This window comes from Cardiocondyla obscurior, linkage group LG07, assembly GCF_019399895.1.
Source record: "Cardiocondyla obscurior isolate alpha-2009 linkage group LG07, Cobs3.1, whole genome shotgun sequence".
Taxonomy (NCBI): Eukaryota; Metazoa; Arthropoda; class Insecta; order Hymenoptera; family Formicidae; genus Cardiocondyla; species Cardiocondyla obscurior.
In genome coordinates, this window is record NC_091870.1 from 5,462,388 (window position 1) to 5,520,147 (window position 57,760).

The 57,760-nt window shown below is 46.8% G+C and overlaps 3 protein-coding genes across 3 annotated transcripts; all 3 read left to right on the forward strand.

The window, feature by feature from the left end:
* Positions 1 to 12,870: 12,870 nt before the first annotated feature.
* On the forward strand, positions 12,871 to 14,226 carry LOC139104338 (SCAN domain-containing protein 3-like). Its single transcript, XM_070659764.1, has one exon. The coding sequence runs from the start codon at positions 12,871 to 12,873 to the stop codon at positions 14,224 to 14,226; it is 1,356 nt and encodes a 451-aa protein (XP_070515865.1).
* A 13,597-nt stretch (positions 14,227 to 27,823) lies between these two features.
* LOC139104339 (uncharacterized) lies at positions 27,824 to 29,523 on the forward strand. The gene is made up of 2 exons (XM_070659765.1): positions 27,824 to 28,303; positions 28,423 to 29,523. Exons 1-2 carry the CDS (start codon positions 27,824 to 27,826, stop codon positions 29,521 to 29,523), a joined length of 1,581 nt encoding a protein of 526 aa, XP_070515866.1.
* An 8,086-nt stretch (positions 29,524 to 37,609) lies between these two features.
* LOC139104340 (uncharacterized) lies at positions 37,610 to 40,198 on the forward strand. The gene has a single exon (XM_070659766.1). The coding sequence runs from the start codon at positions 37,610 to 37,612 to the stop codon at positions 40,196 to 40,198; it is 2,589 nt and encodes an 862-aa protein (XP_070515867.1).
* Positions 40,199 to 57,760: the final 17,562 nt, after the last annotated feature.

The following is a 57,760-nucleotide window of genomic DNA, read 5'->3' on the forward strand; positions in this document are numbered from 1 at the left end:
ATTGGCGGTGCTCCTGCTCTTACAGCACAAGAATGCGCTCACGCCAAAAGATTTTGGCTCAAATATATTCAATCCGCCGTTTTTCAGCGAGAATTACAGGCTTTATCGCGCAACCAACCGATATCAACGAAGAGTTCACTAATTTTGCTTAACGCGTTTCTAGATCGCGATGGAATCATTTGAGTTGGCGGTCGCCTTCACCACGCTCCCCTCGCGTATAACGCTCGACATCCGATCGTACTATCGTCGCACGCTCTTGTGGAGCTCCTTGTCTCACATGCTCACATTCGAGCACTGTATGCGGGATTGCAACTTACGCTCAACACACTGCGCCGCGAGTTTTAGATACTCCGCGCGCGAAGTATCGTTCGGCTAATAGTACATCGATGCGTCGTGTGCGTTCGAGAGTGAGCTGCCACACCATCTCAGTTGATGGGCGATTTACCGAAGTATCGCGTGTCTGCGCCGGAACGGTGTTTTACTCATTGCGGAATCGATTACGCAAGCCCTTGCATGGTTCGAGCCTCCGGCGGTCGTGGGATAAAATCATTTAAGGGTTACATCGCGGTTTTTATCTGTATGTCTACGAGAGCTATTCATCTGGAACTAGTGTCGGATTACACTACGCATTCATTTTTGAACGCTTTCGCTCGTTTCTGTTTTCGCCGCGGATACCCGGCTCACATGTATTCAAATAACGGTACAACATTTGTCGGAGCCGAACGTGAACTCGCTACCGCTTATCACGCGTCGATTCGAAATTCCGATTTTCAAAACCGCTCCGCCAACAATAACATCTCATGGCATTTTATCTCACTCTCTGCCCCGCATTTTGAGGGATTATGGGAGGCTGGCGTAAAAAGTGTAAAGCACCACCTCCGTCGCGTTCTCGGATCGCATACTCTTACTTTTGAAGAGCTCTCGACGTTACTATGCCGCATAGAGGCATGTCTAAATTCGCGGCCTATCGCTCTGTTAACCAATGATTCGGATTCATACAACGCGCTAACTCCGGGTCATTTTTTAATCGGAACCGCATTAACGGCACCCCCCGAGGAGTCCGTTTTGAATACAAATGAAAATCGACTGAGTCGTTGGCAGCTCGTTCGGCACAAAACCGAGCGGCTCTGGGTAATCTGATACCGAAATTATGTGAACACGTTACAACAGCGTTCGAAATGGCGTCGGATGCAACCGTTACTCAAGATCGGGCAAATGGTCTTGTTAAACAACCCTTCGTTGCCCCCGTGCAAGTGGGAGCTCGGGCGCATCACTAAATGCTCCCCGGGTTCTGACGGTTTGGTCCGCGTCGTGTCCGTCAGAACAGCATCATCGGAATATACCCGACCGCTATCAAAAATCTGTGTATTGCCCATCGATATCGAGGTACCTTCATAATAATGAGTCGTATACAACGTCTTATATTCGTATTTTTGTATTTACATTGTATGTTTAGTAGTTATTAAGTTGCGTTAATTATTACGCTACTTCGCGTGCGTCTACTTTAGACTTAAAAAAATGTATAGTACGTTTATACTCGATCTGCGCATCGAGTCCACCATTGTGGTTCTTAATTAATTTGCTGTAATAATGTGTGCCGCATGGCGGGCGGTTTAACAGTGAAAATCACGTGCTTGAAAAAAAAAAATTTACCGCATCGTCCATCGAAATTTATCATTTCGAGGCGGGCGGTATGTTCGATCAAGGAATAAGGCGCTCAGAAAACTCGCGTTATTTCGTTTATTTCGTATTTATATTTCGGAGCAGATCTAAGCATCGTCGTTCGATCTAGCGAGACCGGTCGATGTTTACGATCTAGACCTAGTGTTATAACTGGTTTAATCCAGTTATAACCAGGTTCCGCGACATTGTCTATAACAAGACACTGTTGTCGTCGTTTGCTGCTCGCTTTTCAGCGAAATCGAGTCAGTCTCGTCCGAATTCACCTGTGCGAAAGATCGGCGTCAGGCTCAGTTGTTCAGAGCGAGCATATCTCGCTGCTATTACGGCCAACTTAATACTCGCGCTAAAGAATTTTAATTACTTGGAATTCTGAGTCGCGGAGTCGCGGTCGCGCTAAAGAACTAGGCTCGCGAAGAAGATTCTCCGTCGCATCGCGGCAAGATATCCGCTGTTCGGATAAGAAATTGCTTATCCTCTCAAGACTTCCGTCGGTCAGCCTAGATAGAAGATCTCCGAGACGACCATTCACCCGCAATTTATTCTAATTTTTTTGTATTAACAATTGTTTTTTGTTTATTAAATATAGAATTGAATTTGACCAGCTTAATGTGCTTTTAATTTTAATTTATTGCCTGCCGCGTCGAAGCTCATCGCTGAGTTGTTCCAGAAATTTATCTCGTGACTAGATTTGTCACACATACATGTTAATTATTATTTTTAAATGTAGTTTTTATTTATTTATTTATTTTTTATTTATTTATTTTATTTAATTATTAAAAATAATTTTTTTTTTAATATAACGAAATTTTGTAATGGATTATTTTATATTTTTTTTATGGATTTTTTATGTATTTTATTATTTTATAAATTAATTAATTTTTTTTTATTTTTAACAAGACTTATTACAATTGGCGACAAAATAAATATTTTTTTATTGCTAATTTATGTATTATTTTTATTTTATAACAACCCTCGCGTAACGCACAAACAATAAGCACGAGATACCTAAATAAAAAAAAGGGAAAAGAATTTTTTGTTTTATTGCAATTTTAAAGTAACTGTTGACGCGATAGTTACAAAATTAATTTTGAGACAAAGCGATGAGGCAAGACAGGTGTAACAAGACACCCCCTGTCCCGCCACTGCAGGCAACCGCCTGCGAACTTGAGATCGCGCCGAGCGCGCGCGACAACGGCCGACCGCCACCGAAGGCCGAGAAGGTAGGGATGCCCCTACCTCCGACCAACGGGTATAAAAGCCGCGGCAGCGGCCGAATAGGCACCTTAGTCCGATCCAGCTCTCGCCGCGACCAGTTCGGCCGCGACGAAGCGATTTCTAGTCCGTCTCGGGGGTTTGACCCGGACAATCCGCAGTGCCGCGGCTCGGGGGTTTTCCTGGCCGCAATCTCGGGAAGACCCGGAGCATTGGCTGCCGACTCGGGGAGACCCGGTCGACTTCCTACTGGCAATCCTGCCCGTCTCGGGGGAAGCCCGGACAATCCGCAGTGTAGCGACTCGGGGAATTTCCCGGTCGCAATCTCGGGGGTAACCCGGAACACTGGCCATCGACTCGGGGGAAGCCGGGTCAAGTCCCGCACAAACCCTCACCAGTCTCGGGGCATCCTGGACCGAACCACACGTCACCAACGGATTCGCGACGTCTAGTACCGGCAACGGCGGGCCCGGGCGATTCCCGTCTACCGCGATACCGACACGGCTAGCGCTTCCGACGTACGGCACCGACCTGCTTGTACCCCGCTCGCGCCGTTGCCATCCCTGCGTTTCTACCGACCTGCTTGTAACCCCGCTTGCGCCGTTGCCATCCCTGCGTTTCTACCGACCTGCTTGTAACCCCGCTTGCGCCGTTGCCATCCCAGCGTTTCTACCGACCTGCTTGTAACCCCGCTTGCGCCGTTGCCATCCCTGCGTTTCTTTTCATTAATATAACCCACGGTACCGACCAGCTTGTAACCGCGCCCGCGTATAATACCGGCGACCGACGCTGACAGCGTCCTCGCCCCGACGTTGATTTCTGTTAACATTATCCGGCTGCGCCGGTCGACCTGTAAACGCGATTGCGATTCACGTACCCCTCCTGGCATGTACATAGTGTAAACAACCCTTAGAAACGTAAGCATAAAACCGTGCACGGCTTTGTTTTTGTACCCTGAAGCTCCACTGAGCGACACCCAGACAGGGGAAAGCACGACTATTACACAGGTACATCGGCATTGACGGGAAACGGTGTATATAAACAGCCTAGCTAGGCAATGCGATAACAGCGGCCGATAGACAACATAGTTTAGCGAAAGACCGAAAAACGTACACATTACCAAAAAGGTTATTGACCGCTTCAAAATAATTTGAAACAAAGAAATTTAGCAAAATTTTTTGTCTCAGCGCCGATATTAATAGCAGAGTATCGACGTGCGAAAAAGAAAAAAAGAAAAAGAAAGAGAGAGAAAGAGAGCGCTTATATCACTCATACTACATATATAATTATTCATTCCTTATTTATTTCTGGATTTCCGCTTCCGACGCTTTTTTATCAACCATATTTTTGTTCGAGCATTTAATTAATTACGCGTTTTTTTTTATTAACGACAAGCGAAAAACGCTTAATATAAAAACAAGTATAATGTAAACGCGCAATGACTCACGAGTTATTATTGTCTTATGGCGAGGTCATAAGCCTCGCCACTAGTGGGCAAACACCAGCCCAGACAGCACCGAACGCGCCATAGAGGTTCGATGGGCGACCACCGGCCCGACGATAGCGCGCGCCGCCGAGGTAAGAGTGGAAGCTCCCCCACTCTCATGTCGGCGGCTATATAAGCCGAGCTCGCAGAGCAGATACCTTGTCTGGTCCTGATCACCGAACCGATCGCTCCTTCCAGAAATCCTAAAGACTTCGGGCGCTCCCGAAGCCCTCTCTAGTACTCTCCGACTCGGGCGCTCCCGAGTCGTCCCCGGGTGCTCCCGGTGAGAGTCTTCCGCTGTCTTGGGCGCTCCCAAGACAGAGTATATTCTTCAGGTTCCTGGAGACCTCGGGCGCTTCCGAGGCTCCACCACCGAGGCAACCGGATACCGCCGGCGCCCCCGGCTAGTCCGGGCCACCGAGATCCCCTGGACGGACGCTCCTGTCCGACAGGATCTGCCGTACGGCACGCCGCCGACGACACCAGCATCGCCGCGGTCGGGCGGTCCCGACTGCCGCCGAGTCCAGTGTACTTCGTGCCACCCGATTCCCCGGACGGGCGCTCCCGTCCGGTACCGGATCCGCCGCGCGACAGCCAGTCGCCGGCACTGCCGCGGTCGGGCGCTCCCGACCGCTGCCCCTCGGACCAGCCCGAGCAACCTCGGTCTCACCGACGGGCGCTTCCGTCGGCCTAGACCACAACTAGAAGCCCGAACTATCGTCGTTCTAACGAACCTTGGCTTCGGCGAGCCTCAATCCGGCAAACTACGCGACACTGCAGCCACTACCGTTACATGGCGCCCGAACAGTAAAATTGAACACCACGACGACGACGGGCCGGCTTCATGAAAACGTGGATATACGAAAGGACTAAGGCCGAGCTCGCGGCCGAACTAAAACGTTTTGGTCTAGAGTGCGACAGACCAATCGTTAAGCTAAGAAACAGACTTAGAAAATACGTAGAAAGCAATCCCGGATTTCAACCAATGGCAAAGGCGACAGACGCCCAGTCGCCACCACATATCGCGATCAATATGATAGGCGACGACGACAACGACAACGACAGCGCATCAGTGGCCCCAATAAACCAGGGAAAAGTCATGGATTAAATAAGAAAGTGGGGCTGCCACTTTGATGGAAGGGACCCGTTTGGATTCCTCGAAAGGTTAGAGGAACTGCGAAAAGCGTATGGGTACGACGAAGCACAAATCCTGCTGGGCTTACCGGAGATGCTCCGCGGAGACGCACTTTAATGATATAGAAACAACCAAGAAGGATGGACAACTTGGAGGAACTTTGAAACTACCTTCCGCGCACAGTACCAACCAAAACGACTTCGAACACAAATGTTGCGCGAGATTGAAACCTGGGTTCAGAAGCCGTTAGAAGCATTCCGACAATACGCTACAGCAATACAGACACTGATGCGACGGGCAGGAAACCTCTCGGAAAAAGAACAACTGGATTGGATCTACGAAAATCTACGACCGGAGTACAAGCTCTACATAAAAATGAAAGACGTACGGAATCTAACGGACTTAAACGAACAGGCCACGGAATATGAAGAAATCCGTAGGCAAGTAGAAGCTATCCGCAAGCCCGACACTCCGACACCAGCCATCGCCGCAGCAACCTACAGCCAAGAGGATTGCTGTTGGCGATAAAACAGAAAGGGCACACTCGGCAGAACTGTCGACAAGCACCGAAGAAATTTTGTTCGCGATGCGGTAAGGACGGGGTTCTGACCAAAGAGTGTCATCCGTTTCAGGGAAATGACCGAAGGACCGGAAGCGATGCCGCCGCCAGCCGGTCCGCAAACCAAAACTAAGATTCCTTCCGCGGCCGCACGTACAAGTGACCATAGGTAACCAAGAGATAGAGGCTTTATTGGACTCCGGATCCAAAGTCTCATGCATCAATACAGACACACTAGAAATGGCAAAGTCATTTCACTTCGCACCAGACGAAACCGCAACGAGCGTCAGAATGGCGGATGGCGGCACTAGCAATATGAAGAGCAGCATCACACTATCCGTCCAAGTACAAGGGCGAGTATATTGGCACAAGTTTCTGGTTATGCCGGAGTCCAGAAGCTCTATGCTAATCGGGGTAGACCTGTGAACGAAACTAAACCTAACACTGTGGCCGCCACCACAAGGAATAAACAAACCGGAACACAGCTGCATGACGGCCGAATTGGTGACTCAATCAATGGAAAAAAAGCAAAGACTGCAAGAATTTTTACGAAAGAAACTGCAAAAATTCGAGGGAGTGACGGGCCCTACCGAAATGACGACATACTACTTGCGGGTGAAAAAAGGCCAAGCGCCGATTAAACAGCGATACCGTCCACGCAACCCTGCTATGCAGAAAGTAATTAACAGAGAAGTACAACGGATGGAACAGGAAGGGATCATTGAGCCATCACAGGGAGCATGGAGCTCCCCGATCGTGCTGGTAAAGAAAAAAGACGGAAAATACCGGTTCTGCGTAGACTTTAGGAAGGTAAACACGGTCACAGAAAGAGACGCGTACCCGCTACCACAAGTGAACGCCACGCTGGACAAACTGCGAGGAGCCCGGTATCTCACAACATTAGACTTAAAGGAGGGATATTGGCAGATACCCCTAGCAGTAGAGAGCCGACCAATCACAGCCTTTACGGACCCGGGGAAAGGCCTCTTCCAATTCCGAGTGATGCCATTCGGGCTGCATTCGGCACCAGCAACGTTCCAGAGGTTGCTGGACAGGGTATTAGGACCGGAATTGGAACCCCACGTGTTTGTCTATTTCGATGACATCATTATAGCTAGCGAAACGTTCCATGACCATTGTAAACACTTCCAGGACGTCTTCGGCCGGCTCAGGGAGGCCAAACTTCACCTCAATCCTGATAAATGCCAGTTCTGCCGGCCGCAGCTAAAGTATCTCGGCCACATTATCGACAAAAACGGCATCCGAACAGACCCGGGGAAAACGGCGGCAATAGCAGAATGGCCGACACCGACCACGGTCCGGAAAGTAAGGCAGTTTATGGGCCTGGCGTCGTGGTACTGCAAGTTCATTGAGAACTTCTCCAGGAGGGCGGCGCCACTGACACACCTGACGCGAAAAGGAGTGAAATGGAACTGGGGTAAAACGGAGGAAGCGGCATTCCAAGAGCTAAGAGAAGCATTAACATCCACGCCGGTACTGGCCTACCCGGATTTTACGAAACAGTTTGTACTACAAACTGACGCCAGCACTCTAGAACTCGGCGCGGTCCTAACACAACTACAAGAAAGAGGCGAGCGAGTAATCGCGTACGCAAGCAGGACACTTAACACCGCAGAAAGAAACTATAGCGCAACCGAGCTGGAGTGCCTAGCAGTGGTATGGGGCATCCGTAAAATGCGAGGGTACCTTGAAAGGTACAAGTTTAAAGTGATAACAGACCACCAATCCCTCAAGTGGCTGCAAACCTTGGAGGAGCCAACAGGAAGGCTGGGACGCTGGCTATTCGAGCTCCAGCAATTCGAGTTCGACATTAAGTACAGGAAAAGTAGTGCGAACCAAGTAGCAGATGCACTGTCAAGACAACCGGTCATAGATAGTACAGAAAATACGACAATGTGCAAATGGTACTCCCGCATGACAGAGGAAGTCCGGAGCAAACCAGAAGACCACCCGGATTTCAAAGAGGAAAACGGACGGCTCTACCGACACATCTTGCACGATGTAAACTTTCGAGAAGTCGACCCAGCATACCAGTGGAAGCAGTGCGTATCTCGGCCAGACAAAACTGCACTGCTAGCACGCCATCACGCGGAACCGATAGCCGGGCATTTTGGAGTCACGAAAACCATTGCCCGTATGGCCAGATTGTACTACTGGCCGGGAATGTTCCGGGACATCACGAACTACGTCCGAAAGTGCCCAACGTGCTTGGCACATAAGGCGGCCTCGGTCAAACCAGCGGGAAAACTGCACACAACACCGGTATATAGCCCATAACAACAAGTCACCATAGACTTAATAGGACCGCTGCCACGGTCAACAAATGGTCACATATGGCTACTGGTAATGCAGGATCGATTCTCGAAGTGGGTGGAACTACAGCCGCTGCGACAAGCCACCGCCCCGGCCATAACGAAAGCGGTCACCGAGAGAATTCTTTTCCGACATGGATGCCTCGACACAATTATATCGGACAACGGGACACAACTGAAATCAAAACAGTTGAAAGAATTACTTCAGTCCTGGAAGATCGAACACCGCACAACTCCAGTATACATGCCGCAATGCAACCCGGTGGAAAGAACAAACCGCACAATTAAGACGATGATTGCGCAGTTCACGCATCGCAATCACCGACGATGGGATGAACACCTAAGTCCCCTCCAATTTGCGTACAACACAGCGCGACACGAGGCGACCGGATATACCCCGGCGTACTTAAACCACGGCCGGGAACTAGCGCTACCGCATCCAGAAGACAGACGGCATGCAACACCGACAAGTCCGCATCAGACCCAACGATGGTTGGAAGACGCGCACAAAGTAGTGCGAATAAACATGGCACGAGCCTTTCAACACCAGGAGGTGCACTACAACCTCAGACGGCGGGAATGGCGTCCAAAAGTGGGGGACATAGTGTGGAAACGTGAACACACTTTATAAAAAAAAGCGCGGGAATCAACGTCAAACTATCCGCCAAATACGCCGGGCCAATGACAATCAAGAAAATCCACTCACCGGTAATCGTGGATTTACGGGACACACGGGGAAAGGTCCATAAGCACTGTGACGTGGCGGCTTCGCTGCCTTGCCGCAGCTCCCCGCGGTTGTCACGGGTCAATGCAAGGCTCGATAGCATAGTCCGAATAAAAAGATAAAAAGGGAGGGGTAAAGGGAGAAACAGCGACACCTCCGAAGGCCCATACACCGTGTGCGAGCGCGCAATCATCCGCGAATATTTTTGTTTAATTAAACGGCGCTGAATCGGGCGGAGAGCGACCGGTGGACCGCGAGAGACGGAGGACGGAGCGCGGGAACACAACAGCGAGAGGGTACGAGCTGGCAAGACAACACCGGGGGACGGAGGAGCGTCAGAGAGATCCTGGAATACCTCCAGACCCACAGAAGTGCCCGGGAAGGGAGGCCACCCGACCCGAGAGCACTGGACATAATTCGCGGCCGAAATCATGCTGCGCAGATACGCCGTACTACGAGGATCCGACGCCGAGGGAGACGTCGCGGAAGCCGAGTCACGTACCCCATCCGAAACGCGCGCCGATAAACTAGTTAGTGATAGGGCCCCGCGAGGGCAGCTGTGCCCGCGAAAAACTAGCGGCGACATCGCGCGCGAAAAAGCGGCGGGACCCAGGAGAGGGGGGACGAGTCAGCTCGCCTGCCGAAGTTCGGCGCGGTCCTCGCTCTCTCCTGCGATAGCGTGCGACGAAAACGGGTGGCGAGCGATCCCGAAAAAGCGGCGTAGGATAAGCGAGCGAGTCCGTGGAAGGTAGCGTGCCAGGACCAGCGGTATTTTTGCGAGGATGCGTCGTGATGAAGGTGAGGTTGTCCACCCGGTCCACTGCGGTAACATTCTTTTTGTGAAGCCTTTCGCTTCTCGGGGCAATACCCGCGTGTTCGGACGATCCCCGGCCACGTGTTGCGAGTACCCGGGCTCGGAAAAAAAGGCTTGGCGGAACCTTGTTACAGTGTCTGACCATTGTGTTTGTGAGTAGCTACCGACGGGCGTCCGGAGGCGGTCGGCGGGACCCCGCGAGAGATTTTGGCTTCGGACCGCTACTCTAATGTAATTACAACGCTACCGAACGTCTTAGTGCTCGCGTCCGCACGGAGAGCTCTCGGCAGCGACCGAGGTCGGAAACCGAAATCCCGCGATCTCGTTCACGACGGACGATCTTACACGTAAATTCTTGTGTGTCGTTGCGTCTCGCGAAAACACGTCGCGGGTACAGGAGGTGCGTGGCCGACAACCAAAATAGTCAGGGCCGACGCGAGAGCTACGAGAGAACGAGATCCAAGGGAGATACTCGTGGCGATCTAATAGCGGTTCAAACCAGTGATGGGAATTTTAGCTCCGAGCAACATCGATGTTGCTGGAGTGGGGAACCACGCACACACGCCAGCGTCCTGTCGGTGAGCGCGCTTCGTTCGGCCTCGCTCGGCTTCGCTCGGCTTTCAGAAGAGGACAGATATATATATGTTCCGTCTTCGTCGCACCGAGGCAGCTACGATTCGTAGGCGACGAGTCGTAGCCTTCGAGTTACGGTGACTAAGACGAGTGCTCGCATCGTGCGAGCCGCGTGAATCGCGGGCACCAAGATGCATATTTTTTTACAGGCTGTATGTTAGAATATGATGTGGTCTTCCGCACTACCCAGGAGGTGCCACTTACAGTGCGTTAGGTTTTTTAATGTGGACCTTCGCCAGTAGCCATATCATACCACATTTCTGAATTGTCTAACACGCAAAGTGTCCGACAAACTTAATATTAAATTATTAATAAACTGTCTAACACGCAAAGTGTCCGACAGAATGCGTATACTATATGTAGGAAGGATAATTTTTTACGGGAGTAAATGAAAAAGAAGAGCAACAATATTATTTAAATTTTTATTTTATTAGTTAAAAAAAAATTGGTAAATTTTTTGCCCGCCCCGGCCTTGCATGCCGCCCCGGCCTCGCATGCCGCCCCGGCTTCGCATGCCGCCCCGGCCTCGCATGCCGCCTCGGTCTCGCATGCCGCCCCGGCCTCGCATACCGCCCCGGCCTCTCCAAAAACTTCTTCTCGAACGTCCGGCCGCGTAACCTCTTTTTCGTTTTTCTAAAATGTATAAATAAAAAAATAAGTATATACTAAATATAAATAATAAATATGAATTTAAATATTGTTATTACTTTGCTGCTTCTGCTGCGGCTGCGGCTGCGGCTGCGGCTGCTGCTCCTGCTGCTGCTCCTGCTGCTGCGGCTGCGGCTGCGGCTGCGGCTGCTGCTCCTGCTGCTGCGGCTGCGGCTGCGGATGCGGCTGCGGCTGCGGCTGCGGCTGCGGCTGTTGTTGCAGTTGTTCCTGCAACTGCTTATGTTTCTGTAATAGAGCGGTAATTTGATGCTCTACCTCTACGAGCCGCTCTAATGCACTATTTTCTAAAAAATGAAAAAAGTATTAATTTTACAATATATGAATTACAAAAAAAATAACAATTATGTATATTACTTACGAGGATTTTCGCTCATCTTTAGACGATTTCGCTCGCTTTTAGACGTCTACTGCTCGTTTATAACTTTGTAAGCGATTATATACAATGCATTTGTTTTGCCCTAAGCTACGAGCGCTTCGTGACCGCGAGCAGAAACGATAAATAAAAAATTATTATATATACTGAAAGTACTTCTACAGTTAAATTAGTATATATTGACAGTTTATTTGCTCAATTGTAATAGTTTTTGTGAGAAATAATTATTACAGAAAGCTGCAACAGATTGTAAGTCTTTTCAATTTATTTTTATTTTTCGTATCTAATATTTATAATATATAAAACATTAAAATGTGCGATTTATTGAAAAAGAAAGCTAAGCGAAGCTTTGTTGAAGCTTGGCTTTCTGATGATCGCTATAAATCTTGGATACGAAAAGTTCCCTCAGATGATAGTTTATATCATTGTATTATTTGTAAAAAAGATTTTTCGTGCAATACATGTGTATCACGACATGCGGATTCTGCGTGTCATAATGAGAAAATTAATGAAACCGATTTTGAAACAAATAATGACGCAAACGAGAAAAATATTAGTTACGGGGCACGGCAAACATTCCGACAACAATGGTTAGATATTGAAATATTTAAACCATGGTTGCGCGAAGTATCACATAATAAAAAATTATGTTTTTGTACATTTTGTGAAATATATATGGTGGCTAAATTATCGAATATTTATCGTCATGCAGAATCCGAAGTACATATTATTAACAATGAAAATAGAAAAAAAAAGATATAAATGATATGTGTGACAAAAATATGAACGTGGAATCACTTGTGCCGATTGATGATGAAAAGAAGGCAGCAGAAATTCGATATGCTGCATTTATTGCTGAAAAAAATATTTCATTCGAAACGGCACAAGATATTCTAACATTGTTTAAAGAAATAGGAAAGGATTCTAAAATAATAAAAGGCATGACAATGAATCGAAAAAAATGTTAAGGAATTATTTCCAACGTTTTATGTCCGATAGAAACAAATCGTGTAGTTGACATATTACAAAATAATAAATTTTCAATTTTTGTAGATGAAACATCAGACATTTCGAATCAGAAATGGATGACGTTTCTTGTGCGGTATGTTGATCCTGAAACGTTAGATAGTCGTTCACAATTAGTAAAATTAATAAATATTGACGCAAAAATAGCAGCGCGGAAAAATTATTTGATACATTTTTAAATGAAATGTGAAAATTGCAAATTCCATTTCAAAATATAATTGCTATGTCATGCGACAATGCACATGTTATGGTGGGCAAATATTCATCTTTTAAAACAAAACTTCAAAAGTTTTGTCATAAATTATTAACATTTTCATGCCCGTGCCATTCCGCAGCTTTAATTGCACATAATGCATGTAGTAAAATTCTAGAACATTGCGAAGAATTTGTTAAAAAAGTAGCAACTTTTATCAACAGTAGTCCGAAACGTTCGGCTATTTTTGAAGAATTTGCTATAAGTTTTCAGGAAACAAACCGCAAAATTTTAAAGTTGTCAGATACACGATGGCTTTCTCGGTATTCAAGTATTGAACGACTTCTTGAGTACTGGAATACTCTATTTCTGTTTTTAACTGAAATAGTAGTAAATGAAAAAACAAAATCTGGAGAATATATACTTTCTATAATGCAAAAACCTGATACAAAAGCTTACCTATTATTTTTAAAACATATTTTATATCATTTTAATTCTTTCAATCTCTTTTTCCAAAGCCTAGAAACAAGAATCCAAGTATTAAACAGAAAATCTTTAGAATTTTTATGTGGCATTTGTAGAAATTTCTTAAAACCTGAGCTATTAAGCAGTTTAAAAGAAATTGATATGCCAGAGTTTGATAAAACAGAAAATCAAATTTCAATAAATGAAATATATTTAGGAGAAGAATGTCAAATATATCTAAAAAATTTAATTACGGAAGGACATACAGACGTTGTTGCAAACATTCGACGAGATTGTTTGCAATTTTACGTAACAGCTGCACAAGACATTTGCAAAAGGCTACCAATACGTGATGCCTTTTTATCAAAATTAAAAGTTTTTGAATTTAATACGGCTTTACGCGATAGTAATAGAGAAAGTTCATTTCGTGATGTCTCTTATATCGTGAGCACCTTTGGAGGCTTTGATGAAAAAGATTTGAAGAAAGAGTGGTTTGCATTATACAAAGATTTTTCAGAATCAGATAAAGATTTGTTAGCAATATTAGAGTTTGATGAATTGTGGAAAAAAATTTTAAAAAGTCATCGATATCCTAATTTAAAGTCTGTCTTGAATGCTGTTAGATCATTGCCAAATTCAAATGCCGATTCCGAAAAAATCTTTTCCTTTTTACCAGATATAAAAACTAAAAAACGAAACAAACTTGCACCTGCAAACGTAAATGCTTTATGCGTGTTTAAGTCAGCATTAAAAGCGAGAAAGAAAACCGCTCTAAATATTAACATCAATGAAGAGCATTTATCTTTAATGTCAACAGACAAATTATATTCTACATGTCATAAAAAACAAGAAAGTCATCTAACATTATATACTGCAGATGATTGTGACATGGCTGGTCCTTCCTCGTCTACAATGCTATAAATAATTTATTTATGAAAAAAAGAAGTTTAATAATTATCAATTCAATATTAAGTTTGTCGGACACTTTGCGTGTTGGACAGTTTATTTATTGTGGCGGCCGAGATGACAATTCGGTAAATTGGCACTCGGCGCACCACGACATAGGCAGCCCGGCATGCAGGAACGTATGCCGGAAGGCCCGGAAGCTTGGTGGGAGAAAAAGCTCCGGGCCCGGCTGATAACAGCCGCGGCCGCCAGGCGTCGCGAAAGATAAGAGTTTTCGCGATAGTCAGATGCGATAAGGACCGCTATATAAGCGGCACCGATGGAGCTTGCGATATCGCCTTATCCGATAAGGAGATCGCTTTTTGAATACGATCGATAGTGCTCGTATAGACGCACACTTCACAGTACGAGAAGTAGTGCTCTGCCGACGCACATCGAACGAAGACGAGGCAGTAGTCGTTGCCACGAAGCAGAGCATAGCCGTATGCCTTTACCACCGTTAACGAAGAGCCAGAGTCCGGAGACGGGGACTCCACAGAAGCGGACTAGAAGAAGCCGACGAAAGAAGCGGGCCACGCTGACGCCGGAGATAGTGCCGGATAGTCCTCCGTCGCCACCAGTCGAAGAGGCCAGAACACCGAAAATCGTATCTATCGAAGTCTTTCCGCCGCAGCAGCCGCTGGCGGGAATCCTGAGGCCTCCAGGACTTAAGAAGCCTCCACGTCATACTAACTTCCAATTATTGGAGTGGAAGCCACAGCTCGCCAACTTTACGCCTCCACGACTAACGAGGCCTCCGCGAATTTACCTGGCACCGGGCGACATACGTGTCTGGAGATACACTAGTCCCCGGTGGAATCAAGTCGAGCCATTACTCTCGCCTATCCCACCAACACCACCGGTGCGGATAGAGCGAGGAGTTCAGTGTGGACCCAGCACCACAGAGCGGGCCATACAACACGCTCCTGTGGTCACGGATAGTGGAGTCCAGTGTGATCCCTGGGCTACCACTTCATCCTCGGAAGCGGAACCGCCAATTCTACCTGGCGATGAAAAGTGGGGCCCGATAAAGGTGACGCTCACCGCCCCACACATCTCGTACCGCGAAAGGCGGTTATAAACGTTCTAAAGCGTTATTTTGTAAAAGCACCAGTGGGTGCGATTTAAACGAACTCAAACAGAATGTATATAATCTTGTAAATATATTTGTACATAACTAAAAAGAAAGGGTTTATCTCTAACCAGTGTTCTATCCTATCAGCGAACTAAAATACCTAAATTTATTATTAATTCAATATTAAGTTTGTCGGACACTTTGCGTGTTGGACAGTTTATTTATTATTAATTTAAAATTAAATTTGTCGGACACTTTGCGTGTTGGACAGTTTATTTATTAACAATTTAATATTAAGTTTGTCGGACACTTTGCGTGTTGGACAATTCAGAAATGTGGTATGATATGGCTACTGGCGAAGGTCCACGTTAAAAAACCTAACGCACCTGTAAGTGGCACCTCCTGGGTAGTGCGGAAGATCACATCATATTCTAACATACAGCCTGTAAAAAAACATGCATCTTGGTGCCCGCGATTCACGCGGCTCGCACGAGCCGAGCACTCGTCTTAGTCACCGTAACTCAAAGGCTACGATTCGTAGGCTACGAATCGTAGCTGCCTCGGTGCGACGAAGACGGAACATATATATATCTGTCCTTTTCTGAAAGCCGAGCAAAGCGCGCTCACCGACAGGACGCCGGCGTGTGTGCGTGATCCCCCACTCCAGCAACATCGATGTTGCTCGGAGCTAAAATTCCCATCACTGGTTCAAACCAAAGCCACGATCTAGGTGATCGCGCGAAAATCGAGCCCGCTCATGATTACGATAATTTTGTTATTTTTCTTGTTACTCGTCATAATTGTCTCGTTCCGTTGAGTATTAATAAACGGACTGAAAATTGTATTCGCCCTGTTCGCGTACTTATCATTTTGTGCTGTCGTTTCCGTCGGTCCGAGAAATTCCGTCTGTGATACCCCGCCACTCTCCGTTCGGATGAGCTAGTCCCCGCGCGTGACGGCCGTTGGAGTTTATCGAAAATTATTAAGAGGAAATAGCCCTTGTGAATTGAATCGGCACGACTGGGCCCGTGCCTGGCGCACAAAACTAGTTCGGCATCGGATTGCGCCGTCCCGCGCCGGAAAACGGGCGAGGAACCGCGACCCCTCCTCTCTCCCTATCCCTCGTGACACGACGGCGCACGAATTTTCCGTCCGTGCACGGCCGTCTATTTTTGCTCGCGACTCTCTTCCTTGAGGAGGAGAGAAAATAACGTGACAGCACATTCATGTGCACGACCTTAAGGCCGGACCCCCACCAGACGAACAACCACGTGACCAGGTACCATGTGACACCGAGACAGGATATATAAGTCAGGCAGCCGGAACCAGTGCTTCAATAGTCCAGCTTCAGCCGAGCATGGTGGATCAGGACATCCTCGAGATCTTTGGCGACAGCCTGAGCGACCTTAGCGACGAAGAGCCGAGAGAGCCGACGAAGCCACCCGAACCACCGGACCAGAGAAAGGACATCCCACGAGTGGGATCGTCCCTACAAAGAGGCGACAGGGCACAGGAACGCCATACGCAGTGGTTGGCAGAACCACCACCCAGCACCAGGCCGAAGAGACGACTTGTGGTAGAGCCAGTTGTAAGACGGCGAACACACACCGCGATGACAACGGCCGTAGCAACATGGGTCGCCCGCGCTACGAGCACGCCACCACGATGCGGACAGCCAGCACGGTCAAGACCGGATGCGCCGCAACCTGGGCCATCACAATGTGGGCCACCACCGCCTTTTCCCCGGCCAGCCGTGGGCCCGAGGAGGCCACCACCTCAGTTCCGGCCACCGGAACCGCAACCATGGCCCCGGCCACCGGGACCACCGCCTCAGCTCCGGCCGGCAGGACCACGACCACAGTTCCGGACACCGGAATCACCGCCACAGCTTTGGCCACGAGGACCACCGCCACAGATCCGTCCAGCGCGACCACCGCCAATGCAGCAGCCAAGCCCCGTCAGGAAGGAATGCGCGGGTCTCGTAATGGTCGACCCACCCGGATTAGACAACCCGTACACCAGGGTCAAGCTGCCGACCGGGGAAGTCATCACCGTCCCGATTTCGGCAGTCTGGAAGAACCGAAAATTCCGGGCGCGAACAAGCAGCGGCAAGTGGCTGCTAAGGTTCGACGGGGACGGCACATTACGAACGTGCCGACGGATAGACGACCCTTAAAGAGGGGGGAGGGGGTGATGTGGCAAAGGCATAAGCCTCGCCACTAGTGGGCAAACACCAGCCCAGACAGCACCGGACGCGCCACAGAGGTTCGACGGGCGACCACCGGCTCGACGATGGCGCGCGCCGCCGAGGTAAGAGTGGGAGCTCCCCCACTCTCATCTCGGCGGCTATATAAGCCGAGCTCGCGGCAGAGCAGATACCTTGTCTGGTCCTGATCACCGAATCGATCGCTCCTTCCAGAAATCCTAAAGGCTTCGGGCGCTCCCAAAGCCCTCTCTAGTACTCTCCGACTCGGGCGCTCCCGAGTCGTCCCCGGGCGCTCCCGGTGAGAGTCTTCCGCTGTCTTGGGCGCTCCCAAGACAGAGTATATTCTTCAGGTTCCTGGAGACCTCGGGCGCTCCCGAAGCCCCACCACCGAGGCGACCGGATACCGCCGGCGCCCCCGGCTAGTCCGGGCCACCGAGATCCCCTGGACGGGCGCTCCCGTCCGACAGGATCTGCCGTACGGCACGCCGCCGACGACGCCAGCATCGCCGCTGTCGGGCGCTCCCAACTGCCGCCGAGTACAGGGCACTTCGTGCCACCCGATCCCCCGGACAGGCGCTCCCGTCCGGCACCGGATCCGCTGCGCGACAGTCAGTCGCCAGCATCGCCGCGGTCGGGCGCTCCCGCCGCTCTCCGGGTCATCCCGGACAACCTTTGGCTCTCTTGGACGGGCGCTCCCGTCCAAGCCTAGAGCCCGCCGCACGACTCTCTGTCACCGGCATTGCCGCCGTCGGGCGCTCTCGACGGCTGCCATTTCCACTTCGTGCCCACACGATCCCCCGGACGGGCGCTCCCGTCCGGCAAGCGGATCCGCCGCGCGACAGCCAGTCGCCGGCACTGTTGCGGTCGGGCGCTCCCGACCGCTGCCTCTTTGGCCAGTCCGAGCAACCTCGGTCTCACCAACGGGCGCTGCCGTCGGCCTAGACCACAACTAGAAGCCCGAACTATCGTCGTTCTAACAACTCTTGGCTCCGGCGAGCCTCAATCCGGCAAACTACGCGACACTGCAGCCGCTACCGTTACAGTCTACCGCGAGAAAATAAGATAAAAATGAACAAGCGTCGACCTAATACTAATAAGATCAAAATATATAATTAACACCGGCAGCAATCAATCCAATAAACACATCCTAACAACGACAATTAAAAACAGCGTTCAAATTTTTTTATTTCTCCTTTTTATAAAATAGTCTAATAATTAAATAAAGTATATAATTGTTAATTTTTGTATAAACATGTAAAACATTTAAAAAATGAAAAATTTACATAGGCCTGACTCGAACTAGTGATCCTGCGCTTACTAGACCAGAGCTGTCCGCGCTGGACTACCACGCTGCTTCGAAAATAAGTCTAACTTCTCGGTACTTCAATACATCGCAAATGTTTAAACTCGATTTTCTTTTTTTATTTTAGAGAAGCGCATCGAATGGCTTTACAATATTAATGTAGGAACACCAATTTTCAAACTCTGCGAATTTGAATAAAATCAATGTTCCGTTGAGCGCGACCTCTCCTTGTTAGTAATATACAGAGTGATCAGTGGACGGAGTTGAAAATAGTAGATAGAATTAATCGAATTAAGATGAAAAATCCTTTACCATTTTAAAAAATTCTGAATAATTTCCGAGAAAAAAATTAAATTTTTGTACTCGTAAGAGCGGCAAAGAAGCGTGGGCTGAGTGAGCACGCGATAGACAGCGGCGTGTATATCTTAAAAGTGATGGACGAAATCAGCGCGCGGCGAGCGAGACGAGGCGACAACGCGCGTTGTCACTTCATTTCGCTCGCGTGTCGTCACATCGTCTCGCTCGCGCGTTGTCTTCTTCTCTCGCTCGCTATGCGCTGATTCCGTCCATTTCCTTTAAGATATACTCGCTGCTTTCTATTGCGCGTTCACTCAGCCCACACTTCTTTGCCGCTTTTACGAGTACATAAATTTAATTTTTTTCTCGGAAATTATCCAGAATGTTTTAAAATGGTAAAGAATTTTTCGTCTTAATTCGATTAGTTTTATCTACTATTTTCAACTCCGTCCACTGATCTGGGACACCCTGTATGTTTAAATAAAATTTAGTTTTTTTTAAGCTCTAAAATTTGTCTCCCTTCCTCGTTAGCTCTTATCATTTGATTAACATTGGTTATTCAAATCGATAAGATTACCAGGCATCACCACGTGGAGATGAAGATAGGAATTGAGTAGAAAAAACTTTACGACGATAAAAGTTATGTTCGAGTAGTGTTGTGGCGAGCCACGGGTTCCCCCCGTGTTTTATAGGAGCGTCTCGTGTAGGATGATGAAATGATTTTAACAATTTTGTTAAATTATATCGCCTTTACTTTCTCGTCTTTCTTCAAGACTGTGGTGCGAACCAGTTTACAGAGTGACCGGAGTTAAACCGAAACGTCCGCGCAATTGTCAAATACGATTAAATTTTTTCTCTTTAAATATCGCCCGTTTTTTCTGACTTTAAGACTAACGCTAACTTTTTTGATGATCGCGGGTCTATTTATATGTGTTCCGCACATCTCCTCGCTATTTCCCTGGTCTAAGTTCGAACTCGCGTCGGTTACAGCGGTCGTTCACCCGAACTGTGTTGTTATATTATGTACGCGCACGCCCGCTTGAGGGTTCGTTCGAGCGACCGAAATTGTTTCGGTCGCCCGACACGAAAACGTCAGGTGTTCCCTTCGCGATCGAGCATAAACGGATCATGCATTCAACGCGTGAAGATCGTCGCTCGATCGCGAAGGGGACTCATAAGCGTCCTAGCTGATCTAGCCCGAGGAGAAGTCAGTCGCTCACGCACTTGAGGAGCTCTCAGCGCGCGAAAGTCTCGTCGTGACTTAGCTCTAAACGTTTTGTCTCCGGAGCTTGAATTTACTCGCGAGACTCGCTCAAGTCGTCGTCAAAACCACGATCATATAGCAAGGGCAATTTATTGCTTTTTCTCCATCCTCGGCAGCGAAGATCGCGACCGCGATCACCCGGCTGCATCGCGTACGCCGACGCGTGCAAGATCTCCGTTCGCGGAGGCCTCCCGCCCGGACGCCTCTCAAGATTTCCGACGGAACGTCTTTTGCAGCCTCCAAGAGTGGGACAAGATTTCCGTTGCGTGTATATAGTTTTGTAAAACAGAAATAAAGACGTTACAATTTTAAGAAAGATTCAGAGACAGTGTTCAATCCATCCTCGTACCGCGTGACGCTCTATTCAGGGCGGAATCCGCATACACGCGTGCCGAGCGTGCTCACGCTTCGCGTACCGACTCGCGCACATATTAACATCGCATTTTAATACATTTTCTTTGTTTGGCTTTTTATTTTCGCGTTCTAACCGTTTCGTTCTGTCTATCTACTTTCTATATTTGTCCTAAACAAGTAGACACTGTTAGCATTATTAATGTGAACGCAACGCATTGCATTATTGTTATTCATATCATTATTAACAACAAACATAAAATGCATAACTTTTTTATATAACAATAGTAATGTCTTCTCAAAAACAACCAAAGTCGTGTATTATGCTTTTACTACCCCTTTAAAACCCAAAAAATATAGTGTCTCTTACAGACATGGTGTCTACTCATGACAATAATTGAATTAGCATTTTCTACATATTTTAAAACATATGCTATTAATTTTTTCTCACTTTATATGGTATAAAATAATATAACATGAAAATGCAATAGTATCATCTTCATTATTGTCATACGTGGAGTAGAATACTAATCTACTTTTCTTTTTGGTTTAACGTTTAGCGTACGAATGGTCTGTGGATATTACAGCTGTGACTATTTCATTATTATTAGATGAAGATGCAACAGCATCATTGTCATCATTTTCGTATGCGAAATACAATGTTAAAGTACTTTTTTTTAATACAATGTTTAGCGTACAAATTGTCTGTGAATATTAAAGCTATGTAATTCTTATCTATACTCATATTTAAAATAGACTTTCGTTTCCGATTGCAGAGCGAACGGTTGTGTGTCTGAGCGAGTGCATGTAGACAAAGGTTTTGTGGGAGTAAAATAGGTTTTCAGAGGTAAAGGGTTGGTTTGAGGGAAAGAGGGAAGGGTTTTTAAGGAGGGCAAGTGAGGGTAAAGAGCAAAGGTAAAAATAAAGGGAAAAATCGGGGAAGGTATAAAGAGGAGTTCATTTTGAGGTTAGGTTGGCGGTGACGGGAAAAAACCGTGGGTAAGACAAAGGAAAGGAGAAAGGCAAGGGGGTAAAAGAGAGAGTTAGAGGTATCAAAGACAAAGGGAAAAGAGATAAGGAAGACTGGAAAATGAGTGAACAGGAAAAAGAAATTGTGGAGAGTGGAAGTGAGGAAAGAAAAGAGGAAAAAGGAGAAGAGAAAATAAAAAAGAAAATGGGAAGACCTGCAAAGGTAGAGCTGCTAAGAAGGGAAAGGGCCAACAGCTTGCCAATTTTGGAAGCGTGGAAGCAAGGGGAGAAAAAGAAGGAAAGGCAGGAAGAAAAAGGCGAAATAGAGGGTTTGGAAGGATTTAGGAAAAGTGTAAAAGTGTACAGATCACCGGTGAAAGCAACAGGAGAGGGTGGTGAAAGGGGAATAAGCAAGGAAGGTTTTGAAGAGGTGATAAAGGAAATGAGAAGTGGATTCGCAAGGATTCAAGCGCAGATGGAGGAAGTAAGGGAAATAAAGGTACAAATAAGAAAAAAAATAGAAGTATTGAAGAAAATATGGAAAAAAGAGAAGATAGATTTAGAGAAAAGAATAGACGGGATGGAAAAAAAAATAAGGAAAAAAAAATATGAGGGAGGTAAACTGAAAATACCAGAAGAGATACAGGGAAAGGTTTTGAGTTTAGAAGAAAGAACGAGAATGTTGGAAATGGCAAAAGAAAAAGAAAAGAAAGAATGGAGGAAAAACAATTTAATAATAAGAGGTATAAAGATAAAAAGTGAGGAAAAAAAGGCGCTGAAAGAACAAGTGGGAGAAATAATAGAAGCAACAGGAGTGAAAGCAAAGATAGAGGATGTAAATAAGATAGGAGGAGTAAATAAAGGAGATTATGGTATGGTGTGGGTAAAGATGGAAAATTTTAAAGAAAAATTGGAAATATTAAGATGCAAGGGAAAATTAAAGGACAAGACGGAATGGATAGGAGACGATCTAACAGAATACGAAAGGAAAGTGGAATGGCTCATAAAGAGAGAAGCGGATAAATTAAAAAGAGAAGGAAAACAGGTAAAACTAGGATACAAGAAGATATGGGTAAATAAAGAAATGTGGTTATGGGATGACTTGAAGGAAGAATTGAGAAAATGGGATGGTGCGAAAGAGTTTGAAAAAGAAGGAAATAAAAGGAAGAAGGTGATAGCAGATAGATTAAATGCAAGTTTTTGAAAAGAGGCGGAAGAAGAGAAGGAAATGAGTTGGAAAAAGTGGAGAGAAAAGATGAGGAAGGAGGAAAAGAAAAGGATGAAGAAAAAAACGGAAAAAGGAAAGATAAAAGGCAAAAAGAAAAAGAAAAGGAGAAAAAGGAGAGAGGAAAGGAAAAGGCGGAGGTAAAAGACAGAAACGTGAGAATAGTTTTTTGGAACGTGGCAGGAATAGAAAACAAGGATGAAGATTTTTGGAAGAACATGGAGAAATGGGAGGTGATATATATGTGTGAAACTTGGTTGGAAGAAAAAAAATGGAAGGGGTTAAGAAGTAAACTGCCAAAGGGCTATAAATGGATAAATAAAGGGGCGGAAAAGAAAAATAAGAAGGGGAGGGCAATGGGGGGAATGGTGATGGGATGGAGGGAGGAATTGGAAGGAGAAGAAGAATTAGAATTTGAAGATAGGAAAGGAATGATAGGAATAAAGATAAAAAGTGGAAAAGTATGGTGGAAAATAGCAGGGGTATATGTAAATGAGGATTTAGAAGACATAACAGAGAACATGAGAAATTGGATGGATGAAAAAGAGGAAGGAACGAGATATCTGATAGGGGGAGACTTTAATGTGAGGACGGGAGAAGAGGGCGGGCTATGGGATGAGGAAAAAGAAGAAGAAGACAAGAAGGAGAGAAAAAGGAAAACAAAGGATAAAAAAATTACAGAAAAAGGAAAAAAATTTTGTAAAGCTGTGAAAGAAGCAGGATGGGGAATAGTTAATGGTTGTACAAGAGGAGATGAAGAGGGTGAATGGACATATGTAGGGGGAAGAGGAAAAACAGTGATAGATTATGTAATCAGTAATGTGGAATCAAAAGGAGAAATAGTAGAAGTGAAGGTGGGGGAGGAAGTGGACTCAGACCACTTACCCTTAATAGTGACGATAAAAAGGGAGGGAGAAGATGTAAATATGGTATAAAAAAAAGCACGAGACTGGCTTGGAGTGAGAAGGAGAGGAAAATGTTCAAGGAAAAATATAAAGAACAAAGAGAGAAAGAAAACAATACGGAGGAAAATTGGAGAAGTTTTAGTAAGGAGCTGGAGAAAACAAAGAAAGTAGTTAAAAAATGAAAAAGAGGAGGGGGAAAAACCAAAAGAAAGATGGTGGAATGAGGATTGTAAAAGGAAAAAAGGTGAAGTAAAAGAAGAAATGTTAAAATGGAGAAAGGGGGAAAGGAGTGAGGAGAATTACAAAAAGAAGAAAAGAGAATATAAAAAGCTATGTGAGGAGAAAAAATTGCAAGAAAAGGTGAGATGGGAGAAAGAAATAGAAAAGATTAGAACAGAGGGAGAAGTATGGAAAGTAGTAAACAAGGGAAGAAAAAAAAGGAAGGAAGTGGAGGAAAAAATAAAGATTGAAGAATGGGATGGATATTTTAAGGAAATGTTAGGAGGAGTGGAATGGAGAGTAAGAGAAGAAATAGGAGGAGAGAGAATAGAAGACAATGAGGAAGATATAAATAGAGAAGAATTTGAAAATGTAATAAGAAAGTTGAAAAAAGGAAAAGCAGCAGAAAGTGATGGTTTAGAAAATGAAATATGGAAATGGGGAGGGGGGGAAGTAAAAGAGAAATTATGGGAAATGTGCAAAAGGGTATGGAGGGGGGAGGGGATGCCGGAGGAATGAAGAGAAGGTGTGATAGTTCCGGTGTTAAAAAGAGGAAAAGGTGAAAAAGTAGAAGAGTATAGAGGGATAACGTTGACACAGACTGCGTATAAAGTGTATGCATCTGTGTTAGCAGAAAGATTAAGAAAGGAAATAGAAGAAAAAGGAATATTACCGCAGAGTCAAGCCGGTTTTAGAAGAGACATAAGGACAGTGGATCAAATATATGTGTTAAATTATTTGCTAAATAAGAAGATAGAAGAAAAGGAAGGAAAAATGGTAATTGTGTTTATAGATATGAGAGCGGCGTTTGACTCTGTAGACAGGAGAAAATTGGTGGAAACAATGAAGAAAAGAGGGGTAAGGGAGGGATTGATAAGAAGGTGTGAAGAAATATTAGAGGAAACGGTGAATAAAGTAAAGGTGAAGGATAAAGAAAGGAAAAGTTTCTGGACGACAAAAGGAGTAAGACAGGGTTGTCCGCTTAGTCCTAGCCTGTTCACGCTCTTGTTGGCAGACATAGATGAAGAATTAGAAAAAGGAGGATGGGGGGGGGGTATAAGAATAAAAGACAGGAGAGTTTACTCGCTGGCGTACGCGGATGACATTGCGCTACTGGCAGAAAATGAGGCAGGCATGAAAGGAATGATTAAAAGTATGGAAGAATATGTAAAGGAAAAGGGATTGGAAGTGAATGTAAAGAAAACAAAGATAATGAGGTGTAGAAAGGGGGGAGGAAGATGGAAAAAAACTAAATGGGTATGGAAAGGGGAAGAAATAGAGGAAGTAAAAAGTTTCAAGTATTTGGGATACATAATTATGAGAAATGGAGAGCAGAAAGAGCATGTAAAGGACAGAGTAAGAAGAGCGGCAAGAATAATGGAGCAGGTGTGGAGTATAGGTAAAAGAAAATTCGGAAAAGACTGGAGTAAAAGAATATGGCTATTTGATAAATTGGTATGGTCGGTTATTAATTACGGCGTGAAAATATGGGGATGGAAGGAAAGAGAAGAGGTGGAGATATTACAGGAAAAATACTTGAGATGGGTGCTGGGAGTAAGAAGATATGTACCAGGATATATAGTGAGAGAAGAACTACAGAGGGATAAATTGAAAGGTAGAGCAGGGATGAGAGCACGGAAATATGAAAAACGGTTAGAAGAAGGGAAAGGAGGGGTTCTAGCTAAATGGTGCTGGGAAGAAATGAAGGGAAGAGCAAGGGAGGGAAGAAGCAAAGGAAAATGGGAAAAAGAAAGAGAGGAATTTTTTGAAAAATTTGGGTGGTCGGGAAAAGAGGTGGAAGATCTAAGAGAAAAAGGGGAAATAAGGGGGGAATATTTGGTGAAAAAGGATAAAGAATGGCAAAGAGAGGAAAGATGGAAAAAAATAAGAGAGTCAAGATTTAATAAGTATTATAAAAAAGTGAAAGAGAAAGGGATACCAGGATATTTGAAATTGGGGTGGAAAGAAGAAAAATGGCAAAGAATGGCAAAATTTAGATTAGGGGAGGAAATGAGAGGAAATAAATATTGGGAGGGAGAGAAGAAAAGAAAATGTAGAATATGTTTGGAGAAGGAAGAAACTTGGGAACATATATGGGAAAAATGTATAGATTGGGGAAACGAGAATAGTTGGGAGGAAATGGTGGAGGAAATTCTGGGAGGGGAAGGAAGGGGGATTGATTGGTTGGAAAATTTGGAAAGAACAAGGGAAAAAAATAGGAGTGATTGAAAGTATAAAAGAAAAAAGCGTTGGAAGCGGAGGTCCAAAGATAGAATTTAAGGTAGAATTAAGGCAAAATAATGTAAAGAATGAATGGAGGTGTGATCTCTCTCTCTCTCGACGCGTAGGTAATAGAAAAGGAAAAAGGCGTAGGATATAAGTTTTTTACTTTCAGGAAACGGCTGTAAGAAGAAAGAAGATTGCAAAAGTAGAAATAGTTTAAAGATAAGAATGAAGTTTGAAGATATATTTTATGAAACTGTAAGCAGAAAATTGGGGAAGCGAAAGTCCCGGTGTACCTCTGAGGAGAAAATAAACACCTTATATATATACTCATATTTAAAATATTTTGTTTTTTTGTTTGTAAATCAGATTTTAAAACGCAAATAGCATTAACACTAGCCGAAGAAAGTTGAATACGTTTTTTCGTTTTTATATCTGTTAATAATGAAAATACTCTTTCAGAATCGGCATTAGAATTTGGAAATGTTCTAACTGTATTAATAAATAATTTTAAATTTTCATATTTCTGTATGTTATTTTTACTTTAAAAAATTTCTTTCCACATATTATCAAAGTTTAATGTTGCGAGATGCTGTTTCTCTGCATCTGTAAAATCAAAATGTATTTTAGACCATTTATTTTTCAAATCGTTCTTGTCAAAACTACCGATGGTTTCAGCAACAAAAGAAACATCATTAAACGTAATGTCTCTGTGTGCATCAAATAACGCTGCATGTTGGAAGACTTTTAATTTAAATAATAATTTATTATTTATTGGTAATTTTTTACAAATTTGTTCCGCTGCAGTAACATAAAATTCTAAACAATTTTTTTTTATAATATTTGCTTCATCCGTGTTTAATCGTCTAAAAGTTTCTTATTAAGTCGACTAGAATTCCATCGTTGTTCACGATACGTCCGTGTTTTTCGTTTCATGTCTGTTCGGAAAACAAAATAATTAACGTCGCGGTCATCGCTTAGCGAGTCGATGTCGCGTGGATCACGCCGCGCCCGCGTGCCGAACAGCTGGCTTCAACGCCAGCCTCGAAAACAATATGTTTGACACGCCGTGGTGAGCATCGTGTTACCTCACCTTTAAGTTGTTTATGCCGTGGTCACGCCGGTAAACTCATCTGAAGCGATCGAGATCACTTCATAATAGCGTGTTATCGGCGCCGGCACTTTCCCGAAATTTCTGGGCCTTTTCTCGGTATAAAAGGAGAGGTTTCGTTCGTCGCCGCACAGTCGTTTGAAAACAGAGTGCGAAATCCCCGTTTTTATGCGAATTGTCATTTCTCGACGCGTCGAGTATCGTGAGACAAGTGTCTCGATTTAATCGCGTGCTGCACGTTTAGAGTTTTTGCGACGCCGTCGCGCACAACAAACATTTTTTGTAAAGAGACTAAATATAACCGATTTAAAGCCGAAATTGTTTTGAACCCGTTATTTCACACATTTAATGGTCCTTCGAGCCGGATTTGAAAGAGCAACAGTACGGTACGGTAATAAGTGCATCGACAGCAGACAACTGCAAGGATGGAGGCGCTTATTGAGGATCAGCGGGAGCTTCAGGGTCGCATGAGTCGCACCGTGGCTAACGTTAAAAAGGTCTGCGCCGCCAGAAGAACCGGCCCAATGCTGGCCTCTGCAATTGTGGCCTTGGATAAGAAGTGGGACCGATTCGAGGAGCGTCACGATCAGCTTCGACGATCGCATTGGGAAGCGTTGAAGGTACATGAATATCATCTTTCAAGCGTTATAGACGTCGCGGAAGGCGTGTATCTTGACCAGCGAGCAGAGTTGCTCAAGATGCAAGAAGATTTGACTGCGGATCGAGTGGTCGATCGACCGCCGAGAACTGTGGTCCCCGCGCCTCCGCGAACGACTCTTCCTAAGATCGAGATACCGAAATTCTCGGGGCGATTCGAAGAGTGGCCGTCCTTTCGCGATCTATTTCAAACACTGATCGTTGAGAATATTGCTTTGGCAAACGTGACGAAATTGCATTATCTTAAGGTCGGTGTCAAGGGGGAGCCGCGTCGCTTATTAATGAATTTTCCACCACGGAAGATAATTTTGCCAGGGCGTGGGACGCGTTGTCCGGTTTCTACGATAATCAGCGCTTGCTGGTGCAGTCGGCGTATGCGGCGTATACCTCGCTGCCTAAGTTGAGGACGGAATCGGCGGAGGGACTGAGGAAACTTTTCCTCTCGATGACGAGCACGGTCGGGTCATTAGCTAGCATCGGGCGGCCCATTCACTCGAGCGAGGATCTTTTCGTTTTCACTACCGTGGAGATGCTCGACCCGACCTCCAGGCGGGAGTGGGAGGCGAGTATTGGCGACTCGTCCGACACCCCGTCGTACGCCACGCTCAAGAAGTTTCTGGAGAAGCAGCTGCATACTCTGGAGGCGGTCAAGGTGGAGAGAGCGCGGCCTGAGACTAAGAGCGGAGATCGCTCTTCCAAGCCCGTGCGATCTCATCTCGCAAAGACGGCGCAGACGAAGGCCGAGCGTGACAGATGCGCGCTGTGTCACCGGGACCATTTCGTCATGCTGTGCGAGGCTTTTAAGAAGAAGACGCCGAAAGAGAGAAGGACTTTCGTTGTGCAGGCTGGCCTCTGCTGGAATTGCCTGGGGCGTCACAGGGTGGCCGACTGCCTCTCTACCCGTACGTGTACGGTGTGCAGCGGCAAGCACCACACGGCTCTCCATGAGTCGACGGAGCCGGGGGCGGGCGCGAGTGCGGTTGTCACGGACAGGACTGACGCGACAGCTTCGTGTCATTTCGCGGAGGGGAGGAGAACCGTTCTCTTTGCCATGGCGCGGATCGCTTTACGCGATCATTTCGGTAACGAGCACCACGTTAGAGCGCTTATTGACCAAGGCTCGGACGCGTCGATGGTCACCGAGGCGCTGGTGCAACGACTGCGTTTGCCTCGCGAACGATCAAGCACCGCGATTTTCGGAGTTGACGGACGGCAGTGCGACACGGCGAAGGGCGTGGTGACGCTACGAATGGCACCCCGGTGCGGGGGATCGGAGACCACGTGTCGGGCGATTATTCTACAGCGAATTACCGCTTATGCTGGGCTGGCCAGCACGGTGACGCGCGACTGGCCTCATCTTGTAACGGTGCACCCGGCGATGCACCGTTCCGGCCACAACAACGGCCGGCCGCCGGACACAACACCGTCCGGCGGGGACCCGGAGCGCGGTGCGCCCCAAACTTTATAATTTTATCTGCGCCGGCACAGTACGGCAACGCGTAGCCGTTCCGCGGCTAAGTCCATCCGCGGACTTAGCCGAGCGTTTCCGAGCGCCGCCGAACCGCGCCGTCGACGTCGAGGCCCGTCGTTTCCGAGCGCGCCGCATCCCGGGGCCTCGGCGCCACGCGTCGGGACACGTCACGCACCCCGCTGAGCCCCGGCAACCCTGCGCCGTCACTTTTTACATATAAAAAGTCGACGCCAGGACTCAGCGGGACCGTCCTGATCCGTTCGCCCTCGAGCGAACATCCGTCCTAGAGCACGAACCACGGGGTGAAGCAAACTTCGTCTCGGCCAGGAGATCCTGGCGCTCAGAATCCTCTCCGTACGATCTCGAACCGAACGCACGACTAGCTCGTGGGGTGGAGCGAACTCCGCCTCCTTCGAGGACTCTCGATCCTAGATCTGCGGTACGGGAAGACTCGGACGAAATAAAAGATCCTGTCGCACCGTCGTGATCCACGGGGTGGAGAGATCTCCGCCTCGGCCAAGGACTCTTGGCTAAACGACACCTGGCAAGGTGCATCCTGACCACGCGCATCGCGTCCCCCCGCGATCCACCAACGCATCGGTAAATTTCAACCACCGAACGAAATAAATTGTATCGCGATCCATAGCACGACGGGCCCCGCCCGTCACGCGGCCCGCACCGCGCATCCTGTCGGTCCGCCCGGCAGGATCGATCGCGACACCGACGATCCGCGGCGTAACCGCGCCCACTATTCCGCGCCCGCGGCCCGCGTACCGCCGGTCCTTCCGTCAAGACCGATCCCGAAATTAACGATACGCGCCGAACACCGCGCCCACGATCTCGCGCCACCCACCGCGCCTCACGTGGTGCATCCGCGACCATCCGCGAATATCCGTATAGCGCACGCGTTATATCGATCCACGATCGAAGGGCCGACGCGCCCACCGGCACATTATATCCGCACGCCGTACACACATTCATTTGTCATCTTCATTGTACATATCTCTATCGATCGGCGTCGCTTGACTAAGCGAGCGTCGTTGTTAAGAAATAAATTATAATTTGTTACTTAATCCAGTCTCGGTGTATTCTCGACCTTAATATCTCGAATCCTGTGATCCGACGAGCGTCCCGGGCTTGCTGGCCCGTTATTCGAGGACCACGCGGACAGGTCGTTTCATGGCGCCCGAACAGGGACCCTGAGGTCACTAGTTAACGCACCGGAATGCCCCGAGGCTGGATTTACCGACTGTCAAAAAGCGAACTTGCGACCGAACTCGAGGAACTACGGATAGACGCGACAGGCACGATCGACGAATTAAGGCACCGTCTTAGCCAGTACGTTAAAAACCATCCGGACGAGTATTTCACACCGCGACCAGGACCGTCCCAGGCCACGATGACTACACCCTTAATTGAGGTGACTCAGGCCACCCCCGAGGCAATTTCCCCGCCCGTCGTAGCCGCCCCTACGCCGGTCATACACACGCGAACCGAACCGCCCGCGGAAGATCTCACGAAAATCATGGGGCAAATTAGAAAATGGGGATGTCAGTTCGACGGGAAAGACCCGGCGGGATTCCTGGAACGAGTGGCCGAACTGACCGAAGTTTACGGATTCCGAGGCCGGCACTTATTACGCGGATTACCCGAGCTTTTGCGTGGGGAGGCATTGGAGTGGTTCCGAAACCATCGCGACGAGTGGCGTACCTGGGTGGAATTTCGCGACGCGTTCCAAGAACAATTCTTGCCGTACCGATACCGCGCCCAATTAAGACGCGAAATAGACGCACGCACGCAAAAGTCCGGCGAGCCGTATCGGAAGTTCGCCACAGAAATAACCACTCTGATGCGACGTGCAGGGGGTTATACCGAGGAAATGAAACTCGAGATTCTGCTGGAAAATATGGATCCTCGGCTACGGCCCTTCATTAGTAGCGAACATGTTCGGACCGCCGCCGAACTCGCCCGCCGGACCGCGGAAATCGAGAAAAGCCTCGACCGGCAACCGCGTCCCGCCGCCCCGCGCGCCGCCGCCGCGACCAACACCGCTTACGATCGAGCCGAGTGTTGCTGGAGGTGTAAGCAACGCGGGCACACTCGGTTCGATTGTAAAAGAATACCGAGGAAATTTTGTTCACAATGCGGGAAGGACGGGATTTTAACGCGAGATTGCCACCCGGCGGGAAACGGCAATCGGACCGAGGAATCGGCGGACGCGCCTCGGTCCCCGCAATAAGATACCTGCCGCGACCGCACCTGACCGTTACAATACACGGACGACCGTATGAAGCGCTTCTGGACACCGGCTCGGAAGCATCCTACGTAAACGTCGACACGGCCGAAACCTTACGTCGAGCCGGTGCCCGAAGCCGAGATATCTCCGGTCGGGTGCAGCTCGCGGACGGGTCGGCGGTCGACGTAATCGAGACGATCCGGGGGGAAATACATATCGCGGACCAAAGCTTCGACCACGAATTCCAGGTAATCCCGACCTTGGATAGCGCCGTTCTCCTCGGAGTAGACATATGGCAGCGCGCCGGATTTGCCATCCCGCCTCCCCCGCGATCTAACGAACAATTAACGTCGCGACGCCTCCACTGCGGGGGGGCCAGACCGGACGACGAGAGGGATACCGACCGAACGAAACCATTAACCGAAACAGAACGGCTGCAATCATTTCTCGAAAGCGAACTCGCGAAATTTCAAGACGTACGCGGCCCGACGCAAAAGATCGAACATCGTTTAAAAGTCCTGACCGATACACCGATCAAGCAACGGTACCGCCCGCGTAATCCGGCAATGCAGGCTATTATCGACGAGGAGGTAGAGAAAATGCTGGCCGAGGGGGTAATCGAACCGTCGGAAAGCGGGTGGAGTTCCCCGATCGTGTTGGTTAAAAAGCGAGACGGAAAACATCGATTTTGCATCGATTTCCGACGAGTGAACGAAATCACCGCTCGCGACGCGTATCCGCTGCCACAAATCAACGCGACGCTAGATAAATTACGGGGGGCGAAGTATCTCTCGACCCTCGACTTAAAAAACGGATACTGGCAGGTACCTCTCGCCGCCGAGAGCCGTCCGGTCACCGCGTTTACCGTCCCCGGACGAGGGCTCATGCAGTTTCGCGTAATGCCATTCGGGCTACATTCCGCGCCGGCCACGTTCCAACGATTACTCGATACAATCCGAGGACCCGCACTCGAACCATCCGTTTTCGTTTATCTCGACGATATCGTTATATGTAGCCCCGATTTCGAAAGTCACTTGACCACCTTGACCGAGGTATTTCGCCGACTACGCGACGCGCGCCTTCGCCTCAATGCCGAAAAATGCAAATTTTGCACCGAGAGTATTAAATATCTGGGGCATATAATTGACCGCCACGGAATACGGACCGATCCGGAAAAGACCGCCGCGGTGACCGACTGGCCCGTGCCCCAGAACGTGCGACAGGTACGTCGTTTTCTGGGCGTCGCGTCGTGGTATCGACGATTCATACGCGATTTCGCGACCGTAGCCGCTCCCCTCACCGCGTTGACGCGTAAACAGACCAAATGGACGTGGGGAAGCGAGGAACACACCGCGTTCGAACAACTAAAGACCATACTGACATCCGCGCCGGTTCTCGCCTGTCCAGATTTTACGCGCAAATTCGTACTGCAAACCGACGCGAGTACCGCCGGCCTCGGCGCCGTTCTCACGCAACATTTCCCAGAGGGGGAACGCGTCGTGGCATACGCCAGCCGGACGTTAAATCACGCCGAACGCAATTATAGCGCCACCGAGCTCGAATGCCTGGCCGTCGTATGGGGAATTAGAAAGATGCGCGGCTATCTCGAGGGGTACGAATTTCTTGTAGTGACCGACCATCAGTCACTAAAGTGGCTGCAGAAACTCGAATCTCCAACCGGGCGGTTAGGACGCTGGGCATTCGAGCTGCAGCAATATCAGTTCGAGATCCGGTACCGGAAGGGGGCATTGAACCGTGTAGCCGACGCACTCTCGCGACAGACGCATGTGGGGAGCACGACGCGACCAAAATGCCCATGGTACGAAACCCTGTGGCAGAAAGTCCGGGAACGACCGCACGAAACACCCGATGTACGGATCGAAAACGGGCGCCTATACAAACACGTGTTGCATAAGCTAGACTTTAAAGACGCGCCGGCCGCCCAACAGTGGAAGGAATGCGTACCGTCCGACAATCGTCCGAATATCATGAAAAGATACCACGACGAGCCGACCGCGGGACATCTCGGCATCGCAAAAACGATCGCCCGCATCGCGCCGTATTTCTACTGGCCCGGTATGTTTCGCGATATCGCGCGATACATTCATAAGTGCCCAGCTTGGGGCATAAAGTCGAACAAGCCAAACCGCCCGGGACACTCCACAGTACCGAGATTACGCGCCCCGGCCAGCAAATCGCGATCGATCTCATAGGACCGCTACCCCGATCCTCTAAGGGACACATTTGGCTGCTTAATATGCAAGACCGCTTTACGAAGTGGGTCGAGCTCCGAGCATTACGCCGCGCGACCGCGGACGTAATTAAGCAGCATCTCCGCGAAGCCATTATTTTGCGACACGGGTGTCCGGAAGAGATCTTATCCGATAACGGCACGCAATTCAAAGCCGAAAAAGTTACCGCGATGTTGCGCGAGCTAGGGATCCGACATAAATTCACGCCCGCCTACGCACCGCAGTGTAACCCAGTCGAACGCGCTAACCGAACTGTCAAAACCATGATCTCGCAATACGTAAAGAAAAAGCACCGAGCCTGGGACGAGTACCTCCCCGAAATTCAATTCGCGTTCAATACCGCGACCAGCGAAGCGACCGGCTATACACCTGCGTTCCTCGAGCACGGCCGCGAACTCCGTCGGCCCGAAGAGCCGCCCGGCGAAAATATCGCACCGTCCGCGCGTAAGAAACAACTCGACGAGGCCTTCGAATTAGCGCGCATTCATCTTGCCCGGGCATTTCAACGGCAGGAACACCACTACAACCTGCGACGACGAGAGTGGAGACCCGTCATCGGAGACATCGTATGGAAACGCGATCACCCCCTCTCGAACAAAGCCGCCGCCTTCAACGCCAAGCTCGCGCCAAAATTCATCGGCCCGCTCGAGATCCGCCGAATTATCTCACCGGTAATCGTCGATCTCCGGAGCGAACGCGGGAGGTGGTATCGTCACGTTCACGTGAAAAATCTAAAAATCGAAACGGCCGAACCGCTAACCGACGACCGCCTGACGTAAACATCGCGATCTGTCAACAAAAACACGCAAAGTTGGCAAAACGAGATGAGATCGCACGCCGGGACCGACATTCGATCACGAACCCGCGATGGAGCGGGATATATTACGCGAGATCAACGAGATCCTCAACGAGGGCTACGACCCGGCGGAACCGGCCATCAGCCCGACCTGGGTGACGGCGTTTCGGGGATCCACCTCCCAACCGGACTCCGCCGAGCCAACGTCGACGACCGCCAGCGATCGCCGACCGAGCCGGACCACCGTTCCGAGGGTCGGAACGATAATACAGCGTTCTGACGCACAGAACGCACAGAAGCGGGCTTGGCTTCTAACACCGCCGCCGCCGCCTCCGCCGCCGCCAAAACGAGTGGTCAGCACGCCTGCCCCACCCCGTCCGACGCTGGAGCCGCTACGGGTGATGGGGCCCATACCGCCGCCGCCGATTCCGGTCGAAGTGGAGCCGGGAGTCATACTGGACATCCCGCACTTCGCCGTCCACATCGCCCGCCAGTACAAACCGCGGCTGGGCAATCGCCGGTGGCATTTACGATTCGATGCTGCCGGACGACTTAGATCATGCAAGGAGAAGTCGCAGCAGAGGAAGGCGTAAAAGTGCCTCAAATGCAGGCACCATTCTGCGAGGGGGGGTGATGTAACGGTGCACCCGGCGATGCACCGTTCCGGCCACAACAACGGCCGGCCGCCGGACACAACACCGTCCGGCGGGGACCCGGGGCGCGGTGCGCCCCAAACTTTATAATTTTATCTGCGCCGGCACAGTACGGCAACGCGTAGCCGTTCCGCGGCTAAGTCCATCCGCGGACTTAGCCGAGCGTTTCCGAGCGCCGCCGAACCGCGCCGTCGACGTCGAGGCCCGTCGTTTCCGAGCGCGCCGCATCCCGGGGCCTCGGCGCCACGCGTCGGGACACGTCACGCACCCCGCTGAGCCCCGGCAACCCTGCGCCGTCACTTTTTACATATAAAAAGTCGACGCCAGGACTCAGCGGGACCGTCCTGATCCGTTCGCTCTCGAGCGAACATCCGTCCTAGAGCACGAACCACGGGGTGAAGCGAACTTCGTCTCGGCCAGGAGATCCTGGCGCTCAGAATCCTCTCCGTACGATCTCGAACCGAACGCACGACTAGCTCGTGGGGTGGAGCGAACTCCGCCTCCTTCGAGGACTCTCGATCCTAGATCTGCGGTACGGGAAGACTCGGACGAAATAAAAGATCCTGTCGCACCGTCGTGATCCACGGGGTGGAGAGATCTCCGCCTCGGCCAAGGACTCTTGGCTAAACGACACCTGGCAAGGTGCATCCTGACCACGCGCATCGCGTCCCCCCGCGATCCACCAACGCATCGGTAAATTTCAACCACCGAACGAAATAAATTGTATCGCGATCCATAGCACGACGGGCCCCGCCCGTCACGCGGCCCGCACCCCGCATCCTGTCGGTCCGCCCGGCAGGATCGATCGCGACACCGACGATCCGCGGCGTAACCGCGCCCACTATTCCGCGCCCGCGGCCCGCGTACCGCCGGTCCTTCCGTCAAGACCGATCCCGAAATTAACGATACGCGCCGAACACCGCGCCCACGATCTCGCGCCACCCACCGCGCCTCACGTGGTGCATCCGCGACCATCCGCGAATATCCGTATAGCGCACGCGTTATATCGATCCACGATCGAAGGGCCAACGCGCCCACCGGCACATTATATCCGCACGCCGTACACACATTCATTTGTCATCTTCATTGTACATATCTCTATCGATCGGCGTTGCTTGACTAAGCGAGCGTCGTTGTTAAGAAATAAATTATAATTTGTTACTTAATCCAGTCTCGGTGTATTCTCGACCTTAATATCTCGAATCCTGTGATCCGACGAGCGTCCCGGGCTCGCTGGCCCGTTATTCGAGGACCACGCGGACAGGTCGTTTCAATCTTCGGGGAATACCGTTGGCGGACCCGGACTTTATGTCCGCCGATCCCACGGACATTCTGCTTGGTGCGGACGCGTACGCTATGATTCTGCGCTCGGGAGTGCGACGCGGTTCCCCGCGAGATCCCATCGCGCAGGAAACGATCTTCGGCTGGATCGTGTCGGGCCCGGTGGGCGGTGCGGTTGCGCCCTCGTCGGCGGTGGCCTTGCACTGTGGGACAGATGACTCGCTCGCTGCCTTAATCCGCGAATTCTGGGAACAGGCGGAGACGACGCCTGCAGCCGGGGCAGCGTCCCCGGACGATCGCAAATGTGAGGAACACTACGCGCGAACGCATCGACGCAAAGCGAACGGTCGCTACTCGGTACGGTTACCCTGCGCGGACGATGTGTCAAACCTGGAGCCCACCAAGGCGCTCGCACTCCGAATGCTGCACTGCATGGAGCGACGCTTCAGCCGGGACGCATCCTTGAGCGCGAAATACTCCGCTTTCATGCGGGAATACGAGGAGTTGGGTCACATGACCCGCGTGAGCGAGGCCGGGGCTCCTGCTGCAGTCTGCTATCTGCCTCATCATGGGGTGCTGAAGGGGGAGGGTCCGGACTCCAAACTAAGAGTCGTCTTCAACGGCTCGGCGGCTTTGAGCGGCGGTGAATCGCTCAATAATAAACTGTTTACGGGGCCAAATTTGCTGCCCGCGCTTTCTGACGTGCTTCTTCGCTGGCGTCGGCATCGCGTGGTGTTTACGGCCGACATCGAAAAGATGTATCGACAAATTGAGGTGCATCGCGCGGATCGCGATTTACAGCGAATTTTGTGGCGCGCTGACCGTGATTCTCCGGTGGTCACCTTTCGGCTAAATACTGTCACGTATGGTCGCGTGTGCCCCGTTTTTGGCCATTCGCACGCTGCATCAATTGGCGGAGGACGAAGAACGGCGCTATCCCTTGGGCGCGGCGGTTCTTAGGCGCGACACGTACGTCGACGATGTTCTGGCCGGCGGAGATTCGGTGGACGAGGCGGCAGCGGCGCTCAGGGACGTACGAGCTCTGTGCATGGCGGGCGGGTTCCCGCTGAAAAAGTGGGCAGCCAGCAACGAGGATTTGTTGCGGGAAGTGCCGGTGGGCGACTTATCGCGGCCAGGAGTTCGCTCATGGTCTCCGCAGGACTGCCACACTGCATTGGGCCTGCAGTGGCATCCCGCTCCAGACGTTTTTTCGTTTCGGGTGCGCACTCTGCCCACGGACGTCGTGACAAAACGCACTGTTGTATCGCAGTCAGCTCGGCTGTTCGATCCCATGGGCTGGCTGGCGCCTGCCACAATTCGTGCGAAGACGTTTATTCAAGGCCTCTGGTTGCGTGGCCTTGACTGGGATTCTCCGCTCGCGGACAATGACCGAGATCGCTGGTGCAGCTTTGTACGTGATCTCGGCGCGCTTGAGGAGGTGCGGGTGTCGCGGTGGATGCGGCTGTCTGGACTGCGGGAGGTCGAAATTCACGGTTTCGCCGACGCCTCGGAGCGGGCGTACGCTGCCGTAGTTTATTTTCGAACGCGGGCCAACGGTGAGTCAGGCTGGACGGTGGCCTTGGTGGCCGCCAAAACCAAGGTATCCCCCCTCAAGCAGGTTTCCTTGCCGAGACTGGAGCTCTGCGCCGCGGTGCTGCTCGTGAGATTGGTGGCTCACGTGAAAGGACTGCTCGACCTTCAACCCAAATCCATCAACCTCTGGTCGGACTCTACTGTGACGCTCGGCTGGATCCGGCGTCATCCTTCGCGGTGGACAACCTACGTGGCCAACCGTGTGTCGGAAATCCAGCTCACGCTGCCCGAGGCGAGGTGGCTCCATGTGGCAGGCGCCGAGAATCCCACGGATTGCGCCTCCAGAGGGGTGTCTCCCTCCGAGCTGGTGCACTCTTCCCTATGGTGGCGAGGCCCTGCGTGGCTGTTCACGGACGCGAACTTGGGAGCGGGGGGTGAGAAGGCTGTGGCGGAGGAGGATCTTCCCGAGGCTCGGAGCTCGGTGCATGCCGCGGTCGCTGCTTCGGATGTGGAGGAGCCCGAATGGATCACCAATTTTTCCTCTTTTTCACGGCTGACTCGCGTCGTGGCTTGGTGTCTCCGATGGCGCCGAGGGGACAGCGTTCGCGCGGAGTCGCTGGGCCTTTCGGCTGAGGAGTTGCGCGGGGCGCTGCTGGCCGTGGTGCGCTGCGTTCAGGCCGCCCTCCTCCAGAGAGAGGTGCAGCTTGTGGCTTCTGGCGCTGCGCTCCCCAGATCTCACTGGAGTCACAGACTCTCTCCCTTCTTGGATCCTCAGGGTGTGCTACAAGTGGGCGGTCGTCTGAGGCACTCTCTTCTATCGTATGACGAGAAGCACCCTGCTATTCTGCCACGGAGCTCGCACCTGGGGACATTGCTGATTTCTTCCTGCCACGCGCGCGCTCTTCATGGTGGAGTCCAACAGACCCTGGGCCTTCTGCGACAGCGATTTTGGTTTCCCGGCGCTCGAGCCGCGGTGAAGAAGGCAATTCACCGCTGTGTTACATGCGTGCGATGGCGGGCGGCGGCCCCGGCCCCTTTCATGGCGGACCTTCCTTCGGCTAGGGTGAGGCCGTCCCGAGCTTTCCAGCACACGGGCGTGGATTACGCTGGGCCGTTGATGCTGCGAGCCGGCAAGGGCCGTGGGCGGAAGGCTCACAAGGCCTTCGTTGCCGTGTTCGTTTGCCTGTGCACCCGTGCTGTGCACCTTGAAGTGGTGTCAGACTACACGTCTGAGGCCTTTCTGGCCACGCTGCGACGCTTCGTGTCCAGGCGTGGCCTCCCGCAAGTCGTTTACAGCGACTGCGGGACGAATTTTGCAGGTGCGGAGGCAGAATTGCGCGAGATGTTCCGAGCCAGCAGTCGTGAGGCCCAACGCATTCACCGAGCACTGGCTGAGGAGCACATTTCTTGGCGCTTCAACCCCCTCGCCGCTCCCCACGTTGGAGGTCTCTGGGAGGCGGCCGTCAAGTCGGCGAAACACCATCTTCGACGGGTGGTCGGCTCCGCCACTCTTACCTTCGAGGAGATGACCACGCTGGTAGCCGGCATCGAGGCGTGTTTGAACTCGCGCCCCCTCGCCCCCCTGAGCGACGACCCGGACGATATCTCGGCCCTCACACCGGGCCACTTCTTGGTGGGATCTGCTCCGCTGGCGGTTCCGGAGCCCACTCTGTTGGACGTCCCTTCGGGCCGTTTGTCACGCTGGCAGCTGGTCGTGCAAATGCGCGATCATTTCTGGCGTCGTTGGTCAGGCGAGTACCTGCACGGACTCGCTTCAAGGCCAAAATGGGCGACTCCCGTCCCCCGGCCCCAGGTGGGACAATTGTGCCTTGTGCGATGCGAGAGTTCCCCCCTGCGCGCTGGCCTCTCGCAAGGATTACACAGGTGCATCCGAGCGACGACGGCCACATCCGCGTGGTAACTGTCCGCACCGCGGCCTCTTCTTTGGTGCGGCCCGTCGTAAAAATCGTGCTGCTGCCCGTTGGCGACGAACCGCCTTCGGACCGTCCGGTAAATTAAAATTTCGAGGTTGCAAGTGATGCATCGTGCAGCGCTTCGGGTTCCGTGCGATTAATTATATCAATTGATTTTTTTTGTATTCTTTTCTCTTTTGCGTGATTTTTGTAATTTTTGTGTTCTATTCATAACAGCATTGTTCAGGCTGCTCTGCGATGCAGCATCATTGTGACGTGACTTCATTTCAGTTCACTTTCTCGCGTGCATCGCTTCTCTGCTCTGAGAGGCGTCGTTCGCTCTTGGGCGCAATGCACATGATGTTGTGTTAATCGCGAATTAACTCTCGTAAATTCATTCCGGCGATGCGTCATTGTCTTTAGTAATTCGCGAGGCGGGCGGGATGTTCGGAAAGCAAAATAATTAACGTCGCGGTCACCGCTTAGCGAGTCGATGTCGCGTGGATCACGCCGCGCCCGCGTGCCGAACAGCTGGCTTCAACGCCAGCCTCGACAACAATATGTTTGACACGCCGTGGTGAGCATCGTGTTACCTCACCTTTAAGTTGTTTATGCCGTGGTCACGCCGGTAAACTCATCTGAAGCGATCGAGATCACTTCATAATAGCGTGTTATCGGCGCCGGCACTTTCCCGAAATTTCTGGGCCTTTTCTCGGTATAAAAGGAGAGGTTTCGTTCGTCGCCGCACAGTCGTTTGAAAACAGAGTGCGGAATCCCCGTTTTTATGCGAATTGTCATTTCTCGACGCGTCGAGTATCGTGAGACAAGTGTCTCGATTTAATCGCGTGCTGCACGTTTAGAGTTTTTGCGACGCCGTCGCGCACAACAAACATTTTTTGTAAAGAGACTAAATATAACCGATTTAAAGCCGAAATTGTTTTGAACCCGTTATTTCACACAATGTCTTATTTAGTCAGTCGTCGCATACCGCTCATTGTTTACCTCAACAGGTGAACTACGTTAACGTTGGATTAATCCGAGTTTCACCGGTTATCTCGCCACCTGTTTTGTTTTTTATCCTCACTGTTCCGACGATCAAAGGCTCGTTTCGGCCAAAACGCGACCTGTTTTCGCGCGAAACGCTTCACTTGTAAGTCCGCTGTGCTCACCGTCGTACAACAGTCTCGCTCGGCCGCGATCAGTGGATCCTCCGCGGTCATTAGATCCTCCGCGATCATTCTGTTCAAGTTGTTCTTTTCTCTTTTTCTTCGATTTGTTGCACGAGAAGTTGCAGAGCAAGGTTTGCGATCGCGTAATTCTCCGACTCGCGTGCAAGATCTCCGACGCCCGCGTACAAAATTTCCGACGATCGGGCGGGAAACCTTCCGCTTACGGAAATCTCCGACGGGAAGGCCGGGCTCATGAAGATTTCCGCTCGTCTCCAACCTTGCTCTCGCGATTACAGATATTTAAATTGTAATTTTTGTATTATTTTTCTTTTTGTTTTTTTGTAAATATATTTCCTGTTGAATCTTTTGTGTGAATTGAGACAATTATTAAGACTTTCTTTCTCGTTGTGTTTGTCGACGTAAAGCGAAGCACCGCGTCAAGCTCAGTTGCTGAGCTGTCTTCACAAGCAAAAAAAAAGGTGTGCTTTTTCGCTTAATCGCGCACAATCCGCGTGTCCGTTATTAGATAAATCATCTAGATATTCTTCACAATCTGATCCTAAAGTAATATTTTCAAGAGGTTTTTGATTTTCATTTAAAGCAAATGTAACATTAAGTACTTGTTACGTCTCCGACTCCGCGTCTCTTTTTTTCGACGTATATTAAAATTTTAGTTAAGGGGAAGGTAGACCGTAGTCCATTGTAATATAAAAAAAAGGAATTTCAGAGTCTTTCAGAAAATAAATTCAATAGACGTCCACATATTCCGGGACAATTTGTTGCGTGGAAGCATAAAAAACATGCAACAAATTGCGAACGGGCGCCAACAGGATGTCAGACAAAGAATTTGTCTAGACATAACACAAAAAAATCAAAATTTAAGAGCTCATAAATATTTCAACTTTGATAACCTGTCTGTCATAGGAAAAGAAAAATAACTTTTTCTTAAAATTGTAATTGCGTACCGATCCCGAGCTTTAGAAAAACCAAGGGCGCGAGAGACCCGAAATTACCGGAGTATGTGACGCAGGCAAAGGCAATAAAGCCAGGTAACCATATGTCATATGGAAAGTAAGAGTTACCTAACCATCTCTCGATGGAAATGATAGAAAAATTCTGGAAGGCTCGGAAGGGGTAACTCGTTGAAGCGGGGGTGCTTCGTAGGCACATTACTTCCTTAAAACCAATGGATTTCGGGAACTCCTCACCAAAATCTAGAAACTAAGGGCGAAAACTTAAAATAGAGAAGGGATGAAATGCGAGTGCCCAATAATTTTGAGATAGGAAAAGTGGAGGAATAAGCTCTGCAAATGAGAGATTAGAATCTCAGAAAAATGAAAATTCGGGAAGAGTCCTCCCCTTTTCCGAGCTTGTAAAATCTTGTGCTCAGGCTGAGCACGCTCTCTTGCATCTTAGCTACAACCGAATAAGTTTTACTAAAACCTCACGTGAGTGTCTTGAGTGTGCAAGTCAATCCGAAGAAGCAGTTTGAAGATCTCCTAAAAGTAAGTCCCAACGATTTAATATGTATCTGGGCGAAAAACACGATTCCACTAAATGTATTTATCTTAATTAATAGTTTTCAAGTGTTGTCTGAGAGAAAGAAATGTCCGAGTCGAGGCTCCGCGGTTTTGATTTTGTTCTGATTGTTCCTGTGATCTGTTAAATGTGTGAGAATATCTGCTCCCGAACACCGGTTGAGACATGCTGTCGAAAAACTAGCGATTTTCTGTGGTTAACGCCGCGAAATATCGCTGGAACTTTGGCGACTGTTCTCGGCTAAAGAATCGGCAAGCGGTTCTCGCCAAAGATAGATTATGCGGAATCTTTCATGGGCGGATCGAGACCTTCGGAATTCGTCGGTGACGAATCTCCTTCCCTCCATTGTTATTAAACATTACAAAAATTCAATTCAGATTTAATTAAAATCAATTAATAATTTTAGTGGAATCTCTCAATAAGAAAACGTTGAAGAAGAGTCGGGCGCGGCGGAATAAGCAGATCAAAAATCTGAGGGAGTTAGTCCGCCGCTTCTTCATACAATACCTTCTCGCGGCGGCACCAAGTGAAGAGGTTTTTGTGTCTCCCGCGCGCCACGAGGAGAGACCTTGGTCTCCTCGTCCAGGCCCACCGCCACCATCTCCTATCCGCGGCGATCCGGAACCGTTATTCGGCTATTTCCCGGAAGAAGAGGAGTCTGTTACAAATCCTTCCGACGACCGAAATCTTTCGTCTCTGTCCACGGAGCCTGGATCGGAATTATTCCGCCCCACGACTCCTTCTTATACTCCGAATTCTTCCCTCGTCTCCGACCCACGGTTTCCCGGAGATGAGCCAAGAGCCTGCTCCTCTCCTCTTTCACCACCTCCTTTTCCCTTCGAACCTGAGGAAGCCGACTCTCTGGGTGAGGATGACTCAATCTCTCTCCCAGGAGTAGACTTCCCCGATCAACCTCCATCTCCGGTCCCGAGTATAGAGATCCTCGAGGAGCATCCAGAGCCGAGAGAGGTTATAGATCCTCTCCTGGAGCTCCTCCGCAGGGCCTGTACTCCGTGGACAGATCCTGTCCCGGAAAGGGCCTTCTCCATCGGCCCTGACCACTTCGAGCCAGAGGAGATCAGGATTCAGGCAGCTCGGTCTGATCCTGATTCTCATTTTCATTTATTATCCCGGGTGGAATTTCCTTTCCTGGCTCCGATGCGATTAATTGACCTTGTTTTCCCGAGATCCACGGCGAGGGTGGTGGAAATCGAAGAGGTCACTATAGATTAATAATCACACACACACATGCACACCCTTACACTCATGTAAATATTGTAAAATACTCAACACCGCCATGTTAAAATTATATATATCTATTCATTCGTCTATTACCGTTCTTTTATTATTTGATTTGTTCAGTAAAAACTTTTACTTTATTTTTATATTTTAAACGAGCTGTATGAGTTTTTTGAATTGTTTATTTGTCATCTATGGATTATTTTTGATTTTGTAATTAGAGTCATTTGTTTTAATTAAATTGTTAATTTAGTGTTATTAAAATCGTGGGTTAATTATTTAATTATTACCCTAAACTATCCTGTCTTAGCGATCAATCACGCCCGGTTCTATCCCAGAGAATAAGGATTCATTTCCTTTCTCTAAAAAGAACCACTTACGCGCTCAATTGAAATCCGAATAATTATCTGCGCGTAAAATCGTGTAGATTCGAATTTCGAATCACACATAAATTCGGTGGTACGTCACCTCCCTACCCTACCGGCAAAGTCCATTCCGAGGAATTCCTTCCGATTAATTAATTAAATAAAATTAATCCTCCTGACGTAACATACTGTAACAGAAACTAATTTAATTACTTGAGAATGCCCGAGATCAAACAGGCAGCGCGGAAACGTATCAGCGAGATACGTTTCAAACGTATCAAACGAGAGAAGCTGAGTCAACTTAATGGCCGGAATGGGCCACGTGCCACCAGGATGATTGCGTTGCGCGCGGTGCCTCTCTACACGATATGAGCGGTCCTTAATTGAGTGATTGAGCAATGAACAAACCGGCGCGGTGATTTAACACAAAAAGAGCAATCTAAAGAATGAAGCGTATTCCGCAAAAATAAGCGCGCGTAGCGAAAACGCCGTGAGCGTGTGCTCGAGCACGTTGCAATCACGTGCACGGACAGTGAGGCTGTATCCGTACTTTTCGTGAGCCGACTGTGTTAACAATGAATGAGAAAGATTCTCGCACTCCTTAACTACCACCGCTTGACCACCGGTCACTTTACTACTGAGCTATCACCACAAAAACTATGAGATTGCCGAGACACTTCGAGAGCCGTTCGTACACACTGACTTTCGGAACAAGAAGTATTAGAACCGGCAAATGCCGCACGTGGCGCGGATTATCAATGAATTTCCGGTCCGTAACGTGTGCCATCACGTAATTATGCGCGACACTAATCTAAAGTGCGGTCAGGGGGGCGAAACTCCCACCATTTTATTGGGGACGGAAGTTTTAATACAGCGGGGACAGCAACAGACGGCAGCACGATCGGCCGCCATATTGAATTAAGTTGCACCAGTGCATCTGACTGCAACCTTCTGCACTATTCCCGCCAATTAGGTATACGTGTGATTTGTGTCATTGTGTTGAGTGCATCAAGTGACATAAATATTATAATTAGTGTTTATTTGTGATCACTGTAAAATATAAGATTTTTTAGGCATCAACCAAGAATGAAGGACGAACGAAAAGAAACAAAATATTTTTAGAAGCTCTCCTTTTTGCAGATAATTTTTTTGGTATGTATAACATATACAATGTTATAAATTATTTTAATATTTATAATTAAATATTATATGTACACAAAGTTGGAATTGTTACATAAAACACTATAAAATAATTTACTCATAAAATTTTTTTTGTGTTTTATGTAACATTTCAAGGTACTTTGTGTACGGAATGTATGTAATCTTATTTGATGTAGATAATAAAAATGTAAATTTGAACCTTATTAACATAATAAATTAGATTTCAAGTTATTCAATCAGATTCAAGGATGGTGCGGCATTGTTGTGTACCAGGGTGCACATCAAATATTAATGCATTATTACATAGATTTCCTAAAGATGTTCAAAGAGCGAGCACCTGGTTCATAGCAATAGGATGTCAAAACTTATGTTACGTCCTGAAACTCCACATCTCCTTTTTCCGACACATGGTTGATAAAGTAGATAATGAAAAGTATACCGAATGTATTGGTATCAAAGGAGAGGGTTCTAAGTTTCCAGAAAAAAAAAAGAGTTTTAACTGACGGAATATCCTGAATCGCCAGATTTATAAATAAAAGAAGGAACCTGAAACAATTGTACAACAGATGCGGAATATAAAAATCGAAACGAAAGGATTTGTCAAAATATTCAATAAACATTAATAGCTCGGAAAGATTTGGAATATCTTAAACTAACAATAAATGCCTGGCGGTACACAAAGGAAATTCGGGAAGAAAAACAATTTAGTAAAATCAAATTTCGCCGTGGATCTTAGGGATTAGAAAACGGAGACAAGAAGCCTGTAATAATAAAAATGGGATACGCGGCCGGAAACTATAAAATTCAGGGAGCAATTGCACGCTGCCGATAAAAAGAAGTTATCTAAACATTTTCGAATCTGTTATCTGGAAGCTTGGAAGGGCTAAAACCATGTAGAGGGGAGCTCATAAACATTTTCTCCTGGACCAATAGATATCGGGAACTCCTTACCAAAAATTAGAAACTAAGGGCGAAAACTTAGAAAATTAAGAAAACTGAGAGAAAAGCGACAAATAATTGCAAAGACGGAAAAGTGGAGGAATAAGGCTAACGAATAGAATTCAAATTTTGGAAAACTGAAAAATCAAGCGGTGGTCCTCCCCTTTTCCGAGGTTATGAAACCGCGGGTCCCGGCGGGACTCGCTCTCATTCTCAATCCGAATTTCGCACCATAGTATTTTACCATTGTTACCAGAGACTAAAAAAAGGAAAGTGTTTGTTTGTGCAACTTTGTGTGGGCAGAAATAAAGAGAGGATTCAAAGAGTCAGTCTACGGAACCTCAAGACAACAAGTAGTAAGTGAAATCATTTATTTACTCCTAACCCTCCCCCTAAAACCAGAAACGGTTCCATTAAATAGATTTTTCTTTGCATTTAATTTGAATAAATTAAAATAAAATGAAAATTGAGGGAATGGTCAGGGTGCCGTTCACGCTTTATAGTTTCGCTATCTCTCTCTCAAATCCTCCTGTTTTCTTGGGTGCCTCGACCTGCCTAGCGGGCTTCCTTTTGTCGGGGGTTGCGATATGTCGCCAATAAATGGTGACTATCAAAACCTTGACTTGAGTAAGGCCCCATTTGGCTAGAGGAACCAGGGAGGCTTAAGGTGACGACGGAGAGATCCGAAAGGAGTTGTGAGACGTGATGCCCAGGCATATTTTCCTCTCTATAATTCATTTACTAATTTAATTCATTAAAATGAAATCCTTTTAGTGGAATCATCGAATTTAAGAACTCTCAAGAAAAGCCGGGCTCGTCGTAATCGGCAAATACGGAATTTGAGGAGCCTAATTCAGAGTTTCTTTATCCAATACTTATTCGCGGCGACGCCAGGGGAGATAAGAACCGACCCTCCCCGAAGAAGAGGAGAGAGGTCGTGGTCGCCTCAACCCCCAGCTCCCCCGACTTTACCGGCTCCCGAAGAAGTTCCCCAGAACGTCGAGATACCCAGGGAACTCCCCCATTCTCCGAATCCGCCGAGCACAAACGACAACGCGACCGAACCTGAGCCTGATTCGGAGCAGTTCCGCCCTACGACTCCTTCCTATTCTCCGGACATTTCAATTCATTCTCCAGGAGCTGCACCTAGAGCATGCTCCTCTCCTATTCCGTCCCCGATACTTCATCCTGGGGAGCCTGAGGAGGTCGACTCCTTTGCTAATGACGATACTGTCTTTTGGCAAGAGTCTGACGGCCCAGAGTCTTCCCCCTCCCCCGCCCCGAGTGTGGAGTTCCTCGGCGGGCAAGAGGAACCCAGAGCGATCGTAGATCCTCTCCTCGAGCTCCTCCGGAGGACTTGCTCTCCGTGGACGGATCCCGTCCCCGAAAGGGCCTTCACCATAGACCCTGATTCCTTTGATCCTGAGGAGATCAGGAGAGAGGCCAGTAGGGCATCTCCTGATCAGAACGTCCTCATATTTTATCCCGGGGTGGAACACCCTTTCTTAGCTCCGATCAGGCTGATTGATCGAGTATTTCCGAGATCGTCAGCTAAGATCTCGGAAATAATAGAAATTGATCTCGATTAAGCATTATTATTATAGAATTTTTTGTGTTATTTCCCGCGTAGTTTGTTAATAAAAAAAAAGTTTTTATTTAATTTAGTATATTTAATTAAAATTTTAATCAGTTAATAACTTCTTTGTTTTATTATTATTACTATTTAAATTATATTCCACCATCTCTATTTTGCATCACTTAGAAGAATAAAAATGTTAAAATTAAATCTTACTAAAATCAGAGTACTGCAATTTTCTTTTTAATGAACCTTTGAGCTCCATTTATTGCGAAAAACACCTCCGGTTCTTTCCCTGGGAACAAGAAGTAAAATTCTTTCTCTCAAAAGAACAAAAATCGCGCTAATTCAAATCTTTTGTCGTTCAAATACATTCCTAGCGCTTAATACGAGTGGCGTTGTCTCGCGCGCGTCACGCAAGAATTGGTAGTTGCGTCTCTCTCTCTCTACCCTTTACCTGCTCTCAAACCATTTCCTTAATCATTGAGAAGCGGTAATCCTTCTACTAGAATTATTTCTAAACCTGACGTAACACTTAATTGGTAAGTCTTATTTAAACTTATTGTAAATTAATAATACAATTGTATAACTACATGTTTTACATTTAATTATACTTATGTACTGATTATACTGTACAATATATTTAATTTACAATTTTTTGTTACAGATTTACCTTCAGGAAAGGTAGCTCAACTCAGGATCTGTACTGAACATTTTTCTGAAGACATGTTTCTTAAAGATAGAGCACGACGGTGCCTGAAGGAAAATGCAATTCCAACTTTGCATTTAGATTTGCAAAATGATACTAATAATATTATTAGTACTACTGCTGCAAATATTGAAACATGCGCTTCCAAAAATGTTCAAGAAGATTCAATGTTGATGCCAACTATTCCAGAAGAAATCAATGTAGTGGAGACAAATAACAGTAAAATAAAAGTGCTAAAAGCGGAAATAAGCAAATGCAAAAAATTATTGCACAAAAAAAAATTAATTATTAAAAAACAGCGCTGTAAATTGAGGAAGAAAAGCACTTGGAATGATATATTGAAGGATGTATCTGGCACACAGAGGACATTTTTTGAATTGGTGAGCAATAACATGAAATCTGCACCGCAGGTAAGTTTTTTGATTGTTTATTTTTAGATTTTTATAATTTTAAATTTTATTATTGTATTTTATTGTTATTTGTTTCTTATATTTATATTATTTTTGCTTTATGTACAGTCGTGGTCAGAATGGTTGCAACACATGAAGTTGCAACATGATTTTTAGAAACAGAAAATGCGAACCTCTACATTTGTTCATGTGCAATACATAGATATGACCAGATCTATGTATTGCACGTAAACGAATGTAACGGTTCGCATTTTCTGTTTCTAAAAATCATGTTGCAACTTCATGTGTCGCAACCATTCTGACCACGACAATTCATGTGTTATATGGTCTATACATAAATCATATCGGTTTTAACAATTGTTTTAGTTAACTTTCGTATTTTAATGAAATATTCAAATCATAATATTTGTAATTTATTTATATTTATATTACATCTTTATGTAATTATTAATTTTGTTTTTGTACCCTGTGTACGTATATTAATTTTAAATCTTTTTAATACATAAAGTACATTTGTGATGTTAACAATAAAACGTTTATCTGTGCTACATTTTTATGAAGTACTAAGGTAAGTGATATTATTTTAAATCGTTTACATATTTCTTTTTTTATAAATATTTTAATTTTTTAAATTTATGTTGTAATAATTTTTTTTTAGCTAAGGTGTGTTCTATGTTTTTAAAATTCAAAAGTTGAATATTTTTAGGACATGCAATACATTCCTAAGGACTTAAAATCAAAATCAATTGAAGATGAGGTTGAACATCATTTTCTGCTGGTAGAAGAGGAAGACACAATCTGTGACATTGATAATAATGGCACAGTAGAACAGGTAAATGCTTTATGTTCTTATATTAAATTAAATTTGTTTTGTATTACAAAGGTAATTTACTTCATTTTTACTTTATTCTAAACAAAATTCTTTTTTTCAGGTTAATCAATTTTTACGTTTGGAGTCCCAAAGTATTTAAGACAAATTTATCTGGCATGTTTTATATATTATTATAAATTTTTGTACTTTTTATTGTGGCATGTTCTCTTTCTGTTTTTTCTCTTTCTTAAATTTAATATTTATTTGTAAATATATTTTAAATTTTGCTGTTTTTTCAAATCTTATTTTTGATTTCACGGTTTTTCTGAAATATGTCTTGCAATGTTTTACAAATTTGTGACGGTTTTAACTTGAGATTATACATACTTTTTATATTATATTTTGCTTGCTTTTTTCTTACATTTTGTATTATTTTGTGATGTTATGTATGTGTGCACGATTATATTATATATTATGGTTTTGCTTGCAACAATATTAATGTTATAATTTTTTACAGGGACAACGATTTACAGGAGAAGAAAAGGCCTTTGCACTTACAATGTATAAGACAATGGGGAAGCGAGCATACACGCGTTTAAGGGAAATATTCCACCCTCTTCCCACAATTCGGACATTACAGTTATCGCTTCAGAGGATACCCATGCATGCGGGAATGAACACTTTTATTCTGAGACATTTGAAGCAAATAACTTCAAAAATGTCAATGAAGGATAAAGTGTGTATTCTCATGTGGGATGAGGTATCTATTCAACCCAAAATCACATATAATGTCCGAAAGGATGTTATATGTGGATTTGAGGATTGGGGCAATAACAGCACGCTTCGAATCGCCGATCACGCTTTAATGTTTATGTTAAGAGGCTTACATTCGGGCTGGAAAATGCCTGTTTCATATAACTTTTGTTGCAAACAAACCAGCACGCCTCAATTAATGCACTGCATCAAGCAGCATATTCTTTGTTTAAAGAATGTAGGCTTCCTCATCGTTGGTACCGTCTGTGATCAAGGGTCTTCGAATATGGCTGCAATTAACGAACTTCTTTGACAAACAAAAATGAAAAGAGATTTTGAGAAAAGAAATCAACGTAAGTATATACACTTATTATTTATAGTAAAAATACTTTATACAAGAGTTAATAATAAAAAAAAAATTCATAGTTAATAATAAGAAAAAAATTCATCTTTGTGAGTAGAGTAGTAGTACAGTAGGATATTTCTCTCTCTCTCTCTCTCTCTTTCTTTTTTTTTCATTACATTAATATTTCAGAGAAATTAATACGGCTCAACTATCGCCGTTACAGCCTTTGGCAGTAACTGACCACGTTGAAGTGGTCAGAAGTGCTTCTTTGTAAGTAGTAATAATAGTACATGTATTAAAAAAAACGTTTAAACTTAATATAAATATTAATTTTTTAGATTAAATCTGTCGTCAGTACTGTTGCAAGAAAAAGAAATTAAAGAAATATCGCAACAATCAATTCCTGTCCATTTTTTCAACGAAACCGCGTAAGTATTTATATTAAATAGTATAAATTTACTAATTAAGAGCGGACTTTCGTTTTCGATAGCGCAGCGAGTAGATGTGTGTATGAGCGTGTGAGTGTTGAGTAAAAGGATTTGTGGGAATAAAAAGGGTTTAAAAGCAAAGGGTGGTTCTGTGGGGATAGAGGGGAAGGTTTTTAGGGAGGGTAATTGAAGGGAAAGGGTGAAGGGAAAGGTAAAGGGAGAAATTTAGGAAAGTATAAAAAGTAAGATGTAGTAAAGGTAGTAGAAAAAGTAAAGTATAGTAGAGTAAAATAAAGTAGTATTAAATGTAGAAATAGAAAAATGTAAATGTAAATATGTATAAGAAACGAAAGTTAAGTGTACTCCGAAAGGAAAAAATTAACACTTTTATATACTAATTAAGAGCATGTTAGCGCATGTTATTTTATATTAAAAAATTATTTGCATTTAATATCAATATTAATTTTTCAGTAACGTACTCGAAAAAACGCCAATAGAGTTAAATATAAATAAATTCTTCTTTGTGCCGATTGTATCACACGTACAGAAGATTATTTCAAGTAATTAAAATTTGTATTTTATTGTGTTCATCAAAAATTATGGGAAGTAAACGGAAGGATTCAGATAAAGAGAATATGGATCATCGATTATTAAAGCGCATCAAGAAACTTGAGCGAATTTTATCAGATTTCTGTCGAGGTGAGATCGTGTTGCTATGCACGTTATATCATCCCTTTCTTAACCTTTTCGTGTTGGTCTGCTACCAACACGATTGCTAGGTAAAAAACCTGATTCGTATAGCGAATATTTCGCTTGAATTTAAAAAAAAAAAAAAAAAAAAAGATTGTAAATGTTGGTCTCCTTCTTAACCTTTTTTCTTATCGATCTGCTATCGATAACAAATGCCAGGTGGAAGGATCATTGACCACATTCATTATACGACATCGATTAATCAATATCGTCTTATCATCTTATTGATCCGGTTTCTGCCGTCATCTTTTGCCAGATGAAAGACGCAACACTTTTATGTATATCCTATTATTAGGATATTAGGATATCCTATTGTATGGATTCTATAATTTGTTTTTTTTCTTTAAAAAAAGGGAGGATGATTTTAAGTCTTTCTATCGATGTTTAGAATTTTTTCCCTTTTAATTTAGGAGATAAAAGAAGACGTTCTCGAGAATCTTCGGTGGAAAATTCTAGACACCACCGAGATAATTCTTCTAATTACGATTCATCTAACGACGGTTCTCCTAGAAGAGAAGATGAAAATATTCCACAAAGATCTACATCTGTTCATCGAGAAAATTTAAATTCCGTCGATCAAAATTCTCAGACACTTTCGGATATTCCGGGACCATCTCATCTATCTGTTGCACCGGTAGATATTGCATCCACGAATCCAGTCATTCCTCAACCGCAAACTATTCCTCAAGAAAAGATTCTAGATGCGAGCGTTTTAGAAATTCTCGGTGCTCGATTAGATCCGGAAAGACGTTTTTCATAGGCGATTTACGAAGACTTAGCGGTCAGATTTGCAGAGATTATTCGAAGAGGCCTTCCGTTGGAAGAGAAAAATATTCTTTTTAAGAAGTTTTTTCTTCCCAATAATTGCAAGTTTTTAGATCCGCCTAAGTTAAACCCTGAAATCAAGGTTTGCCTACAAAACTCGGTTAATAAACGAGATGATCGAATAAAGGACAAACAACTTAGTATTACGGCGGTTTTGGCAGCAGTTATTAATTCTATAACAAAAATTCTGGATCTAGATATCTCAAGTAAATTAAAATTATTGGAGAATTTAAATGGCGCAGTTCGTCTGCTTGCTGACCTTCAATATAATGAATCAATTATTCGGAGAAGCCTAATACAAAAGAATTTAGATTCATCTGTTAGAGAAATTCTTATTTCAACTGTACCAGACGAATGGCTCTTAAGTAAGGAATTAGAGGATAAAGTAAAGACTGTAAAGGTTTTGGAATCATCCAGCAAAATATTGAAACCTAAATCTCAACAAGTATCGACAACGGGCTCAAAGAACTTGAGACGCCCGCTCCGGCGTTCAATGAACACGTCACAGACCAAGACATCGTCGAGCGGGCAGAAATCGTCGATACGCAGACGCCCGACATTCAATTCTCGGAAATCATCTCAGGATCATCGCGATCATCGTCGGGACCATCGTCGTTACAGAACCTAAATGAAAATTCTGTAAGTTTCATAGCAGGACGTCTTAGTTCTTTTATCTCGGAATGGCGCTCGATCACCTCAGACAGAAAGATTCTTGACTAAGTTAGCGGATACGAAATTCCATTTATTAAACCTCCTTTGCAGACATTTTCACCAATAGAGCCACAATGGTCCTCTCATGAATCTATGGCTATTAGAGATTCAATTTCATGCCTTATAGAGAAAGGAGCTGTTTGTTGTGTTCCTCAGTCAGAGGATCAATTTTTATCTAATATTTTCCTGATCGAAAAACCTGATGGATCTTATAGATTTATTTTAAATCTTAAAAAGTTGAATAAATTTATATTTACTCAACATTTTAAATTAGAGGATGCTAAAATTGTTCAACGCTTAATTTATAAAAATTGTTTCATGGCCACTATAGATCTTAAAGATGCATATTACTTTGTATCTATTAAAGATTCTTACAGGAAATATCTTAGATTTAAATTTGAAAATAAGATATATGAATTTCGCTGTCTTCCTTTCGGTCTGAGCTCGGCGCCGTTCTTATTTACTAAATTTGTGGCTACAGGCCACTACATGCAAATACAGACCCCGCACCGCGACTATCATCGTTCGCCTAAGATTTGCGCGGTCCCGTCCATAAATTAAATTACGCGGGCCGACCAACCGCCCGCGGCGCGTAGCGCGGATCTACGCAACACGGAACATGAGCCGCCCAATCGCCCACACCGCGCACCGCCACCCGACCGCTCGGGAGTGGGGGTTCCCACTCTAGGGCCCACGGGTATATAAGCCGCCTCGAGCGCAGACGAGGCACCTTTTCCGCGCTGAGGAGCACCCCAGCATCCGATCCTCCAGGACTTGGGCGCTCCCAAGTTTTCCTCGACTGAGTTCACCCGGCTTTCGAAACCGACTTCGCTCCGCAGGACTCGGGCGCTCCCGAGCCTTCCTTCGACCGGGCGTTCCCGGCCGTCCTCGACGACGACACCTCCGAGACTCGGGCGCTCCCGAGCCTTTCCTCGACCGGGCGCTCCTGGCCGTCCTTGTGACCGCTTTGTCCACGACTCGGGCGCTCCCGAGCCTTCCTTCGACCGGGCGTTCCCGGCCGTCCTCGACGACGACACCTCCGAGACTCGGGCGTTCCCGAGCCTTTCCTCGACCGGGCGCTCCTGGCCGTCCGCGTGACCGCTTCATCCACGACTCGGGCGCTCCCGAGCCTTCCCTCATCCGGGCGCTCCCGGACCACTCTCTCTCACCGACACTGCCCTATCGTTCAGCCTCGTAGGCAAATTACGCTGCGGCACCGCCGACTCGCGACCGCGGGAACCGTCCGAACGACACGCCCAAAACGGCCACTTTGCAACCCGCGCCGCCGACTCGCGACCGCGGAGACTGAACGACCGATGCGGCCCGAACGGCCTATCTTGTAATCCGCGCCGCCGACTCGTGACCGCGGAGACTGTACGACCGATACGGCCCGAACGGCCTATCTTGTAATACGCGCCGCCGACTCGCGACTGCGGAGACTGTACGACCGATACGGCCCGGACGACCTATCCTGTAATCCGCGCCGCCGACTCGTGACCGCGGAGACTGTACGACCGATACGGCTCGAACGGCCTATCTTGTAATCCGCGCTGCCGACTTGCGACCGCGGAGACTGTACGACCGATACGGCCCTAACGGCCTATCTCGTAATCCGCGCCGCCGACTCGTGACCGCGGAAACTGTCCGAACGACACGGCCTGAACGGCCACCTTGTAATCCGCGCCGCCGACTCGCGACCGCGGAGACTGTCCGACCGACACGGCCTGAACGGCCTACCTTGTAACCGGCACCGCCGACTCGCGACCGCGGAAACTGTCCGAACGATACGGCCTGAACGGCCCACCTTGTAACTCGCGCCGCCGATTTGCGACCGCGGAAACCGTGCGACTGATACGGCCCGGGCGACCATCCCGTGTCCGTGGAATTGACATTCGGAATACGGTCTAAGCGGCCCGAACTATTTCCACGTTAAATCCAGCTCCCGGCGGATGTCGTTTCTTTTATTTTAGTTCATTATTAGACTATTGTATTATTTGTTTCTTTTGTTTTAGTTCATTATTCGACTATTGTATTATTCGGTTCTCTACATTATTTCTTTCATTCTTAAGCAAGTATAATAAATCATTTATTTTACGTTAACCACGTCTCGGTTCTTTTCACTCGTCCCCTGGCTTCCGACGAGCTTTCCGGACCCGAAATTACCGTGTTACAAACTTATGAAACCAGTGGTTGCTTGGTTACGCCAGCAAGGTTTTTTATCTTGCATTTATCTGGACGATAATTTAGTTTTTGGCGATTCCTATGTCTCTTGCAAAGAGAATGTTCAAGCAACGTACCAGTTATTAACAAAACTCGGCTTCATTGTAAATAAAGAAAAGAGCGTATTTACTCCTTCCACCAGTTGTAGATTTCTAGGACTGATTTATAATTCTATTAAGATGACAGTTGAATTACCGGAAGAAAAAATATGCAAAATTAAAAAACTTTTGGATAAATTTGAAAACATTCGAAAATGCAAAATTCGAGATTTCGCTAAGTTTGTGGGTTCTCTCGAATCATGTTGTCCCACTTTAAAATATGGGAGAGCACATATGAGAAGTTTTGAGCGAGAAAGAATTATCGCGCTTTTTAAAAAAAAATGATAATTATGACGCATCAATGTATATTTCAGATGCAATTTCAAATGATCTTCGCTGGTGGAAGGATCACATAGATTTAGCTTGCAATAGTATAGGCTTTCGTAACCCGGATTTAATTATTTTTACGGACGCTTCTCTTTCGGGATGGGGAGCGGTTTATAATAATGAACAAGTTCATGGATTCTGGAACGATTAAGAAAAAAATTGGAGCATTAATAAGCTGGAACTTAAGGCAGCTCTTTTTGGTTTAAAATCTTTAATTAATGAGACCAGAAATAGTAATAATCTTTTACGTATTGACAATACAACAGCTTTATCATATATTAATAAAAAAGGAGGGACTCGTTATCCAGAATTTCATTTAATAGCAAAGGAAATCTGGGATTGGTGCGAAAAAAGAAATAACTGGATTTTTGCTTCTTATATATGTTCAGATGATAATTTTGAAGCAGATCTAGAATCCCGTAGATTAGAACCGGAGACGGAATACGCATTATCTAATTGTGCTTTTACTGATATTGTGAACAATTTTGGTTCTCCAGACATCGATCTTTTTGCTTCCAGAACAAATACGAAATGTAAAAAATATGTTTCATGGAAGAAAGATCTGGGAGCTATAGCTATTGATGCCTTCATGCTCAATTGGAAATTACTTCTTTTATGCCTTTCCTCCTTTCATATTAATTCCACGTGTTTTAGAAAAAATTAGACGAGATCATAGTAAAGAAATTGTTGTTGCTCCTTACTGGCCGGCTCAGCCTTGGTTTCCAGTATTCATGAAAATGTTACAAACGAAACCCTTATTTTTTAAACCGCATAGAAAATTACTATCTTCTCTTGATAGGGATCCCCATCCGTTATGGAGAAAGCTTACCCTGGTTGCCGGGATCTTGTCAGGGTAGTTTTCGAGAAGAAACAGATTCCGGAAAGAGCTCGAGAAGTCATGCTGGCTTCGATTTCAGAATCTTCCTTAAAACAGTATGATACCTGTTTTAAGCGTTGGTGGAATTTTTGCGAAGCCGAAGGTCTTCAAGTTCTTCATTTTTCTATTACGAATGTATTATCTTTTTTATCTCAAGAATTTAACAAAAGGATGTCTTACGGATCAATTAACAGCTTTCGTTCAGCATTAGCTTTCCTTGCGGGTCCAGAATTAAGTAATAATCAACAAATTAAAAGATTTGTCAAAGGAACAGCTAGACTTCGACCGATGGCCCCAAAATATGATTTAACGTGGGA

What these genes read in the sequence shown, in the direction of transcription:
- LOC139104338 (XM_070659764.1), top strand. Translation starts at nt 12,871, where the DNA reads ATGTCATGCGACAATGCACATGTTATGGTGGGCAAATATTCATCTTTT.
- LOC139104339 (XM_070659765.1), top strand. Translation starts at nt 27,824, where the DNA reads ATGGAGGCGCTTATTGAGGATCAGCGGGAGCTTCAGGGTCGCATGAGT. An exon ending in CGAAATTGCATTATCTTAAG is followed by an intron (nt 28,304 to 28,422) that starts GTCGGTGTCAAG and finishes TTGCTGGTGCAG; the next exon opens with TCGGCGTATGCGGCGTATAC.
- LOC139104340 (XM_070659766.1), top strand. Translation starts at nt 37,610, where the DNA reads ATGGTCGCGTGTGCCCCGTTTTTGGCCATTCGCACGCTGCATCAATTG.